The sequence below is a fragment of the Calypte anna genome, chromosome 1 (assembly GCF_003957555.1).
Source record: "Calypte anna isolate BGI_N300 chromosome 1, bCalAnn1_v1.p, whole genome shotgun sequence".
Taxonomy (NCBI): domain Eukaryota; kingdom Metazoa; phylum Chordata; class Aves; order Apodiformes; family Trochilidae; genus Calypte; species Calypte anna.
In genome coordinates, this window is record NC_044244.1 from 171,669,706 (window position 1) to 171,732,985 (window position 63,280).

The window sequence follows — 63,280 nt, forward strand, 5'->3', positions numbered from 1 at the left end:
TGCTCTCGTTCCCTGGTAAAGAAGACAAAAATATGGGCATATAAAGGAAAACATTACAGAAAAAATATGTTGAGGCAGAAGGGTCCCACTTTATCCATACTGAAAGGCTGTCCTGCGCTCAGCCACAAGCCAGTGAGGATGCTGCTAAACATGAAATTCACATTTCTAGGTGATTCTCAAGTTTTTCTTCCAAAGTTTCTGCTCAAGCTGTTCAGAACAGTCTATTTTCTCCTCAGGATCACAGCAAAGGTGGAAGTTATGGACTGCAGCTTTGTCCCTCTAAAAATGCAGACCTTCCCAAAGCCCAAAGTGTCTTACAGGATAATGGCAATTCTTGCACACATCTGTAAAGAGGTTGAATCATTTGTGCCAAATCAGCATAAATATTTGAATGGGGGAAAGAAAAATCTCCTGAGCTCACTGACACATTTTTAAAGTACAGAATTGTCATCAGAAAGTGTTGCTGATGCAAATGGGGAGACAACTTGTGGGAGAAGCAGAACATGGGAAAATGGTGAAGTCATTGAAGTCAACTGACATGTCTGCATGTGTCATAAACCAGAATAGTCAGAGTGACTGAAGAAAATTAAACTTATTCATTATATGTAGGTGTATATGTGTGTGTGTGTGTGTGTGTGTTGTGTATCTATGGCTATAATTTACAGCTCTGTGTGTCAGTCATTACAAAGGAGGAATGTAAAAAAGCTGGGAGGCAGGCCCAAGACTCATGGGGAACTGGAGGTATGCATCCAGCCAAAAATATAAATCCTGTTGCCATTCTGCCAGGAAGTCTGGCTGAATCATGGAAAAGTCAGTGCAGAGAGTGCCATGGAAATTGAGGAAGGAGATAGAATACTGTGGCTGAAAATGTCAGGGAAAAAGAATAACCACACCCTCACCCTTCAGAATTTAACATCTAACGTGGGCTAATTATGAGAGGAATGACAATAAAAATGTATGTTTAAAAACAGTTATCATGGTGATAACCAAAAGTATGGTGAGAATCTCTCTGTTTCTCCCATCATCTCTCTGCCTTTACCTTATTGTCTTCTTATTTAATAATCTTTTATTTACTAATCAAACTAGAAGCATAATCTGCAGAGGAGGGAATTCCAGATTCTTGACATGTGGGGATTTTGGGAAAGGATTTAATCCCGATCCATCAATCCACTCAGTCTGTATCATCCCTCAGAGTACTTGAAATGTTCCAAAGTCCCATATAAAATGGGGGAATGCTCACAGGTGGTGGTGAGGTCCAGTGAGCACAACATTACACACTTAGGTGGGTTTTTATCAAAATAAAAGACAATTGGCTCTGCAAACAAAGGGAGCTGTACAGACTTACCAAATCTCAGGGTTAATGCTGTGGAAGCAGGTGACCACAGCACAGGGTCCTGACAGCAAACCTTTCATGCCACCACTTCAAGGATCATATTTCTTGGGTCCAAATGGAAACACCATCAACCATCCTCCACATTTTTCAGTGAGTTATGGTGTCGTGATTTTGTTATCCCCCACTGCAGCTTTCTGAGCATTTGGGCGTGGGAGCTTTTCAAGCAGAAGGACTATTATTATTATTATTATTATTATTGTTATTATTATTATTATTATTATTCACATTAATTGCCACATTTCCAGAGCTCTGCTGAGAACACTGAAACAGAAATTGGGTTGAAAAGCTGTTATTTATTTGCTCACCCCTACAGTAAATTTCCAATTCATGTCTGGGAAAGAGGAAAGAGAGGAAAGGAGGAAAGAGTGTGAACCAAAGTTAAGTATTGCTGGGAACACAGGGGGTGCCTCTTTGGGAACACGCTCTCTCTCTCTTTGCTGACTCACAAAAAAAGCAGCTTTCCCTGCAGACTTCATGGCAATTTCTAGCTGCAGCCCAAATACACAAAGCCCACTTAGAAAAAAAGCTGTACGTCGTCCCTTTCCTTCAGACCTGTTGTATATGCACTTAATTTAAAAAATTATTTATACTGGATTTACATTCTACCAAGATAGACAGGGTTTTCTTCCTCTCAGTGGCACTTGGGTTTTCATCTTTGCAATGAGCAGCAATGTTTAGTTTAGAAAAAAGCCCAAATAGCAGCCTGATGGGTAGTCATTAATAATGTGAAATAATTCAGAGATAAGGAAAAAAATCCATCACCTGACCCTCTGGACTGATTAACTGAGGAGTGGTACTTTCTTGAGAGCAGATACAATCAAGGGCTGACAGAGGTGGAACTGATTAACAGGATGGATACTGCTTGAAGCACTCATCCTTCCCCATCCTTGGGAATTTGTGTAAACTGATCTTCCTAATGAAGGCATAAATAACAAAGCCTGCAGGGATCCAGAAGACCTGCACCAGTCTGCTGAAAAGCAGCATCATCAGCAAAGACCTTTGTGCTCATATGGTATTTCTATGGTGTATGGAGCTTCCCATTCAGAGGTCTCAGAGAATGCCACACCATCAGTGCTTTTACCCCACAGCTCTTGAGAGCTGTGCAGAGAACATTGTTGTCATTTTAAGGAAGAGGACACAAAGAGGGGCTGAGAGGTTAAGGCTGAAAAAGGATGTGGTGGTGAATCTGGGAAATCTACCTCCTTCCACATCTCCACCCTATCCATGACACCAGCCTGCCAGTGGGACATAAAACACCCACAGATGATATATTTCAAGAAGTGTGGTGACAACTGGACATCCTAATCCATACCACTGTGTCTTACAGCTCCCTCTGTATCCTGCAATAGATAAAAATCTGGTGTTTTTTACATCTGAACCACGCTGTTAGCAAACATTTAGCAATTGGGAGTTTATGGTATAGCACAGGTGAATATGCTCCCCCTCCTTAGCACCATGTTAGACCACTAATTATGGAATGCCCTTATTATCCATTTAAACAGGACAGTTTCTAGCCTCTGATTTGAGATACAACTTTTTAACAAGACTGAATCAATTTTTCAACACCTGACGTTTTCTCTTGCCAGCCCAAGGGAGACAGCTGACTGCAGCTTGCACTTGACATTCTCTGAGGAGTCCTCCACAAAGCCCTACTTGCCAGAGCAGATCCTGAATCAGAAAAGAAACTTCTTCCTGCAGCCCCAGCTTGGGGGGGGACCATGAGTTTTCATGTGCATCCTTCACTGGGTGGCTTTGGGGCTGGTGGGGAGCAGCTCCTGGTACTTTGTCTCAGGTCATAGAATCATAGAATGGTTTGGGTTGAAAGGGACCTTAAAGCTCATCCAGCTCCAACCCCCCTGCATGGGCAGGGACACCTCCTACCAGACAAGGTTGCTCAAAGCCCCATCCAACCTGGCCTTGAACACCTCCAAGGAGAGGGAAGCCACAACTTCCCTGGGCAACCTGTGCCAGTGTCTCACCACCCTCATGCTAAAAAATTTCTTCCTAACATCTAATCTGAATCCACCTCTTTCAGTTTAAAATCATCCCCCCTCATACTGTCACTACTCATAAAAACTTCCACCCCAGCATTCCTGTAGGCCCCTTCAGGTACTGGAAGGCTACTATAAGGTCTCTTCAGACTCTTCTCCAGGCTGAAAAACCTCAACTCACTCAGCCTGTCTTCATGGGAGAGGTTCTTCAGACCTCTGATGATCTTCATGACCTTCCTCAGGACTTGCTTCAGGAGCTCCATGTCCTTCTTTTGTTGGGAGCCCCAGAACTGGACACAGTACTCCAGATACTGTCTCCACACTTAACTGGCTCAACAGATCCCACCAGGAATTTACTATTACCCTATTTGGTTAGATTCCAGGTGATCTTGATTGTCATTTCAAGATCTCAGCCTTTGCTCCAGCTATGTACTGACTGGAAATATCCTACATCTGCCCATGCTGGGTACAGACATCTTGGTATCACAAGCCTCTACGCAACCATCAGCTTCCAATCTGATTAATGAAGCCTTATTTCCCCTGAATGGAGCCCAGTGTTGAGTGCATCACCATGGTTGGGAAGTCACAGGTCCACAGCCCTGGTGCACTCATCAAGGATGGTGGAGGACCCCATCCTCAGGCAGCACTATCCAGGTGTCAGGGCATGGCTATGGCTCCATATAAACAGATGGGATGGACCAACCTCAGAATTTCATACCAGAAATGGGTCTTTAGCATCACCTGCTATTTTTAGCCTCTGACTCAAGAATCTCACAGAACAGCAGCCTCCTCCAGGAAGATGCTACCTTGTAGAAAGGTAACAGATCTGACTCCAGGACCTCAGGCAAGGACCACACCTCTGCATACCCATAGGCTTTTCTTTGCATCTCCTCTCTTACATGCAGTTATGATTCAGCTCCTGTCACAAGCACTTTCTGCTAGCAAACATCTGACATCCTCCAGCAATTTTATCCTATAGCTCTTCTGTGCAGCCAGGACACATACTGGGGTGTACAGACATATTGCTCTGTCAATGTAACAGGCTGGAAACACAGGCACAGAGTCTGTGCCACCAGCATGCATGGCTTCTGTACTTCCCTAGGCCATACTGGGAGTCCAAGGCACACCAGTGTCCTTGCCCAGTGTCCCGGTCTACATGGGACGGAAACAGAGGCAGACATGAGGGATGCAGATGGGTCTGGATGTCAGGGGAGGATTGCAACCATATTAGAAGCATAAGGTCTGGAGTAGGGTCTAGAGCTTTAAAAGCTGATTCGCAATGTAACTAATGTCACTGTGCATGAAAGCTCTGAATACCCCCAAGGATCTGGGCTGGGGTGGCCTGTTTCACAGCAGAGAGATAACTCCCAGAGGGCTGGCACTGTTTTTGGGGGGGCATTTCAGAGTACACAGACCGCAGCCATATACTCACTCCTTGGCCACAGTGGAGGCCCCAGAAACAGCAGTATGAACAAGATGGAAGTGTATGAACCTCCTAAATATGACACAGTGGCTTCCAACTCCCTTTTGACCAAGTAATAGGATAACCCAAACTTCAGATGCTTATGTACCATTTAACCACTTAACACCTCTGCAGCTTTTTCACACCTTACTTGTTCACAGTCTCACTGCCAGCAATGGGGCCAACATCTCTCATGACAACCAGAACAAGAGGAATCCTATCTTAAACCCAGTTCCTGTGGATAGCATGCTGAAGACCTTGTAGGAAACCTGTGGGCTGGATTTCCTAAAGAACACCTTAGTCACCAGACAGACACAACTGAGTTCCTGGTGGTGGGAGATGCCACCCTCACCCCTTCTGATCCCCCTGTGGCAGTGGGAGCCACCAACTTCACCCCACACACACCTGGTTATACTTAGTCATAGAATCATAGAACAGATAGAGTTGGAAGGGTGGAGAGCTTCTAGATCCCACCCTCCTGCCTGCCTCCTTTTTCTGCTCCATATCCTGGAGTAGCCTGGCACAGCTCAACCCCAGCCAGCCCTTCCTCTTCCATACAAGGTTTCTTGATGCATTGCAGACACAGGGTGTCATTTAACCTCTAGCTAGATGCTTTGACACATAGAGGAAAAAAAACACCAAAATAAAGCAGTCAGAAGAGCTAGCTGGAAAGAAAGGGCATGGCCAGGAAAACCCAAGTGTGCTGCAGCTACAGCCAGCATGACCCTCTTCAGGATGTGATTATTTCTCATTGAACAGCAAGCAAAAGTGACAAATATACTTACTGCTTCATCACTGAAATTATTTGTATTATAGGTAGAGATACCAGACTCCTCAATTTAATGCTGGCATGTGAAATTACCAGTTCACAGCCTCAAGCATAGAGACAATAACTGGTGCAGCCCACATTGTCAATGCTGTGTATTTTTAGACTCTTGTAGGCGTTTGAAGTAATTTCAAAGAGCTTTAATGATTTTTTACACATTTTTCAAGCAAGAATTAAGATGGCTTCCTGAGCTGGGATAAAATGAACGGTGTGGAAAAAAAAAAAAAAAAAGATGAAGTGTCTGTGTTTTGCCCTCAGGTCAGGGAAGATTCTGGGAGAGAGGAGCAATTCAGAGGTTGTGCAGCCATTTCTTTTGCTTTCTCTCTGAGGGGCTTTGCAGTGTCAGCCAGAAACATTTTTCATGACCTTGCCCATTTCCCCATGCCTTAAGCAGGGATGTGGTCCTCAGAGGCTGCAGGAAGATTTCATTCCCAGAAATTCAGGCAAGGGCTAGTTTTCTCTGTTGTGCTCCTTAAAGTCATGCTGTCTTTGGGACAACACCAGTTAAACCCAAATGATTTAATTTCATTTTAAAAGAAAACCTGTAAAAGTTTGATTTTGGTGGATAGCAGGCTCACAGGTTTTCTAATATCTGAGTGGTTCAGGTAAGGCAGTGTTGTTTTTCTGCAGAACTCTGGCAGGGCTGAGCCAAGCCCTGCAGGGAGCTGGGACCAAAGGGATGCAGGAGAGCTGGGGGCAGTGCTTGCTGCTTTGCAACTCACCCATTGCAAGGATGCTCCCATCCAACATCTTCCTTGGGGTTGGGGCTGGGGCTGGGTTTATAAAATCATATTCAGACAACACTTCATCTCAGGTCTGATCAGGGTTTGTCAGGAGAGCAAGGCAGTGAGGACAAGGGATGACTCCAGAATACATGAGGCATTTGCCATCTTGGAGAAGCTTTTCAGCAGCTTCCAACAAAAATACTCATTTCCAAATTATGGAGTAAGTGCCTCAATGTAATGATTACATGTTGATGCTTTTTAAAATTTGTAAACATAGGTGCATGGATGTGCATTCATGTGTCCAAATGTGTATATCCAAACAGAGATGTCTGGGTATGATTATACAGACTCAGACTTGCCTGAGACCATATAGAATCAAAGTATGGTTTGGGTTGGAAAGGGTCATAAAGATCATCCAGTTCCAACCCCCCTGCAGGGGCAGGGACACCTTCCACCAGACCAGGTTGCTCAAAGCCCCATCCTGCCTGGCCTTGAGCACTGCCAGGGAGTGGGCCGCCATAACTTCCTTGGGCAACCTGTGCCAGTGTCTTACCATGCTCAAATTAAAAAATTTCTTCCTAATGTCTAAGATAAATCTCCCCTCTTCAAGTCTTAAACCATTGCCACTTGTTCTTCTCACTACACACCCATGTAAAAACCCCTGCCCCAGATTTCTTGTAGGCCCTCTTCAGATATTGGAAGGTTGCTATAAGGTCACCTCAAAGTCTCCTTTTCTCCAGGCTGAACAACCCCAAATTCCTCAGCCTGTCCTCACAGGAGAGTTTTTCCAGCCCTCTGATCATTTTAGTGGCTCTCCTCTGAACTCATTCCAGGAGCTCCATGCCCTTCTTATACTGGGGACTCCAGAACTGGACACATTGCTCCAGGTGGGGTCTCACAAGTGCAGAGCAGAGGGGGAGAATCACCTCCCTGAACTGGCTGTCTGTGCTGCTTTTGATGCAGTCCAGGACTTGGCTTTCAGGGCTGCAAGCACACACTGATTGCTCATGTTGAGAGCTTCTGGTCCACCACCACTGCCAAGTCCTTCTCCTCAGGGCTGTCCACAATCCTTTCTCCTTCCAACCTGTATATGAGAAGTGTTTTTTGCTATAAGATTTACTTTAAGGACTCCAAAAGCTGGAAGACATTTCTACCACCTCCTCCAGCAGTGCTTAGATGTTTACCATGGCCTCAATTCAGACTTCTTTGACACAGGAATTCATGAGATGCAGAGCAGGTTTTTTCTATCACAAATAGCAAAGCTGTCACAAGTGGAAAGACCTCTAAGATCATCATGTCCAACTGCCAACATCACATCCCACCCCCTCTATGATATTATATGTAATTTATTTGATATTTATATATATCACCATGCCCACTAGAGCATGTCCTGAAGCACCTCATCTACATGGTTTTTAAATACCTTCAGGGATGATTATTCCAACACCTTCCTGGGCAGCCCATTCCAGTGCCTTACTACTCTCTCAGTAAAAAAATTCTTCCTGATATTTAGTCTAAACCTCCCCTGGTGCAACTTCAGGCCATTTCCTCTTGTCCTGTCATTGTTCATTTGAGAGAAGAGGCCAGCACCCACCTCCCTACAACCTTCTTTCAGGTAGTTACAGAGAACACGAAGGTCTCCTATCAACCTTCTTTTCTTCAAACCAAACATTCCAAATTACCTCAGCTTCTCCTCATAAAACTTCTTCTACAGACCCTTCACCAGCGTGGTTGCCCTTCTCTAATAAAGTCAATGAATGCTTAAAACAATCAGACACGCCTGGGTGTGCATAAAAATTGCAGGAACCATCCTTGGTCTTCAAATTCTCCACATTTCCTTTTCACATACTGCGTCCTGGACTTCAGGAAAGTGGTGTTGGAAGACAGGACAGGAAGATCTCAGATCCTTAAAATGGTCTGTACAAAGCAGCTGGCATCATTAGGATGGACACATAGATTGCACAGGGTTACAAGCACTGTATTTTTACTGCTTTAGAATTCAATGTATCCAAAAAGCATGGTGGGATCATTAAACTAGAACCTACACACACAGTCTGTTGGTCCATCTCACCCTTGGCTGTGCTAGGAGAGAGAGCTGCCATCAGTATGGTTCTGCCCATTTCAATCAAGGAGGTTTTAATTATGTTAAAATGTGCCCTGTGATGTTTGGAAGGAGTTGGGATGATTCTCTTGGAAATAATAAGTTGTCCCTGTTGGATCAGTTCCAACATTGGAACATTGCTGGTTTTCCATGTGAGAGTCATAATAATCAGTCACATGCATTCATAATCAGTTTGTTGTGATTTAGCATAAGGGATTGTAAAATTACACTCCAGGAGCAATAGGTCTGTATGACCTTAATGGCAAGTTGTTCTGCACAGGAGGTGCTGGCAGTTTTCTGAATTTCCATCCCTTTTTTGGATGTCTATCCTTTGTTTAGAAATGCTCCCTGGAAGGTGGGGATGAAGAAAGTGAGCAGAAAACACAGGGAGGTAGGGGGGTGGGAGGGTGGCCCAGGACAGGGAGAGAGGTGTTGGCTGGAAAGGGATTGGAATGTCCCAGTCAGGGCAAGTCAGGGGTCACAAGTGGGCAGAGAAGAAGTGCTGAGAGCATCCTTCTCCACCTGTGCAGCTCCTTCCCCATCCTGAGCTGCTGGGGAAGGATCTTGATCTTCCCTCCTTCTCCTCTGCCCTACCCTGGTGGTCTGAGCTGGCTTCTCTGGCCAGGAGGGGGCTGTAACACAGAGAACAGTTCAAACATCAACACACTGATGAAAAGGGACCAAAGAAGCAAAAAAAAAAAAAAAAAAAGAATTGTAATTGTAAAAAGAAGCAAAGTAGAACAGAAAATGTAAGTATGCCACTGTACAGGTCAGTGGGGTGTTACCTTTCGGACAGTGTGTGCAGGTCTGGTACCTCCATCTGCAGAAGCAGAAAGGATGCAGCGATGGGAACTTGGTCAGTGGAAAAAAGAGACAACCCTTGCATAGCTCAGCCTGGAAAAGAGGTGAATGGAGACAGAATTTTTAAATTTCTATGAAGTTCTGGGGGGCCAAGGTGAAACTATTAGCCTCCACTACTACAAAATCCAGGAGGTATTGAAAGGCACTTGTTGTGTTGGCATGAACAGTATTGCCTGGTTTAAGTGCTCAGCATTTCCTGGTTTCCAGAAATTTTTAATTCCAGAAGTTTTAATCACTAGCCCCTTCCAGGTCTTCAGAGGTTTGAATCACAGGATTGTCACAGTTGGAAAAGATCTCTAAGATCACCACATCCAACTGTAAAGCATGTGACCCTAAACTTAACACACCAGAAGCAACCTTAATTCCCCTTGAGCCAAGATCTGCTGCAGGGTTTTGCAGTGAGTGTCTGCCAGCCAGCTATTTCCATGGGACCAGAAGTCTTTTAGCACCTGGAAATCCATCAGAGAGATCCTGCCTGATTTTCAGGTCACTCTACTGTGAAAATCCTCCCACGCCAAAGGATAAAACCCATAGCAAGAGACATCAAACGCCACTTCCAGCTCCATTGCCTGGTCACAAGATGAAAAGCTAGCACAAAGCAGGTGAAGAAAGGAGCATCCGTGCAATGTCCCTGCTCTGTCTAACCTTGCCACATCCCTCCCAGGGCTGGCACAGAGCACAGCCACACCAGAAACACAAGAATACTCTGGGCAGCAGCAGCAGACTGCCAGTGGCTGCCCCAGGAGCTCCCTGGGCAGCCTGAGTATGCAGAACTCCCGATTTCTCACTGCTCCACTGCTTACACAAGGTTTAATTAGAGCCTGGTAGGAGTTTAGCTAAGCCCAATTATTATTTTTACCACTACCTCAGCAAAAGCGTTCCTGTTCTCAGTAATATTGGGGAATTGTTACTAGTTCATATGGGAAAAATAGACTCTGGCATCAGTAAATCCTTGTTGTTTGGATTACATGTCCTAAATGAACTCCTTCATGTCTGTATTTCTTGTGTTAGATGCCATCAGTAGTTCTCTTGGTCATCTGTTAATGTTCATAATTAAAATCTGCCTGGCTAATTTATCTCACAAACAACTCCTCTCTGCCAACATGACACCTAAATGTCCAGTACTGCAACTGCAAAGTGAGACATCACCCAATAGGCACAAACTGGAACAAGGAAATTCTCCCTGAACATCAGGAAACACTTTTCCACTGTGAAGGTGACTGAGCTGTGGAACTGGAAATAAGGACAGGTTGCTCAGGGAGGTTGTGGAGTATCCATCCTTGGAGGTATTCAAAAGCCATCTGGATATGGTCCTGGGCTCTAGGTGGCCTTGCTTGAGCAGGGTGGTTGGAACAAACGACCTCCAGAGATCTCTCTCAACATCAATGATTCTCAACAATTCTAATTGTTCCCACCCCTGTGTGCCCTTAACACATTCAGACTCCTTTACTAAAAGAAGTGACAGGGAGAAAAGCTTATAAATGTTGGTTGACATTCATCACCTCTTTCCAGTTCTGAGTTTCTGGAGGCAGGAACAAGCAGTGAATCCCCATATGGCAACAGGAGTGGCCCTAGGAAATATGTGTTCCCAACACAGCACCACATGATGCTTGGCACAGGACCAGCAGTGGTGGAAACAGCACAAATGATGTGGACAGAGGGACTGGATGTCCACGTCCATGGGGTTTTGTGCCTGAAACTCATTCCCCAGCTTTCTGAGGCCATGGGAAATGCTGGTTCCTGGCTCCTCCTGTAGTGAAACCAATGTTTTTGAGGAGGAAAGCCATCTCCATCTCCCTTGTAATTGCTTTTGTGGTAAGTATAGTTGGGACTGAATAACACCAGTAAGGATAGCTTTTCTGCAATTAATTATTCTCCAAAGAAACTGGGATTCAGCCAAATGCTAATGAAGTCAGGGAAATGGGAGCATGAAGCAATGAAAAAGCTTTACCAGCAGTTTAAGACCTGTATCGTTTTTTTCACAAAATCAGATGGATGCATCTTTCTGCAGCCCTTTGCAGTCACTTTTTACACTTGAGCTCTCCTGTCCTTCTGCATGCAGTATCACTTAAATCCTGCACTAGTATTTTAAAAGAAAAACTGATTTAGATGAAAGACTGGATGTACAGTGGGAAAGACTGAGCCAGAGTAGAGTGAATGAGAAATAGGTCATTTAGTCTGAAATAACTTGGTTAGTGTGGTGGGACAGAAAGAGGGCTGACTGCACCATTCAAGCAAACAATTTATTTGAATTTCACTTACAGGTTTAACTGCAAGGCTCAAGAAAACATTTTATTTGAACTGCACTGGCAGGCTTAACGTGGCACCATTGGGGGTTTTCACGCGTGGAGTAGAAGAATGACCTATTATAACTTAAATTAAGAGAATACACTATTAGAGCCTATAAAGATTCATAGAACACACTGTTACAACCTATAAAGGTTCATGGGCCACAGTATTACAACCAATAAAGGGCACTAAATATCAGAGGTGTTTTAGTTAATCACCCACAGTTACACACTTACAGCATGCAAGATAATTGTATACTCCTCCAGGTAATGTCCCTCAGTCCCAGGGAAGTGACCTTGGCTTGTGTCCCCACCAGGTGGGAAGGATCTCCACAGAGGCCAGATTATAGTTGGAGAAGTGACTCTCAATTCCTAACCCAGATCTCAAGGGTTTTATCCACTGGTTTACATGACTCTGGGCAAAACTACACCTGAGTGGATTACATTGTTATATTCTCAGTGTGATGGAGTTTTGCCTTAGATTCTTTTATTCAACTGTGGGAGAGGTTCACTTTGGTAAGCTGGACTTGTTATTTCTCTTGCTGATTTTGTGATTTCCTGGGTAGACAAGGTAGTCAGCTGAAGGTGGAACTGAAAACCTCTGGCTTCTCTCTAGTTTACTTCATCTGGCAACTGAACAGTAGTTTGGATTGAGACTCAGGGCATATTATTTTTTAAGGGATTTAATAGTTTAACTGAGGTTTTGGGTCTTTGAATGATGCCATAATACCCTGTTTGGTCTCTGGCTTGTGGACCACTCAGGGCTGAGACCACCATGGGTGGTCTCTGCAGAGATAGGGACTCCAGGCAATCCAAGACTGAGTTGCTTTTATAACTCCCTGTGAGTTACCTGTGTGCACTAAATTTACTGAAAATTGTTAACAAAGAATGAGCTGGACAATACATGAGTGTGCAAAGTAGGTTGGGGAGAAAGACAAGATGGAAAGAAAACCATGCAAGAGGGACTGCCTGATATTTTTTAAGCACCAGATGGAAAAAGAGATATAGGGACACAGGGGCCTCTATATTTGAAATAAAAATATGTGAGCTGTCAACTCTTTTTTCCCCAAAGTCCTATTTCAGATTAGCAGCCAAAGTCTATGGCTCATCCAGCACACAGGTATTTAGTATCTGGCAGGCCAGGTTCTTTTGCTATATAGAACTACACCCATCTTTATGATCCAAAAGACTTTATGTACTTTCTGTTGGGCATGAAAAACATCTTCCCTTAAACCTTCTGATTGGTAATGCATAATCATACCAATAAAATGTATGCTTATAATCTATGCTACATAATTGTGAAATAGCTAGTTGCCTTCATGCCCCTTGATGGTGGGATACTATTAGCCAGAATTATATAATTAAAATTACTCAAACCAGGCAATGCTTCCCATTCCCCTGCTTCATTATCTGCATCTCTCTCTCTGCCTGGAATTTCTGGCTCTGAAACATATTATGAGGTGCCTTGCAAACTTGCACAAGGTTTGATACAGTATAAACATGTGGGATTTACTACACCTATTGTATGAAGTTGACCTGCAGATGTCCCATGGCCATTTGCCAAGGACATGGAGGTGTCTGTCAGAATTACTGTGGATATCCAGAAGTTCTGGGCAGGTGCTCAAAATCTTCCACTGCTATCCTAATTTCTAGTCAGAAGAAGAAACCACTTATGGAAAAGACCCAGGTATGTTTCAGCCCCAATTAGGTGTCTTGGGATAATTTTTATGTGTCCATCTCTTCTGAACAAGGTATGCAAGGCCACTTCAATCTCATCAGGTGAAGAAAGGGGAGATGGACCTCAAGTCAGTGCATAATGACTCAGGCCAACAGGATCAGTATTGCTCCAGTCTGTGTGTCCCATGGAACTGAAAAAAGAAAGATGACACTGGAATCTTATAAAACTGAAGATCAGACATTGGTGATGGTGGAAACCACCTTCAGAAGCAGCAAGGAGGCTCTTTCTTGAAATTAGCAAAACAAGAGAGGTGGTGTGAGACCCTGGCAACTTTGGGTTTGTGTCTCCAGACTCTGCCCTTGAGTTGCTGTACAGGTGCAGCCTCTGCTGCATTTCAACACACAAATCCCACAGCATCTTATACATAGGATGCCAGAGAAACTTGTAGGGGGATGTGAGAAACACAGAAGTAAAATAATGTCACAAGTGGCAAATTCAACCAGCCTGTGTACATCATCTTGCCAGGCCAATGACTTAAGCTTGGAGTGGCCTTATTAAATAAATGGAAATTTAATTTTCTTTCTGGAGCAACAGGAGGCTCTCATCAGAGAAGAAAACCTGATCATCAAGGCATCAAACTCTTTAAACAAGAACCTTGGGATCAATAGAAAACCGAGAAGAAAAGAGAAAGATGGACTAATGTTCTCTCGAAATAAGAAAGGATAAAATAAGGTAGCAGATGGTGGGGGGAAGGAACCTTGGGGGAAATGTGCTTGCACTTTATAGTTATTGCTTTGGTACAGTTCTGTATGCCAGCCATGGTGTCAAGAGCTGGAACTGCTTGGAGTATCATGGTTTGTTTTGTGCCCCAGCTCCTGTCTGAACAATTCACCAGAATTAAAAGAATTTATAATTTACTGTGGCTTGCCAGTTCTGTCTCTGGCTTTTTGTTGGGTTTTGTTTTTTGGTTCTTGGGTGTTAAAAGTACTTTTTAGCTTCAGCCAGTGTTTGCATTGCAAAACCACTGTAGCCATTCCCAGCACCAGGTGTGTGTGTACAGCATAGTAAATTAAATGGGGAGAGTGTTATTACTTGTGTAGGCACAGTCATTCTCATTACAACTACTGCCCTTTCTAAATGTGTGTTTTAATTAATAAGGAAGTAAGTGGAAGGTGAGCATTCAGAGGAAGAGCTGTCAATAGCACAGATGCATAAATGTGATGCACAGACAATGCACGCACCCTGGCAGAACTTGTGATCTGCTCTTTTTATTATTCGTCAGGTCTTTTATTACAGGATTTAGCAACGTGTCTCTTTCCTGACTTACTCACAGGAGATGTTGGAAATAATGGAAGAGGTGGTGAGGTTGGAAAAGGAGAAGGTGGTGTTGGGGAAAAAGTTATCCATGTCTGAATCAGAGACCAACAGCTTGTCTGCCAGTGAGTTATGGTTTTGTTCATTTGTTTTTATGAAGCTATGTGAGCTCTTTCATATTCACTTATTTTATTTGGGGGTTTTTTTTGCAAACAAGAAAGGCAATTGAGAGGGCAAGGCAAGATGGTGGTGAAGAGACAGGAATGAAACAGAAAATGTCCTGGTTCCTGCTGGGGTCCAATACTGCCCAGGTCTTCCCAACTGTGCCTCAGCTCAGCCATGTGTAGGATGCAACAAACACTCCTCACAAAAGTGGCTTGATGTTCTACTGCTTTAAGGCAGATTTATCTCAGGGCTCTCATTTAATAAATGTGCAAGGAATTAAATAACAGTAATGATAGTGCTACCAAATCGGTGGTGTGTATTTCTGTAAACTTTTCAAATGAAGAAAATAGGGAGGCTGCTTTAGACTTTGTTTCCACTTACCTCCCCAGCCTCCCTCTCAGCAGTGTTGTGGAGGCTCTGCAATCTGTGGGCCAAGATCCCAGAATTAAACTCTCCAAGCAAAGCTGCTTTTATTGTTCTTTTAAAGATCACTCAAGAACAAACCTATTTTTCTGCTGCCTTTGTCCAACCTGCTTATTATTTAAGCAATAAGATTTAATCCTGAAACCTAATCTGTTCAGAAGGGAAAGCTCCCTGTCAAATTCTCATTTTCTCCTTTTTCTTTAAGCATGCAGAGTTGTTGCTGTAGCTTTTAATAACTGATTGATGGCTTCTGCAGGGAAAGGGAATTCATCTGCTGATTTGTTCACTGCAAAGGTGGACTCACAGGTTTTGGGGTGCTCCTGGCTTCAGCCCTAAGCTGCAATGGGAACTGGTCAGCCCCTGGTACCCCTCTGAATGGCTGAGACCTTCCACCCTTTGGGATCCCACAGAAAAGTGCCCTGGTGGCCTGAAAATCTGGGTGCCTTCTCCCTACCAAAGCAACCCTCATGTCCCAGTCTCTCCCTCTGTTCATCACAGGTCATGGTGAGCAGGTCCTGCTGCCTTTAAGATACCTGTGTGCCTTACAAATATTTCTTCTTCTCCTTGTTGTTTCTCTTTCTCACCTTATCCAGTAACACCACATAAGCCTATTTTTTTATGGTGCATGGACCATGTACATCATCCTTTCCTGGCTGCACAGCTGTTACCTGTTGCTCAGCAGTCATGACTAAAAATCAGGAACCTGGTTTTTAGAACAGCCAGGAGCCATCAGGTACCCCAGGCCCTGCCAGTGAAGACTGGAGCAGGATACACTAAACCTTCACCAGGGAGAGAAGAAGGCTACAGCAGAGGTGCTCTGGCCACAGCATCCCTCAATGAACCCTGCTAGTCAGCAAGTCAGGCATGATGGGAGCTTACACCCAGCACCCACCACAGGGTTGGGTGGGTACCTGGATTAGCACAGGTAGGCAACTGTAGGCATCTTCCACCAAAATTTGTGAACTACAGTGCCCTGGTTTGGGCCAGGATAAAGGTGATTTTCTGTCTTGTACTTTTGCTTTCAGCTAAGTCTCTTGTACTTGCTGAAATTAACAGCAAGTTTCTCAGACAGTGTCTGCTTCTGGGACTGATAACTCCCGATGTTTATAGTTACAGCCAGAGACTGGTGTGCAGAACCAAGGCCACTGCTCAGTTCTCTTTTGCCCTCTGGAAGGAGAAAAGGAGTAAGTAAAGAGGTCACACCTGCAGCTCTCCTTTGGGGAGGAACGGACAAAATAGATGGACAAAATTGACCAAACAGAGTATTGCATCCCATACACGTCATAGTATAAATTTGAGGGATCATGAGGGTCAAACCCCTTCCTGCTTTCCCTTCTTTGCCTGTCCCTGTTTGCTTTGGCATCCTGGGAGGGTTCCATCCATTCCTCTGCCTCTGGTCCTGATCCATGCCAGCCTGAATGTGTGTTCCTTCCTCCAGCTCCAGGAGTCCAGCCTGGACTTTCCCAGGGCTGCCCTGCAGCCTGGGTGAGAGTTATTGGGGGAAAAAGCAGGAGGAACATGGTATCAATTTTCCTGTATATTTATATATATTTAGTAATTTTTTTCCTTTTTATCATTACTGTTTCATTAAAGCTGTGCAGTTTAGTTTCCAACCCATAAGCCTCTCTCCCTTATTCTCTCTCCTCTCTTTGTCAGGGAGGGGGGTTAATAGAGAGCATCTCTCATTCAGTTTAATTGCTGGGCCAGTGTTAAACTCTGACATAAAGGTATAAACTTTTTCACTGCAACACAACCTTGGCCAGGGTAGCATTGGCCAAGTCACCTTTACAGCCAAAATCTGCCTCCCCCATGGGCATGAAGCAAGCAGCTGCTTCCCAAAAGTCCTGCTTACCTCCCTTTCATCCCTGAGATGACAATACACCTAATGAGTTCTGTGGTCTGTAAAGAGAACAATGAAGCAATACCTTCTGAGTAAGTTACTTGCAGCACGAACATATTGTCAGGTGTGTGTGGTTTTTAATCCTCTTCCCATAGCAAGAGAATAAAATTCCCCACACAAATGGCAACTCTGAAGTGAGTATCTGACATAATTACAGTAATTATATTGTCTCTGCACTCTCTTATAATTCAGTGACAGCATATATTTATTGAGCTCTTTCCTGTTCAGCAGGTTGCTCCCAGCTGCTCAGATTTGCAACTGCAATGCAGAGGTATCTTAAAATAATATTAACCCTGGGAAGCCATGCCCCTTTCTGCAGGGACTCAGGGGGTCTCTCAGAGCAGGGCCTCACTCTGCAGACCCTTCCTAGCTCTGCTGGAAAGTCTGGGACACTGCAGAGCAAGCCCCCCATGGGTCTGATTTTTCCCTGGTGAATAAAACTTTGCCCATTCTGCCTGTGTGAGCTGGATGTGGGCACTGTTGGGATGTAACCTGCTTGTAACCTGCATGTAGGTTACAAGCTGCTCAACCCACAGTGGGTTATAGCCTGATGACATGTCTGTGGGAAAGCTAAATATTTTGCAGGCCCTGGCCTAACAGGCATCCAGAAAATAGTCTGTGGGCTCACTCACACAGAGGCATCTCTGGAGGCACAGCAGGACATGTGTGGCAGTGCTGATGCCCTCTGTGCCCAGAGCACGCAGCTGCCTCGGGCTGCTCGGCACATCCCCTGCATCCCGGTCAACAAGGAGGTAACACGGATTGCTCTGAGCCACTGAAAACCCAGCAGTCCTCTGCAGAGAAGCCTGTTACTTTGCCACACCAAGGATAAAGACAAAGCTTGTCACCTCTGGGAGCACGTGATAAAGCAATCCTGCTGCCTGGCAGGGAAATTGGCATGTGCCCATGCAGCCACACACACCCAACCATCATTACCAACTCACAAGTCCCCTGCCTACCCCGGCCAGGACCCTTAGTTGTGTCCCTTGCTTCATCCCCATGAACTGTCCCACTGACATGCAGACAATTCAAGACCCAGCTCTAAAAAATGAAACCAGGTGCATGCAAGGGGACCATGGCCAACCCCTGGTGCCTGGGGTGCAGTGGGTAGGCCCCCAGCCTTTCCCAACAGAGGGCTTCACACCAGCTCCTTCTCACACCCCCCAAGACAGGACTGTTCTGTGTCCCCCAAGGATCTGATCCAATCCATGTGTGTGCTGTGCACCAGACCCACGCCCCTTGGGCAAGGGAAAAGCTGTAGGACAGCCAGTCCCAGGTTTACTGCTCAGCCCCTTCATGCCTGGCCCCATGGCTGAAGGACAGGATGCCACCTCCAGCCCTTGCCCTAACCCCTTGTGCATGGGCAGGAGAAAGGTGAGAAAGGAGGAGAGCTCAGGGGACACCAATACTTCACCAGGTGTTCCTGAACAACAGAAATGTCTTTAAAAAAAAGTGAGAGATAAATGCCAATCTAAGACTCATTTGCTTTGATCAAAAATGCTGCAACCCATTCTCTATCACAGCAGGGTCATCCCTCTGAACTTTTGTATCCCCAGCAGCATCTTTGGCATTGCCTGGGAACTGCTTCTCTTCCTGTTTACAGGCAGTGTCACCTGGGATCTCCTCACACTGCTGGGGGCTGAAGGCAATCTGGGTTACAGAAGTTTAAATAACAACACAGAGCTACAGTGTGTGGTGACAGCAGCATTACTGCTTGTCACAGCAGTGACCTGTCACTTGCCAAACACACTGACAAGTCCTGCACCGTGGCCACCTTAAAGTGAGGTGACAGTAGAGGAAAACTGGTTTGGTGAACTTCTTTCAAACACAATCTCTTTATTTATTTTAAGGAAATTAATTTGAGTTTTGGGTAGATCCCTATGTGTGTGAAGGCCTCGAATACTCATATTTATGCTTAATTTTTTTTTTAAATCTCTCGTGAGACATGGGCAGCTGTAGTTTGGTGGAGCAGTGAGCACATGCCTTAGCTTCCTTGACTTCAAAAAGGTTTACACTTGTGCTTTGCTTCTCTCCTGAACAGAAACACAATCCTGGAGCCTTATGGTGGCTCTACATGGTGACTCCCCAGGGGAAGCATCTGCTTAAAACAAAAGCCAACAAGCAGTCTTTCACCCTCAGTCTTTCAATCTCAAGGGGTTTAAACTCACACTGCCAAGTGCAGGTTTGTTCTGCAGGTGTGGGCACCATGCTTTGCCTTCCTGAAGTGCTGCTTTTTTTCTTGCATCTCAATTTGTTAAAGGAAAAGAAAAAAGCTAACAATAATTTCAGCAGACCGCACGTGCGGAGCTCGGGAATCACTCAGTTGTCAAATAGTACAAAGAAGGTAGAAATTCAGAGCTTGATATGCAAATCTCAGTGCCTGAAATCTGCTCCCAGTCTGTATAATCTCGAGTCAGACCAACATTTTAGGCACACTCTGGTATTAGATTTAAACTGCCCCCCTTGTGGTTTTTTCCCTCTCTCTGCTAACCAGCAGAGATTCCCAGATTGTCTGTCTTGGATTCCAGACTCTTTACAGATTAAGGGGATTCTCTGGCTTGGGCTGGACCTGCAGTGACATCTCGTGGTCCCCTGGGAGGCAGGGTAATGACTACTGGGTGGCAGAGCCCCCGAACCTGAACCTTGCACCAGGGTCCCTGGACCACAACACCAACCAGCACCGAGCAGCACAGACCTTCCAGGGGACTTACCTCCTCCTGGGCTGGCTGAATGGGGGAAACAAACATACATCTCCTCCTGTGACAACCCTTCCCCTTCACCTGCAGCCAGCACCAGGGGAAACTTCAGAAATCATCCTTTTATGCAGCAAGATAAAGTGTGAAAATTAGATCATTTTATGGACAGCCTGTGGGTGGGCAAAGGCTGAGTGCTTTTAACTCGAGATAAGGAGAGGAACTCAAGAGAGGAATTAATCTGCCTCCTCCTGCATTTGTGCCTCTCTGGGACTTACACATGAGCAGGATGCTTTGCCCTTTGCTACTCCTTCTTTTGAAGTGACTCTCAAATGATTTCCCACTGAAAAACGATGTGCTTGCTGTTGGTGTCTTAGTAGAGAAAATTTAATCTGACACTTCAGTGTTACCTGATTTCCCATCCCTGTACATCATTGCATAATTTCACCACCTACTTGTTTGTTGTCTTCACACACAATTGCATCTAGAGTAAATACAATCCTTGGAAGATTATTTAGTCAGAAAAAAGGCTGTAATCAGCTTGAATAGAAATCAGACAGTTTATTTGCTTGAAAAAGGGGGAAAGGAAGAGGAAGTGAAATGGAATAATTTCTGTCAACTCAAGACACGAAAAATGCTTATGGCAAAACTATGGCATGAGAAGGAAAATACTTGAAAAACTTTTACACAAAATGCTGCTCCTTGACTATTGCACCAAACTCACCATGAAAGCCCAGGTCAAAAATTTCATTCATTAGATTTCTTCTTTGTTTATAAAAAAGGAAATAAAGAAAAAAAGTTATGGGAAAAGAATCGTGAACTTTTCCAAGGGCAAAATAAGTAGACATCCTATGTAAATCATCAGAGATCTCAGAATTTAGGGTCAGATCATCAGTAACTGAGTCATGCTGGGAAAACATGCAGACTGCAGACACCTAAAACCAAAATTTGTATTTGAAAAACTCCTTCATTTTGTCTAGTCCATCAAAATATTCACTCCTGGGACAAAGAAGTGTGGTGTATTGGTGAGTGACTGGGGCACCAAGCTCAGGGATTACCCCAAGACCCTGTCCTCTCAGGCACCTTCCTCCAGCTCTTTTACTGGACCTGGCACACAGAACATGAAGCCACTCACAGCCCAGCACCCTGCACTGCCAGGGGTTCTGCAGACACCTGGTCTGGAGAAGACAAGGAAAGTTCATCAATATGTTACATGGAAAAGCAGATCCATCTTATACACCCCTCCAGTGAGTCAGCTCAGGTTTAAGAAGAGCACATGATCCCAAGTGTCAGGAATAGCACTTCTATTTCTTCTTCTTGACTATATGCAGCTATTCTAACTTCCTTATAGGCATTTATGCAAGTTTTGCTGGAGTTTACCATCTGAGACATTGTGTGCAAATACAGCTGGGGAACCTGAATATATTTTTCAGTTCATTCGAAGTGATTAAAATAAAAATTTGAAGTGATTAAAATAAAAATTAAAAAAGCTGATCTCTCTTTGATACCTCCTGAGAGCAGGATGGTCTGATTAGTCCTCTACTTCAATAATTTTCCAGTTTGCATGTTCACAGAAATAGGAGAAAGCCTGGCTAGAGAGGTCAGGAGGTTGTCCAGGGCAGCCATCTGCCCCAAGGCAGGAGTCACCCCTGGCCAAGTCATTTTCATCAGATATGTTCCCGACTGCCATGCACATCTAAAGAGCCCCCCCTTGCAGATCTCTTCCAGCACTCCATAATCTTTCCTGTTACATGGTTCCTCCCTAGTGACTAATCTAAATCTTTGATTCAATAAGCCCATTATTTCTTGTTCTATCCATCACGAGCATGAAAGACATTGAAAAGATGAAAGGAATAAATTGTTCTCTTTGTGACTGGAGACTTGTTTTTCCTGAGTATTTTGCAGGCAAACCTGCCTAAACTCCATAGATCTTTCCTTTTTTCTCTTTCTTATGTATTTAAGTACTCATGTTTTCTAGATTTCTCTTAAATCCCATTCCTTTCCTCTAAACCATCTTGATTGCTTCCTAACAAGTATAACACATAAAACTGGACTTGATACTTCATCTGAAACCTCTCCAGAGCTGAAAAGAAAGATGGGTTTTATGTCATGTGGATTATATAGTCTTTATCTCAAAATGAACAGAAATGTCTCAATGTTTTGCAGCATCACTATGAGTCACAAAATTAATACCAGCCTGACCTTTGTCTGCCAAGCTGACCTTCAAATTCTCTTTCCTACTTGCAAAGTTTTTCAGTTCTGTCCAATTTCTCAAGATGATTTTGAATCCTAACTCCACCCTCCAAGATGCTTCCAACATCACCTGCCCCAACACACAATACAGCACTGTCTCTTTTTGTCCCTGTTACATACCCTGCCTGAAATAAATCACAAAGCAGTCACAAAATCTGCCTTGTGCATATACATCCTGCAATCCAACAATCACTGCTTTTGTTCTTTTCTTTTTGCTGTACCCTTTAAACAAAACAAAAAAGCCCACAAGGACACAGAGTTGTTTGTTTTTAAAAACACAATATTTTTACTGTATGCACTGGTAAGAAAACATAAAACAGTCAGACAGTAGACAATCTTCCCCATGTCTGAGAAGTGAGTGTGCTGTGAGAGTAATCTCTCCACAAGCAAAGAGGTTTCACAGTTTTAAAACTGATTCACAATTATACTTAAGTTAGTGCTGCTGATGTTTGCTAAGGAAAGGTCAAATATAATATTCAGAGGAAGAGAGAATAGGAAGACTTGCTCAATGCTTTAGCACAGTTCTTTGGCTCTCTGACTCAGTTTTCATTTTTGCATGAGGAGGGGCAGAATTTGAACCCATGTTGGAAACAGTCCTGTATTTAAGTCAGTGAAAATAAGTAGTTATTTCATGTTGTTCAGCATGGTAATTCTTGCTCTTTCACTTCTCACTTTTTAGATTAGATCATAAAACTTCAGTCTGCTTGATTTGGAGGTCCCTGGCTGAGCAATGGGAGCACAAGGAAGCAGATTCAGAGCACCAAAGTTTTTGATTCCTACTGTTCTGGCTAAAAAGGGTTAAGGGATAAATTTGACATTCATAGTGACAGAGTTACTGGCAGGCTTTGGTAGACATTAAAGTGAAAAAAGGGTTGTTCAGCACCTTGATTCCTCATGAAACAAAGAGGGAAATCAAAACCAATTCAAAACATGAATAGAAATTCACCTTAACATTCAAGCTATTACAAATATTAGTTCCAGTCCTTCTCTCATCAGAAAAGGTTCCTTATAGGATAGCAAACAGAAACCACACATTTTAAGGCCACTTTCCCACCTTTACCATTTAAACTTTTGGCTCCATTTTAAGCAACCAGCAAGCTGGGGTTAACTTAAGCAATAAACTCACTCCATTCAGCCACACTGGAGTCACACCAGTGCTAGTCCTGCTCTCACTCACACCAGGGAAATACCTCACTCACTCACACTGAGAGAAATTCTTCACTCTGTCAGAGGAAAAGACAGATGACTACAGAATTGTCAGGAGCTTCGTGGAGTCCTGCAAGGCATCCATATTAAAAATGATATGGACCAGGAACTGCTGTCTTTGAACTTCAATAAGAACAGAAAAGTCCCTGGTAATTTAAAGGAGTTTGCCCCAGACAGGAATATCTGTAAACATAGTAATATCTCAGAGTAATATCAGAGAAGATACCCTGTGCAAAGAAAAGGGGGGGAAAGCTCATATGGAACAAGAGAGAAAATATAGGAGAAAATGAAAATAACAGACAAGTTTAGTCATGGAAATGTGCATCAAAAGACATACCTGAAATCAAGTGAAAATCTTTGAAAGAGACCTTTCAGAAAGTTATAGTCAGTGAAACACTGAAGCATTTTTGGTCCAGGAGATGCACATGAATCGTAAATACAAAGTGCTCTCACAGTGATGTGGCTATTTAGCATTTATGTAAAAATATAATTTGTGACCACTGAGATGCTTATGCCATGGGTATTTTCACTTAGGCACAGAAATGAATATTTGACAGCTCTATAAATACCTTTGCTTCATGTGTTTTTGAAAGAATAAAGTAAAAAAGAGTCAAAAGTATGAAACTGGGTACCCAGCAAACAATCCAGAGGAGAGAAACTCTTTTAGACAACGAAAATTACAGTTTAACATTATTTCATTAATTATTGTGTATGAAGAAGCCATTTTATTATAGAACCACAGATTCTTTCCATGACTAGAAATAACTGGTGAGTTGAAAAAATCCGCAGTCCCTACAACCCAACAACAAACTGAGTTGCAGTTGTTGTGTAAGTGAAGGAATGACTTCACTAGCAATCCTGAATCTCTTGGTGTCTTAACTCATTCCCCCCCTCCGCCTCTGGGGAGGAATGTTTCCTGCTGTACTAAGAATACAGTGCTTCAGATGTACTGTTCTTCATCTCCTCCATTCATGAGCAGTGACCATTTGTCCCCTTCCTCCTCAACAAAACCATTACATCTTGGCAGCTTGTCTGAAGTCAAGGAAGAGAGAGACACCTGGCTAATCTGATCCCAAGAAGCTGGTCTGGATGAGTCCCTCCTCCTGTCATCCATTCCAATATGAACACTGATTTGGGAAGGAGAAAGTGGCTTCATGTGGCCTTGAGCTTGTGCTTCATAACTTTCTGCATCTGGCTTCTTATAACTAAGAAGAGAAAAAGAATAGATGTTTACAACCAAGAGATCAATATGTAGAAGTGACCTTGGCATCAGAACATATCAGAAACTTTTGACAACCTAAATGTTACCTGCACTTCAATATTAATGGTGAAGATTTCTGATGACACGACATCAAAGCATTTCAATAATAAAGGGACTTCCAAAGTGGGGTTCTTTGAGAAAAATTATGAGTTTGATGAATTATGAAAGAGTTTGTAGTAGACAATTGCAGGAGAATGGACTTGAGGACCCCAAAATTATTTTCTGGTGAAATGTATTGTAGGTCAAAACAAAAGGGCAAGTACACATGGTCTTCTTCATGTTTCTTTTGGAGCCAAGGATTAGGCAGTACTACCCCAAGATAAAGGACTGTCAGGTATTTTAGGTATACAAAGCCCAAAGTAATGTCTGCCTGGAGCCCCAAGAGCAGGGCTGCCCATGGTTCCCCAATTGCTTAGTACAAGACAACTTGCCATTTCAGCTGCAGGGAAGAAAGCACCACAGACACAGAAGAAGCTGCCATTGCAGCTGATCCCATCCAAGGCTGAAGCACAAGGCCAACAGGCATGAACACACCTAGAAAAAAAACATATAGACCTCAGCCAGAGCTGTCTGTACCAATACAGACATTTCTGTCCCTGAGTATCACAGAACGGATCAGAAGTTCTACAAAGCAACTTCCTGAGACCTCCATAAACACAAGTAGAACGATACATATTTTACTCACTCCTTTTTAAATATGTCCCTTCCATTGCAAGGGATGAGCTTTGCACCCATTCAGCTACAAGACAGTGCCACAAAGTAAGACTATTTGTCCCTTCCAGATATTCTGTACAAATGAAACAAAGCAAAAGCAACAGAAAGACAAGGCAATAGCCCAAAGGAGGGAGAAATAACCCATAAACAAAAAGAGGAATGCTTGAAGCAAGTTTTAAGAAGGACTTTGGAGCATGAGAGGATGTCTGACAGAAGAAAAGAGAATGGAAGCAGTAGGAGAGAATACAGGTAATTCAGAATGAATTCTGGGAGCACCCAGAATTGGGGTGGTACTACTGATTAGAGCTGGGTTTGGTTGTACATCCCCAAGCACTGCTACGTGAAATAAGAACACGTTTTTAATTTCATCATGTAATAATTATTCCTAAGAGTTTAAAATTGGGGAACAAAGACTTTTTTTTCTACAACATGAAAGAAAACAACATTTAATGTATTTATTTTGTCCTCCTTCTGCAAAGTTTTAAATACTCCAGGAACCTCTCTTTGGTTCTTTGAACAGGAATCCTGCAAGAGGCACTTCAGAGCTCAACTGTGCTGCTGTCTTTGGCAAGCTGAGCTCTGGCAGTCACATACCTGCTGCTATGGGTATTCCAAGCAGATTATAAATTAGGGCAAGAATCAGATTTATTCGTATTCTTCGAACTGTTCTCTTTGATAAGTGAATACTGGCAACTACATCCAGCAAGTCATTCTGCAAGAGAGAAGAGGATTGAGCTTTTTCTATATGCAGTCTTCAGAGTACCAAAACAAGAAGAGGAGGAGTGTCAGTGATAAAAGGGGACAGGTCAAAACTGGAGTGCTCACTCGGATTAGAACCACATCTGCTGCTTCAATGGCAACATCAGTGCCCGTTCCAATTGCAATTCCAACATCAGCCCTGGCCAGTGCAGGGGAATCATTGACTCCATCACCAACCATTGCAACTTTACTTCTCCCATTTTGGAGCTCCTGGACCTTCGCAACCTTGTGAGAAGGAAGGACCTCAGCAAAGACTTTTTTGATCCCAACCTATGTACAAAGAAAGAAACACAGCCCTGTGTGACATGCTGAAAGAAGGAGCTATTTGCTGTTCTGGTGAAGGGGAAACAAAGGAAAATCAACCAAACTGATTCCAGGGGGAGCAACATTTGCAAGCTACACAGAAAGCTGAAGAGCAACATGCCATTAGCACAAGAGAGGAACTCATTACAGCTTCCTCTCTCTTAAGGCAGAGATGCTGGTAAACCATGCAGTGCCCTTAGCATCATGCCCTGCAGGGCTTCTGAAGTGCCACTGACCTGGCAATAAAGGCTTGATGGTTAAACGAAGTTAATGGTTAGAAGATTTAGCTAATCATACTGACTGATGTATCAAAATAGGATTCTGTGAAATGCAACAAAGGAACTATGTATGATTAGGCAGTTACACAAGGGAAACATGGAGAGCCAAGTATGTGCAAGTCTCAGGGAGACTATGAAAGCAAAGCAGATGGACAGCTAAATGCTTCTCCACATCCACATCTCAATTAATATGGAGTTCCTAGCAATGGTTTGTTTTAGTGCTGTAGTTGAAAAACAGGTGGGTGTACTAAAGGGGGCTGGGATAACACCCCTCTTTTGGCTGCCTCACCAGGCAGAGATCAGCTTTTCACTACACAAAGTAGAAGCACTCTTTTAAATCTCAGAAAAAAGAAACATTAAAAAAAGTTTTTAGGATTAGCCTACCATTTTCCACTGGAAAGGAAGCTAGTGCTAAAAACTAAATGAAAATGTAGGCTGGCACAGACAAAGCTTGTCTGAACATTTCACCTGAGTGCCTGGAACCCTAAATCAAAGCTTGTTTTTGAAAGAAATCTTCTCTGAATGAAGGAAGGTGTGGTGGGAAAGTGATCTCCCACAGCTGAACACAAAAGCAAAAGCATGAATCAAAATAGAAGGATTAAAGCACCAGACTGAGAAGTGAAAGAGACCTCACAGCACAGAACATGCATACTACAGAGCTGGCTGTTAGCCATGGGGCAGGATACCCAAGCACATGGTGGATAAGATATAGATCAATGCAAAGAGGGAAATGAAGATGAAGAGGATGAAAATGTAGCAAGGCAGGGTGAAAATTTGGCTGTGGCCTTTGTAGCAACATTTGTAGTTTGAGACCAAGGCAATTCTCATGTAAACCCAATCTCTTTCAGACTACTATGCTTCTTAAAAATAATTCTTGTTAAAAATAATTACTGTTATTACCATGTTACCCTTAAAGATGATGACAAATCCTCATTTGCTTATTGAGAGCAGGACCTCAGCTCAGCAACAGGCTAATTACTGCAGGAAACTCTGTACCTCTGGAGAAGCACTGTCTGCTTCTCTTCAGTGGTACCTCAATGCAGCCACTGACCTTTACTGTGCCACAGGACCTCACCTGATTAAGTCCAATTCAGAAGTCAGTCTTCATTTAACGTACCCAGGGAAACTCTTTAATTTCCTGTTCCAAATTCACTGAGAACCTCACCATGTATTTTTTGCAATGCAAAGAAGCAGATACCTGAGTAGCAATGGCTTTTGCAGTTTTTCTGTTATCCCCAGTTATCAGCACCACATCAATTCCCATGTTTTTCAGCGTGTGCACAGCAAGGGCTGCCTCCTGCTTGACAGTGTCTGCCACTGCAATCATTCCACGCAACACACCTGCACAAAGAAACATCCTCTGTTAGACAGAGCTGTGGGAGGCAAAGGAGAAGCCAGAAAAAAAGGAATTTTCCCTCCATCACACCATGGCAGCTTGTAAAATAACATTCTGGTATGCTGTGCCCAGGTCAGATGTTAAAGCCACTCCTCCAGGTGGAAGAAATAGACTATCTGGCCTTGTGTTACCTAATCTTTCAGGTTGGGATCAATATTATAATTAATTACTTTCATACACAAGTTTTGCACTGCCTCCTAACACATGACTCAGAGATACATCCCCATTTTATTCACATTACTTAGAAAAATCTCACACAGTTACTTCTCCAAAGTAAGAACTTAAGTAGGCTTTGCATCCATGTATCTCTGTTTGCTATCACCATCATCAATAGGAACCCCAGCTATACATCAGAGCCCATGTTTCCATGTTTCCGTGTTTCCATGTGATTTTGCTGGACAGCTGATGAAGCCCAAGCTGAGATGTGAAAATGCCTCTGGAAATTGTTTTGTTGGAACACCAGGAATATTTATTCAGTAATTGAATCAGAGGCCTCATTTCAAGATCACAGATGCACTGGCAATCTATCACCATTAAAACAGTTTCTCATATTAAGGTATTGCCTGAGATCTCTTTCCATGTAGCAGAGAACAGAACACCTCAGGCAAAACTCATTTATTCTGATCTATTATACTTGAATGATCTAAGGAATCATCATGTTCAGGAATAGGGTAATAGGGTTAGGACAAGGCTGGACTTGATGATCTTGAAAATCTTTTCCTGCCTGAGCAATTCTGTGATTCTATTATTCTATGCAATAGGTTGGCCCGTGATTCTTAAGTGATGTAAAGTCAGGATGGGACATGGCACAACAGTCCTAGACAACAGGAGGTTCATAAAAAAAACACCGAAAAACTACACAACAGAATCTTATAGACAGTGTTTTGAGGGGAAAGCTCCTTTCAATAACACCTTGGAACTTTGCAGTTCACAAGCAGCTCCGCACTAAAAGATCAATAGCTTTTTGACATCAAGCCACTGACTAATTGCTCCAGAACTTGTTTTTACCATGTTCACGGTAGGATCAATTATTTAGCAAGTCACTGAAAAGAACAGCAGTTACCATCTATAGCCACCAGTATGGCAGTCTGTCCTTTCATCTCATGGTCTGTCATTGCATCGTTGATGTCATTTGCAATCTGCAAACCGTTGCGTCGCATCCACTCCCGGTTTCCAATCAGCACCGAGTACGTAGGAGATGATGGAGCTGTGTGCACAAAGAGAAAAATGAGCAACACAAAAATACTGAACACAAGCTAAACCTGTTAGAGGGTGACAGTATCTGTTTGCATTAACCATAGAAAGATATTCAAGAGGTTTTCCTTTTTTTTTTCTTGTGTTCCTGACTGGCAATGGTCACACCCAAGACACAGACAGAATGTCTTGTTGAAGTGCTGCTGCCATGGCTAAACACAAATGCATAGGCACAACCTGAAGACAGCCTCCTGAAATTCTCTCCTTGAAGACTCAGTCTATCCCTGTTTATATACAGAACTGTGTCAGGAATTTAATGAAAGTATGTTTGTGTATTTGCCTTTGCCAGTTGGCATTGTTTTTCTGGTTAAGTGCATGACGTACGCTTCATAAATGCCACATTGATTTGTTCTCACAATTAATGATTCCTTTCAAACGTAAAGGCTATTTCTGGTAAGAAAAAAGGTAGTTTTATTCTAACAGTATGTAGAACACCTCATTATGAATTCAATCCAACTTCACAAGAGCCGTACAAAGCAAGCGAGAAAATATTACATTAACATCATTCAGAAATGGCACAGTTCTGAAGATTAAACCTCTTACTTTATTTAATTCTTCTAAGAGCTTTCTCAAAAAGGTCAGGAGAGCCACAGTATTCTGAAGAGAACTGACAAGCTTCTTAGGAAAGGCATTAAACACTTTTTCTTTCTTTCCTACACAATAAAAGAGCAAAGTGGCCTCCACAGAGCCTGAAACAAAACCAAATGTATTGGCCTAATCAAAAACATCAGCCACTGGAACTTGGTTTGCAGATACAACATGCTTTATTGTGCATCTGCTGAATAGATTTAAAAAAAAAAAATAAGTGCCTTGAGAGATCTATGAACAGAAAACAAAAGGTCCAAGTTAATGGAGGACTAAAGAGCAGGATATAAAAAGCAGCAGCAAGATAACGTACATTAAAGGTAACTGCTAGAAATGGGAAGATAATGTTGATCAGAATCAAAGAATCATACAAAGTTAGGGGTTGGAAGTGATCTTGAAAGATCATTGAGTCCAATCCCCCTGCCAGAGCAGGGTCACCTCCAGCACGTCACACAGGGATGTGTCCAGGTGGGGTTTGAATGTCTCCAGGGAAGAAGATTCCACAACCTCCCTGTGCAGCCTGTGCCAGTGCTCTGTCACCCTCACAGTGAAATAATTCTTCCTAATACTTATACAGAATGACCTATGCTCCAGTTTATATCCATTGCTCCTTGTCCTATTATTAATCACCCCTGAGAAAAGCTTTGCTCCATCCTCCTAGCACTTGTCCTTACATATTTATAAACATTAATGAGGTCACCCCTCAGTCTCCTCTTCTCCAAGCTGAAGAGCCCCAGCTCCCTCAGCCTCTCCTCATAAGGGAGACGTTCCACTCCCTTCATCACCTTGATTTCTCTGTGCTGGAGTCTTTCAAGCAGTTCCCTGTCCTTCTGGAACTGAGGAGCCCAGAACTGGACACAATATTCCAGATGCAGCCTCACCAGGGCAGAGTAGAGGGGCAGAAGAACTTCTCTTGACCCACTGGCCACCCCCGTTCTAATGTACCCCAGGATGCCATTGGCCTTCTTGGCCACAAGGGCACATTGTTGGCTCATGGTCACCCTTCCATCCACCAGCACCTCCAGGTCCCTATCACCCATGCTGCTCTCCAACAGCTCAGTCTACAGGCTATACTGGTACCTGCATTTTCAATTTTTCAATTTACTTTTTAAATTAAAATAGCAAAAAATTAAATTTTTAATTTTTGCTCTCTGCTGGACTATTTTTCTATTCAAAAAGAACATTGCTGGGTATGCCTTATTGGCTATGTATTGTTTGGACTTTCTGAGCACTCATCATTGTAGTATCTAAATTCTTAATTTTGGTTTCCAAATTGCAGAGAGATCAAGAGCGAGAGAAAGAGCGCTTCAGTTGTGGTTATGGTTTTATCCCTCATGTTCTTTGCTTCCTTCTGCCATAAATCCACCTTTCTGTTTTATTCCTAGTCTGCTAGGATTGCTTTACAGTGGTCAGCACTGCTGGGTCACTGGCACTCTTTTTTGGGGGGCAGACATACCCTGTGATTCGGAGAGCGTGATCAGGGCGTTCTCTCCCAGAGGAGCAGTGCTCCCCCCACTCCTGCCAGTATCCATCTTATCCAGGGGCTCCTCAGCTGTGCTCAGGAAAGCCTCAACACCCCCGACTTTGCAGCTGATGCCACAGCCTGGGACTGCCTGGAAGTCAGTGCAGTATCCCAGGCTCTGAGTGCCAAGCTCCTGTGGACATAAGCAGAGTTCATCATCAGTCCATGCTGCTCACGTGGGGTACAAATACCAGATAAATCCTCCTGAAAGGAGGATCTTCTTAACAATTATGGAGAAACAGCATGAAGTCTCAGCACAGAACAAAAAAAGCCCACAATGTTGTGGACATGCTGTGGCTTAGACATCCAGAAAGAGGCAGCCATACAGATCACATCCAAGTCTCAGCCCTAGCACCACTAAACCACAAGGGACAGCTTTTCCTTGTAGTTCAAAGACAAAGCAGCTACATTAGTGGTTCAGGACCTTAGTCAAGATGAAGAAGTAGAGAGAAATACTGTAACAATAAGCCAGTCAGCTTCTCAAAAGATGCAACTTCTAGTTAACCTTACAGACAACTGGCTGTGGGGAAATCAGACATATACATATATGTATATATATATTTTATTTTTTTTTAAGTGGAATGAAAAACTGTATCTAATTCCTGGAGTGATCTGGCTGAATGATAAGGAAACTAGGTCTTTCTGTTAAGTTATAAAAAGAAGCCATTAGGTACCTTCAAGATGAGAAAAGGGATTAGCGGGAACCTGCAAGTTACAAAAAGAATGGAGACAAAATTATTTTATAAACAAGCTGTTCTGGGTTGCCTCTAGAAACTGGAATGGCATTTACCTTTCAGACACCTTCTTACAACACAAGGATGATAAGGCAGGAGCCCAGAAGCAGATGCAATACTCTAGGTGAGATCTCACTAGGGCAGAGTAGAGGGGGAGGAGAACCTTCCTCGATCTGCTGGACACACTCTTGTTAATGCACCCCAGGATATCATTGGCCTTCTTGGCCACAAGGGCACATTGCTGTCCCATGGATAACTTGTTGTCCACCAGGACTCCAAGGTCCCTCTTCATGGGGCTGCTCTCCAGCAGATCGCTTCCTAACCTGTGCTGGTGCATTTTGTTATTCCTTCCCAGGTGCAGGACTTTGCACTTTTTCTTGTTGAACCTTATTAGGTTCCTCTTGGCCCATCTCTCCCCTCTGTCCAAATGTTGCTGAATGGTTGCACAGACTCCAGGGGAATCAGCCAGTCCTCCCAGCTTTGTGTCATCAGCAAACTTGCTGAGAAGACACCCTGTCCCATCATCAAGGTCACTGATAAAGATATTGAACAGGACTGGACCCAGCACTGATCCTTGGGGAACTCCACCAGTCACAGGTCTCCAGCTGGGCTCTGCACCATTGATCACCACTCCTTGGGCTCTATTGTGTAGCCAGTTCTCAATCCATCTCACTGTCCATTCTTCTATCCCACATTTCCTGAGCTTGCTCATGAGGATGTTAAGGGAGACTGTGTCAAATGCCTTGCTAAGGTCAAGGTAGACTACACCCCCTGGTGTCCCTGTGTCTACCCATTCAGTCACAGCATCACTGAAAGCTATCAGATTAGTCAAGCATGATTTCCCCTTGGTAAATCCATGCTGATTACTCCTGACAACCTTCTTTCTCTTCCATATCTTAGACATGACCTCCAGAATGAGACTCCCCATCATTTTTTCCAGGGATGGAGGTGAGGCTGACTGGTCTCTAATTGCCTGCATCTTCCTTCTTATCCTTTTTGAAGACTGGAGTGACACTGGCTTTCCTCCAGTCCTTAGGCACCTCTCCTTTTTGCCATGATCTCTCAGAAATGATGGAGAATGGCAGGGTGATAACATCAGCCAGCTCTCCCAACACTCCTGGGTGCACCCCATCAGAGCCCATGGACCTGTGTACATTCAGTTTGCACAGCTGATCTCTAACCCAGTCTTCACTGATCAGTGGCTGAGCCTTCCCTCCTCCAGGCTTTCTCTCTTACATCCAGGGTCTGGAGTTCACAAGGGCTGCTCCTAGGAGTAAAGACTGAAGCAAAGAAGGCATTCAGCAACTCTGCCTTCTCTGCATCCTCTGTTATCAGGACTCCCACCTCATTCAGCAGTGGGGCCACATTTTGCCTATTCTTCCTTTTATTGCTGATATATTCGAAGAAGCTCTTCTTGTTTCCTTTTACTTCCTTTGCCAGTTTTAGTTCTAAGAGGGCTTTAGCCTTTCTTGTTGCCTTCCTACATTCTCTGACAACATCACTATAGTTCTCCCAAGTGACAAGTCCCTTCTTCCATGAGCTGTAATTTTCTTTCTTCCACAAGACTTTCTTCAGAAGCTCCTTTCTGATCTATGCAGGTCTCTTACCACCTCTACCTGATTTTTCACTCAAAGGAATGCCCCTATCTTGAGCTTGAAGGAAGTGGTACTTAAAAACTGACCAACTTCCTTGGGCTCCCTTTCCTTCCAGAATTTCATATATTCTTGCCAATTAATTTTTCCATAAGTCTTATCAGAAAGAAATTATTTCTTTAAACCAGGCTTCTTATTTTGGTTACTATTTGCGCTTTCATTCTTCCTGAAACATTTGAGGAACACATGCAATATATAAACAACACCTGAGGATTTTCAAAATTTGCATAGAACTGAGTAATCTATTAATTAATTTGTGAAATTCTTTAATATCACAGTTTAATTCAGGTTTAAAACCTTGTTTGCCTAATCTGTTCATAAAGCAAGTGACTAATAGAAGTAACTACAGTCAGGTAACATGAAATGTCACCACAGATTTGCTTCACAATGTTATTTAAAGCAAATCTTTCTCCTGCACATGTTCCACTGTCCTTATTTTCCCTCTAGTTCACAAAAAACTTCATAAGGTCTTGCTTGAGAACTCCACAGCATTTCCAGAAGAGCAAAGCTGAGGCATATGCCTTCTTGTATTGTCCAGACCAAGATGCTCAGTGACAAAATCTGCCAGCTTTCCAGCCTGTGACTTCTCAGGCAGGACTGTCCCTCTGGGACTTGCTCATTTTACACAATACTGCTGCATTAGCACAGGCCTTAGAGGAAATAGGAAAGGTAAGTACCTCTTTGCAGTACTTAGTGACTGCTACTCCTAAAGGATGCTCGCTGCTGGCTTCTGCAGTGCCAACCACTGCCAGCACCTTCTTCAGAGAGAGCACGGCTGTATCTCCCAGCAAAAGCACCCTCATGACTTTAGGAACCCCACAGGTGATCGTCCCAGTCTTATCAAACATCACAGTCTTGATCTGCAAGAAATAAGCCAGAGTTACTGCTTAAGCTCTGTGACCATAGGGATGCTCATATTGCCTCAGACACACGAATGCAGATGAGACCTTAATAATCAGTTGACTATAGCCATACCAAGACAGAATAAACCTACACCAGGAGGGAGATCCTGTGCCTATAGGCACAGTATCTCAGACAACGTAGTCATTGCAGGGCTTGCACTGTCCTTTGTGTTTAATCGTATGTTTTCACATGCAATGCCACCTTAATCACTTCAAGGTATGTCATACAAGGAGGGCTTTTACTAATGCTCTTCTAAACAATTAACAACAGCACTGAGGAAAAGGGGCTCTGGAAGTTACTTGGTGATAGAGCAGGTGAGAAGCGTGCAAGAAGCTGCAATAAGTTCCAGAAACAACCACCTAAGCAAAACCAAGCTCATGCTATTCACCAAACCTAATGATCACTTGTTAGCCAGCCCAGTGAGTCTTGGGGAACTGGGAATGGACCAAAAAACACAGCCCCACATAAAGCAAAAACCAAAGATAAAGGCAAAGGTTCTAATCCTGAACATAAGCTTGGCACAGAGAAACATACAAAAAACTCAACAAAGCAGGCACTTTTTCTTTTCCCAGCTATTTTAACCTACCAACATTGCTGAATCCAACAGGTCACCTCATTTTCCAAGACCTGGCTCTAACCTCACTTAGATGCAACAGGTAAAAAGTCAGGACAATAATGAGCAGTCTTTTTTTTTTCCTCCAGAGCACTGGAAAAATTTCTGGCCTGTTCTTGATAATGTCCAACAAGACAAGATTTATCAGTCTGACTAACTTATTCTTACCACCCTTTTCTCTGACAATGTTCTGCTCATGTCTAATTCAGTCTACCACAGCATGCTTTAAATTCATTCATTTCACTGGCTGTGGACATGTCAAACCTCCTCTTTCTTCCCTCTCCTCTTCCTCTTTTCATCTTTTTTTTCTTTTTTCTTTGAGAGGCTTTTTTTGCCTACCTTCCACCTTTTTTCTGTACATTAAAACAACTTCAAATAATTCTGTTTTTCTCTTACAACCTACATTTTTAACAACTGATTGTGTACAACACACATTTCACAACAGTCCTCTGGGGACAGAAGGAAAACACTGGATTATTTGGCTTGTTTGCAGAAGAGAAAAAAGAGAGTGCAAAAGTCAGAAACCTCTGAGGTCATGTGGAAGAGCAGCAGCCTCACTGGCATAAGACTGCCAGAACAGTCGGGTCTTAACACTTTGCTGTGACTACTTCAAAGAAAGAAGCTCAGATCTGCCTGCTTTACCTTAATGAGCAACAATAGGAAAAAAAAATCATCAATACAAAACCAAAACAAACTCCCCACAATTCTGTGGGATTCATGTAACAACAGCAACAAAAGTACAGGAAGAACTCTTAACCTTGTGTGCCATTTCCAGGGGTTTTCCACCTTTGATTAGAATCCCATTCTGAGCAGCAACTCCTGTGCCCACCATCACAGCTGTGGGGGTGGCCAAGCCTAAGGAACAGGGACATGCAATGCTCAGCACAGTGATTGAGGTTTGAAATGCAAACCTCAGGATTAGCTCAGCTTTTGAAACGTGCTTGTTCTGCTTCTGCAAGAAGAAGGGAGAGAGGGGAAAAAAGAAAGAGATGCATGATTGCTGATAAAAGACAATACAGATGTACAATCATAGCCATTTAAAAAACAAAACCAAAAACATTTACCTGGAAATCTCCAGTATAGAAAAACAATCTCTTATTGTTACTGCAATGGTAGAGAATGGTCAATGTTATGAATTGTTTATGGCAGTATTTTCTGGGGATTTTTCTGCTCAAGGACAAATAAACATGCATGACTCTGCTCTCAAGCTTCTGGACATAATATAACTTAGAATCATAGAAACATAGAATGGTTTGAGTTGGAAGACAATTTAAAGATGATCTAGTTCCAATGTCCCTGTCATGGGCAGGGACACCTCCCACCAGACCATGTTTCCCAAAGCCCCATCCAACCTGGCCTTGAACACTGCCAGGGATGGGGCAGCCACAAATCCTCTGAGCAACCTGTGCCAGCATCTCACTACCACAATAGTAAAGAATTTCTTCTTCACATTCAACCTAAATCTCCCCTCTTCAAGTTTTAAACCGTTTCCCCTTGTCCTCTCACTACACACCCATGTAAAAAGCCCTACCTACCCCACCTTTCTTGCAGGCTCCCTTCAGATATTAGAAGGTTGCTATAATGTCACCTTGGAGCCTCCTCTTCTCCAGACTGAACAATCCCAACTCCCTCAGTCTGTCCTCATAGCACAGGTGCTCCAGCCCTCTGATCATTTCTGTGGCTCTCCTCTGGACATGTCCAACTTGCTGTCATGTCCTTTATACCCTAGCAAAGGAGAACCCTAGTTCCAGGTACACAGATCCTCACAGTTGCTGAACATAGAAAATACACATCCCAAAGATAACAGAAGCTCATCTTCTTTCTAAAGCCTGTTTGCCATCAGGAACAAGGATGTCCAAAAATTTTTCAGGTAATAAAAGAAAGGCTCAGCTCCTTGTAATGCAGCCACAGATCATGTTTAGTCCAGAAAGACTGCCAGTGATTTCAGTCTGTAGGAACCCCATGGAGAAATATGGGATAAAGACAAAGGTATATTTATATCTGCAAATTTATTTTAATTACTGTAATGATCGACTCTGTGTAGAAAAAAAACACCTTGTAAAAAAGTATCTGCCAGGTTGCAGTATCAAACCTTACACACAGAAGCTATGCTAATTACACTGGAAGGTATCCTAATATCAAAATGCATCTCTGAATGAAATTACTTACAGGAAAATATTTTTTGATAATATCAAAATTCATAAAACCAATCGTGATCCATGCTATCAATGTCACTGTTGAAATGATGATGATAAATGGAACAAAATATCCACTAAACTTATCTGCCAGTTGCTGGATGGGTGCCTATTGGGAAAAAAAAAAAAAAAAAAAAAAAAGGTATGTATTTGCATGTTTATGAGTTGATGAAAATATGTAATATTCTTAAAAATGGAAATTCTGGAAAATGCACTGTCGGACAAGTAAATATATAAAGTGTCTGATTTCTTTATGAAATCAAAACCTATTAATTAGTTTTTCTTTCTCTTATTTTTACCTTTGACATTTGAGCTTCTTCCACCAATTTCACGATTTGTGCCAGAGTGGTATCATTACCAACATGAGTTGCATTAACAAGAACTGAGCCATGTGCATTTATAGAACCAGCAATTACTGTGCTCCCAGGCTTTTTAGTGACTGGCATAGCTTCCCCTAGAAATAAAAGGTAAGAATAAATGAGTCAATACCCTTAATAATAGTTAACATAGTTCATTAACACAAAGCTCATTGTATGCTGACAAAATCAGCATGCTAAGCAATAATGACAAGAAATCACCTTGTATATCACCTTGTATCACCTTTTGAACACATGGATAAGGGCTGTCACACTTCTGTAAACTTTTTTCTAGGTTCAGTTTCAAAGCAAATGCTGTTTCCTTGGTCCCAACCATCCTTCAAAAGGCCCAGGAGCAAATTGATTGCAAAAGGAACTGCTAATAATTTCTCCATATAATACTTTGCATAGCCCTGGGAGTTTGAGAAATTTGTCTTTATTTCCACCACTATCAGTTTTCAAAGACTACAAAAGCTGCCTCTATGGCAAAGCTCCTGTTCTCATGCTGGCCCCCCAAGAATACAAGCTCTACAAAAATCTTTAATTTTGCTATTTTCAGGATTAGTGATAATGACTGTTTCTCTTAAACCCAAAGTATCCCTGTTCCCCAAGCAACATAATTACTTAATTTAACCAAGTAAGGCAATCCCAATGTAAAGTTTTTATACCCTTTGCCTTACTTATAAGAATTGTGTGAAGCAGTAAATCCTTATTAAATTTTAAAAATGAAATTAAAATTTCAGCAGTTGTGAAAAAGTCCCGTGACCTTTAATGAGCATCAAGTCACAGGGCTTTCTTTACCTGTTGTTGTTCCCTGGGAGATCCCTGCCAGAAGCCCTGTTCAGTACCCATACATACACACCCCAACCTCTCAGCAACACTTCCCATAGCCCTTTAAAAGTTACTTCTGGGAAGGTGCCATCTCTAGGAATACCTTCCAGGGAAACCTTCCCCAAACCTCTGGAATAATGGCAATGATGTTTAGACTCTACCCATCTTGACAGTATGTTAGTAAAAGTGACCAAACTAATAGGAAATTATTCAGCTTTTTGGGGTGTGTGCAGATATAGGATTTGTATTTAAGGTCAGAAAAGCCAGGCATAAAGCATCCATAAAGGTGGGAGGTTATTCAGACAGCAGATTCAGGGCTGTCTCTGCTCTCTTTTAAGAAAATATTCTAGAAGACATCACTTCTTTGCATAAGTGCAAGGGAAGTTACCAGTAATGAGAGACTCATCTGCCATAGAATTCCCTTCGATGACTTTTCCATCCACTGGGAATTTTCCACCAGGAACAACCTTTACAATATCACCCCTCTGAACCAGTTCAACAGGCACCTGCTCCTCCCTGAAGACAACACACACAGAACAGAGATAGTATTTACACCACCAGCTTCAAAAGAATAATAATGCCTTCACACCAGCTGCATCAAGCTTAGTCTGTGCACCCAGATAGGCTGCAGGGGATTTGGTTCACAAGTATTTACCTGATGATAGAGTGGTCAGGTCCAAGAGTCACCACAGTGGCTTCTGTGGCTTGAAGAGATATAAGTTTAGCAAGAGCCTCTGAGGTCTTACTCTAAGAAACAGAGATAAATGCTTAAGATACTTTGAGATACATAAATGCTGATGTCTACTTAACACCAATGAGCTCCAAAAGACCTTTTATAATCCTCTGAATAGTTTTATTGTATTCTCACCATAAATACATGATAATTAGTGTGAACATGAATTACCTTTGCAACGTGTTCCAACCATCTCCCAAGGGCAATGAACACAAACAGCATTGGAGGAGTGTCAAAGAAAGTGACAGGGCTTTCCTCTGCCTTTTCAATTATGGCTACCATCAGGATGACACACGAATACACATAAGCAATCGTTGTGGCCATTACAATGAGCACATCCATATTGGCTGTCTTGTGCTTCAGGGATTTGTAAGCTTGGACATAAAAATACCATCCACCAAGAAACTGTTGGCATAAACGGGGACAGATCCATATTAACATCACAGCAGTGAAAGCAGAGAGTACATAATAATGTCTAGACCAGAATTTTAAACACATTGTAGATAAGAGAAAGCACTGCTGTCCCATGCAAATTTTATAGTCATGTAACTTCAGTGGCATGATCTGCTAGGAGCCTGGCTGCACAGTCATCCTCTCACTTGCCCTTTCTTTTTCTCAGGACAACTCTGCCAACTAAATGTCATCCTGTTCTTCAGACATCCAAAATAAAGAAGACACAGAATTTGAAGAGAATTACCTGTAGATACTCAATTAATTTGCAGCTGATCACATATTTCTTATTTTAAGACTACCTTCCCCACTTGGAAAACCAGCTGACACATCTTTAGCAGGAGTAAGAGCCATAAGCAGTCACAGAATGGATAACTTGCAGAAAAGTGACTTCTCATTATGCACAAGTAGTACAAAAAAGAGGGAAGGGCTTGTCCACTAACCCTTTTCATCCTCCTGTCTTTATTACATCAGATTATATAAATGGGAGATGAATAGAAAATAAACCTCTAGGAAGTACTGTAGACATACCTGAACAAAAGTGCACAGGACAAAGAAGAGAAGATTTAAAATAGATAATCCAGGAATGAGATTCTGTTCCAGCACCATAGAGCCATGGTGTTCCCCACTGGGTATTAGCATATAAATCATCAGGATTAAGACAGGGATACCAAACAGTAGGCTGCACAGGAAAGATTTCCTCCACCTGAAAAGCAGAAGCTGTAAATCCCTGGTTGTCATACACCCCACAGCACCTAGGGCAAATACATAGCTTCGGGACATCCTGGAAAGACTCAACCCTATGAGAGATTTTTGTGTCTCCTACATGTTTGACTATATAGACTTCTATCAGGTATAAACTGAAACTAATGAAAGCAATAAAGTTATCTGAACCAAATGGCAAATCATAAAATTAAATATGCTTCACATGAGGATAAGCTACATTAACTGAGTAAAGGGGGAGAAGGTGAGTAAAAAGAGATGATCTATACACATTCATTAGTGAGAGAAAAAGAGAAATACTTACTGCTGTATTTCCTTTTTATGATCCAAGTTATGTGCATTTGGAACTCTTCTTGCCACAGAAGCATGAAAACCAATTTCCTTTTTATTGAAAGGGAGGAAAGATGAGTTAGTTTTTATTAAACTAACCATACTACTTATATTTATATGACACTACTTTTCAAAGAAGTATCAGAAAAGGACCGTATTTCATAAATGCCACCTTCATATTTATTTTTAGATCCTGCCAATATGTGAGGCTATTTCAGATAGTACTCAAAACGTGGACTGCAAAAGATTTCTGCTGCCTCTGCCTGGACACTTTGTATAGATGCAGTTAAGTGTCTCAGGTTTCTTAGGCACTGAGAGCTGGAGTTTTGCTGCCCTCCTCCTCAAAGAAAATTTATGCCCTTTCATCTCCACTTCAGTAAGTATGAAGGATGGGAAATACTCCAAAGGAAGGCAAAAACATACAAGCCCCTGGGCTAGTCAACCTTGCAAGCTATCTCCTTAACACTACAGTTGAGTAGATGCACCTGAAGTTGAAAACCTAAGTGGCTAGAATTAGTTTAAACCTGTAAATAATAATAAAGCAGGCAAAGCAGCCCAGAAACAAATACATGCAAAAAAACCCTTCAATGATGTTTCAGGGAGTTACTGCAGTGGAATCACCTCCCCCACAAAAAAACCAAAAAAACTCCCCCAAACGAATAGAAAAACCGCCACACAAAAACAAAACAAAAAATACCCAACAAATCTCACTAGCAAGATCAAGAATACATTCTTCATATCAGCAATATGAGGTGCTCCAGTCACAGGATGCACTTTACACAACTACTCTGCCAGCCTGAGGAGTCTGCTATTTTACACGTTAATCACTGCTGCAGCATCAACTCCGTGATCTAGGAGATGAGTAAATATTTCTAGAACACAAAAGGCAAACAGGCTCTGCTGTCCTCCTGACTACTCACTGCATGTGCCTTGTACAGTTGGTTCTCTTTCTTTCTGATGGGGCAGAGAAAGAGAAGCTTTTGTCCAGACCTGGTCCATGACAATGGCAGATTTTATGATCTGAGTGGTTGTAACCTACTACCTATATGTAGACAGTGTTTTTTTCCTCTAGTGGCTATATAACCATTTCTTTTGGTTTCCATCAGTTCTCTGAGCTGATGTGGGAATGAATGCCTGTACACACAGCTGGGTAATCTTGTGAGCTGTTGCAAAACTTTTGCAGCTTCTTTCAACAATAAGAGAAAGCAGGACTTTTTCCTGAAGTATCAACACTTGGCTGAAATGACTGCAATTCAGGCACATGATTCTACACACAGAACTGCAAAGAATGGATGTATGGCACTTTCATCAGATAAAGTTAAAAAGGCTTCTTTTTGTAAATTTTATGTTGTGTTTTTAGAGTAACAACCTGGGAGACAGTGCACTGTTGTGGAGCTTTTTCACTGCAAGAGCATACAAACATATGATAATTCCCATGTCATCTGCCATGTCAGTAAAACCTCTCATATATCAGCTGCCTTATTTCCTTTTTAACTTCCCCTTACAATTATTCATACACAAAAAAGATTTAAGACTACCTCAATTATCTTTATAATATCTCGAGGTCCAGTAATTTCAGGATCAAACTGGATGTGAGCTTTGCAAGTAGCAAGTGCAACTGAAGCGTAGAATATGCCATTTGTTCTCATGAGTTTGGATTCAATGTTGTGAACACAAGAAGCACAAGTCATCCCTGTAATCTAAAGAAAAAACAAATTTAGGTACAGTTAGCAGCACCCTACATTAATCAAATATTTGTGGATGAAATTAATTTGTCCCTTATACAAACAATTTACTAATTTTACCCAAAGTTCTCAGACCTCTGTACAAAGCTTCAGACATTATTAATGCACATTTGTTGATACTCAATTGCTCAGTCTCTACTGTTGATTGAAGTGCCTTCACAGAAAAGTTGTTTCATTTTACCTAGCTTAAAAAGTCTACTATGTACATATAATTATCACTTTTTACTTCATTTTCTTTGGACAGGTTCTTCTAAGAGAAGAGCCTCTCTCCCTGAAGAGGGACTTTTTACAAGGGCGTTTAGTGACAGGACAAGGGGGAACAGCTTGAAGCTAAAAGAGGCTAGATTTAGATTAGACTTTAGGAAGAAATTCTTTACTATGGGCATGGTGAGATGCTGGCACAGGCTGCCCAGGGAAGTTGTGGCTGCTCCCTCCCTGGAAGTGTTCAAGGCCAGGTTGGATGGGGCTTTGAGCAACCTGGTCTGGTGGGAGGTGTCCCTGCCCATGGCAGGGGGTTGGAACCAGGTGATCTTTAAGGTCCCTTCCAACCAAAACCACTATGATTCTATGAAACTGATTTCATCTTTCAGCAGTTAGAAAAAACGATGTTACCAGCCAGAACTGACCTGCTGAAGCCACAACTTCTTAAACAGAGGCATCTGCAAGAAAATTATTCTTCAAGACCTGACTTTCCAAAACCAGCTTATGATTTCAAATACAGATGACTTACAAGAAGCTCCACATTTCCTTCTGTTTCTGCATGATCTTCTATGACAGTAGCTTCAAAACCCAAGTTCTGGATCAGCTGTGCTATTTCAAGAGGCTGTATGAATTCTGGCTTGTATTTTATCTCTGCTTTACCTGCCATCAGTGCTACCAACACTGAAACAATTCCTGCAGTGGCAATAATAAAAATTATGAGATAATGCAGCTCCTTTGAGGGAAGAAAAAATATTACAAGTGATTGTCAGTGAGGGCTGTAACAACTTAGAGATGTTATATGTCTAATGACTTCTCTCTGCCTCCTTCCTGTGTTGTTCCCTCACCACAACAGGAAAGTTTTTACTGAGATCCAGCTCCACAGCTGTTCCTTTGGCAATGAGAGGAACTGTATGAGTTACACAGGGGAGGAGGTGAATTTTCCTATGATAGAATGAAAGAAAAAGAATGTTCAGAAGCAATCTTTGCACTCATTGCTGCAAGCTCTACCCTGGACTATCTTGTTTAGAAAGCCCTAAACAAGGCCCACAGAACCAATGCTAGGCCTTTTTTAATTCTTGCTTTTCCCTTCGTATTTATTATTATTATTATTATTAAATAAATAAAACCACATAAATCTACATTTGGAATTGAAAAAAAAAACCCACAGAAAATCACAGGCAGAAAAACATTGTTCTGAAGAACCAATGGTTTCTTGGATTTTTAAATCAAGGCAGTGAGACCATCACTGTGAGATCAGGGGCACAGGAGCCGATAAACAAAACCTTTCAAAGGCAAATTCCTACACAAATTAAATCACATTGCTGAGGCTCATCTCTTCATCTTCTGTATGGGCAAAGGAAAGGCACCTCCAGCCTGCAGACTTCTAACCTAATAAGCTTTGCTGTCCCTAAGTTAATATAATTACCCAGGCACTGAAGCCACACATTTGTTTGTACTTCCTTGTGCAAATGTGCCTGAAGGGTAAGTTTCACATCACAAATTTGTCAGACCTCTCAACAGCTCTGGAAGAGACAGATTGCTCTGTAAAGAAATAAGGATCTGAAAACTGAATAAGAACCATTTATCTGTTTCTTGCCTTGAGCCTGGTTTGAAATTTTGATCACATACAACAACTTACTGATACAAGGATGTCCATTGAGTTTGTCCGTCAGAGCAGAAGAATAGTTAAACAGTGATGAAGTTATATCAGCACTAAAAAAGGAGCATTCAGTCTATTTAATCTTCCAGATGCCTCTGGCTGTTAAACACATAGAACACCCTGTGTTCTACTAATCTGAAGTCCCTTACAGACTCATTATAGGAATCTTAAATTTATTACCGTCTTCCTTCTGCAAATTTCTTTCAATGGTAGACACACACGATGCACAGGTCATGCCTGTGATTTGTAAAAAACACTTTTCAGCTGTAGCTCCACTGGGCTGGTGTGGCTCATCGAGGGGAGAACTGTCTGGAGGACCAGCTGAAACACAGCCTGGGCGAGGAGGCTCTGGAGGTCGAAGCTGCCCGGCAGCACTGCTGGCATCAGGCTGGTGTCTGAGTTCTCCTGTGGCTGTATCTTGAATAAGCACACAATGAAAACTGAACCAACACTATTTACAGTGCAATTGGATGAGATAAAACAGGACACATTCACCCATCATGCAAAGCCTCTTAGCTGTTTGAAAAGTGAGGTGGTAATCTTGGTGTCTTCACAGAAATAACGTAGATTGTTACTATGCATATAAAAATATCCACCCACCAATACCACCTCCATTTAACTCTACAGAGCTGGTTTTCCACTTTCAGATGGCAAATGATTCCCTCCAGTTTTAATGCCTAAACTTGACAGCTACTTCTACTCAATAAAGATATATTGGTATTTAGAGGGTCCTTATCCAGCACATATAACACAGTCCAGCCATACCCATTCTGTCCTTGCCAGCTATGCAGGACTCAGCACTTAATCTCACACAAGGAAAAGGACAAGTTTCTCAACAGGTTTCTCATTATGGCACATTAATTACACTGCAAGTGCTGCAAAATGAGCAGTGAAAGGATTTGCAGCACCCAGAAGACCTCCACACATACAGGCCTCTTGCAAACATCTTTATTCTTTACCAGATACTGAACAGACACCCAACAGCTACAGATGCATTCACAAAATGCCTCCCTTAGGCAGAAGTTTGTGTAAAAGAGCAAGAGATGCTTCTGAACACGTTAAACACAGGAGACCTTCCCCTTCTTTTCCACAGATGGATTGAGAGGTCTCCTACCAACAAATTATAAACCAGATATCATCACTAAGCACCACATGCAGACTCCTCCTCTTCTGCAGCAGTTCCACAGATCCAGAGGGATTGGATCCATGAGAAATGTTAATAGGATGTTGTCTATTGTGATCACACTAAGTCATTGCAGGTAAAATACATCAGTATCTCAAAGCAAATCTGTTGAGGTGTAGCAGATACATGCTGCTGTATTATAAATCCACTGGAGGAGATTGTGCACCGTAGCAACTTCTTAAACACTGGGCACATGCACAAAATGTACATAGTGCTGCTGACATGTAAAAGCATCTGCTCCCACCAAATCTTGCCTGTATCTTGCCACTTAGCTCACTTAAAGTAAGGCATAGTGAAGTAGGGTTAGTAAAAATTCTGAAGAAATGAAGGTCAAAGGATTAAGACACTAAAAATATGTTTTATCTATGCAAAAAGTGCTTTAAAATGAAAGATATTTCATTAAGTTTGTGGGGGTTTAGTATTTTAGAACATAAATTAAAATGTTTGAATTGATAGATTTACTGACAGCAGCCTGTAGACATACAAGGAAACCTAATTGAATAGGTAAGGGGATCAGCTATTTGAAAGACCCTGTACCAACTTATAAACATTTTGGTTTCATGAGATAACTCTTCCACCCACCAGTGCAGTTGGCAAGGGCTGAAATAAGGTGCTTCACAGGTGAAGTGCTTCATTCTCTCCCTTGCTAAGTGAGGTCAGATAAGGCCAGTCCCTTAGAAAAGACAATGCCAATGGGATGTTTTAAGGGTTTCTCTCCAGAAGAGAGACTCAACACAGGTGTCTCATTGCCCAGCCTGGCATGCTACCCATGGAAGAAAAAAACAAACCAGTTACCTGTCAGCACAGAAGCATCAAACCCCATGTCTTCTATGGCAGCTCTTAATTCTTCTCCATTAGTAACAGCTGGATCATAATGTATGGTCCCAGTTCTGTCAGCTAGAGAAACTGCTATGTGTTGTACTCCTTGTCTCTGTGATATGGTCCCTTCTATGGACTGTACACAAGAATTGCAGGTCATACCATCAATCTTCATAACAGCTCTGCTTGCTGTGTCTTGCAGTGGCTCTCTGAAGAGATCACATAGCAAAGCAGGGGATGGAGATGCTCCTTTATTTGCTTCTGAACCATTATGGAGGAATACTTTAAAGTTTCCAGGTGGCAGAGATTCAATAGCTTGCTGTAAAGCTGGCAGGGTAATTAAATTTGGGTAATACTGTACCACAGCACATTTATACTCCAAAGACACTTTAATACTCTGTACGCCAGGAAGATTGGATATATTTCCTTCAATGTTTCTGACACAGGACTTGCAGTGCATGCCTTCTATCTGTACAGACACCGTAGCCATGCCACTCATCTTGGCAAGGAGTGGATCCATCCCATCACTCTTCAGACTTGCTGCTGTCTCCTTGGGGTTTGCATTCTGCAAGCGCTCGAGGTCGAGGACACCCAACTTCAAAGGGGCTGATTTACTTTTAATGGTGCAGTTGTACCCCAGGTTACCAATATGGCTCTTGAGGTCATCAGGCTGAATGATGTAAGGGTAGTAAGCAATAATTGCTTCCTGGTTACCAAGTGACACCTTGATTTTTGCCACACCATGAAGTTTTCTTATCTTTCCTTCAATGCTGGTGGCACAGGACTGGCAAGTCATGCCTTCTACTCGAAGTTTAACTATTGCTTCTCTCACACATGATGCATTTAGAGTCTCTGTAGTCAACCTCTCTTCTGCTATGTTGGCATCAAAGCCCATATCCTGAATTTCCTGGCAAATCTGTTCAGGGCTTATTTCTGACTGCAGATACTTAATTACAGCATTGTTCTTTTCAAGGGAGACTTTAATGCTCACAATGCCTTCCACCTTGGAAATTCGGCCTTCTATTGACTGCACACATGACTGGCAAGTCATTCCCACAATCCTGACTGCCATGGTGTGTTCCTGGGAAGATGGAGAGAGCAGAGTTTCAAAGCTCTCCTCATAGCCCATGTTGTCAAATGCAAAACTTTGTTTCATTGTAGGCTCCAGCTCACAGCCAGGAGGAGAATCTGTGTTGGACAAAGCCTAAGGAGCAAGAGAAAAATAAAATGCAGGGATCTTTAGTCCTGTAAAAGCAGCAATGTTCTGCACGTGCCCTCAGGTACATACTAATAGTCCTCTCAAGTCAGTCTGTATGACCGAAATGCTTCAAACATTAATTTACACTGATTTAAGGCAGCAAGCTGCTCCAAGCATATTCTCTTGCCTGCAAAGCCATTGTGCTCTCCAGCATTCACTAAAGCACCTGATGCTGGGTGTTACTGCAGAGAGGGGCTGGAAAAGGGGCCACTGGCTCAGGCTCAATACTACAAATCTTGTTCCTACCACCACCAAGAAAACTCCCTCCTTGTAACACAGAGCGGATAAGAAGTATTTAGGCTGCTTATTAACACCAGACTGCATCCAGTTCATTTGATGCAGTATTCAAAATTCATTAACTTGATTTTGTTTCACGCTTAGACAGCTTGGGAATAATGAGGTCGGGGCCCATGACAAAACCAGCAAAAATTTAACACAAGAAATTTGCTTTCATCCTTCTCCATCCTGTATTTATTGGAACAGGAGGAGGAATGAGCAACTTCAACTTTTCAGCATTACGTTGCAGCCTCTTGCTATCCCAAACCTAAGCTCTCCCACTGTGCTCCCTCACTCACCACTTGGCCTCAAGGCTACACCCTGGGCATGCTGAGGATGAAGAGCTATGGAAATATTTTAGGCAAAACATCCTTCTCCCTTACCTTCTCCTCCCACAGGCCTGGCAGCACCCAAGACAGTGCTACCCCTGTCCTTGCACTCATTTTCCCATAAGTTACTGAAATCCCCAACATGCATGGAAAGGTGCAGCCAACCTGTCCTTTCAAAACAAAACATTAACAACTAATTGGACCTCCTTGCAAGGGTGGCTCTCTGCTCAAGAGCACACAAAGACAACCACATGCTTATTTCCTCCTATTTGTGCCTCCCCACAGTTTAGAACAACACCGTGGACTTGTACATGAAAAGAAGACCATCAGAAAATGAAAACAGCCTCTCATCCACCACATTTCAAATGCTGCTTAAATTCAAACATGTTTATTGTGAAGTCTACCTTGAGAAATGTTACTTTAATTCTTGTTCCTTGTCTTCCCTCCCCTAATCTCCTCTCCCCAGCCCCACAAGGACACTTTGCTCACAGTGGCCAGCTTCTCTTATCACAAAAACACAGCAAAGCAAAAAATCCTTGTGTGAGTTACAGGAACTCACCCTGGATGTTTACTTTGGCTTGTAGGATGAAGGCATTTGCATTCTGCATTCTTTGGCAAAACAGAGCATGAGGGACAGGAGAGATGAAAATCCTCTGCTCTCCTGCTCCCCTACACCTTGTTTTTGGCAGCCACCTAAAGATGAAACCCAGGAACCACCACAGGTCTCAATGTACCCCACTGCATTCTCTCCACCCCCATGGTCACCAACCATCTCCATTTTCCTAGGTATCCCACTACATGTAAACAATTCAAATTAAATGTATAAAAAGACTAAAGAGTATTTCTTATCCTCCAAACTTCTGAAAAACATAAAAACAAGGACTGGTTCTACTATTTCAATGCATTGTAAGCCACAGAAACATCAAAACTTGACTGGTACTTTGTATTTTTATTAAAAGCTATCCCAACATTCAGAAGAATTGACAAAAATACTTTCTTTTTTACTTGACTGGACCAGATATTTGCAGTCTATAGGACAAAAATCCTTGCACATGGATTTTTAAATGACAAGGAAAAAATAGAAAGGGGATGAGGATATATAAATAATAAAAAAAAAAAGGTTTATTTCCCTTTAAAAACAACAACAAAAACCATCAGCAAACCACAAATATCAAATCACTGAGGAATCTCCTCCCCAAAACTATAAATGTGCACGGGTTCAAAATTCAAATACATTGTTTACAAAGCTTTTAGTATTGTTTAACAGCTTAAAAATAATAACTTAAAAAAAAAAAAAAAGGCCACAAATACAGCTATGTGTGTATTTGCAAGAAGGGGCATTTCTACACTAGATGAGAGGAAAACAACAGCAGGTTCATGTAAGGATACAAAGATGAGGCATGCAGAGACATGCCCAGAGTTTTTCTCAGGCACATGCTAGGTCTCAGAGTTTCCCGATCCCAGCTAACACCACACAATATAACAGCATTTCATAGAATCATAGAATGGGCTGGGTTGGAAGGGACCTCAGAGATCATCGAGTCCAACCCTTGAACCACCGTTGCGGTTGCTAGACCATGGCACTGAGTGCCACATCCAGTCTCTTTTTAAATATCTCCAGGGACGGAGAATCCACTACTTCCCTGGGCAGCCCATTCCAATGCCTGATCACCCTCTCGGTAAAGAAATTCTTTCTAATATCCAACCTAAACTTCCCCTGGCACAACTTAAGACCATGCCCTCTTGTCTTGTTGAAAGTCGTCTGGGAAAAGAGCCCATCCCCCCCCGGCTACCCCTTCCTTTCAGGGAGTTGTAGAGAGTGATGAGGTCTCCCCTGAGCCTCCTCTTCTCCAGGCTGAACAGCCCCAGCTCCCTCAGCCTCTCCTCATAGGGTCTGTGCTCGAGTCCCTTCACCAGCCTGGTTGCCCTCCTTTGGACCCGCTCCAGGACCTCGATATCCTTCCTAAACTGAGGGGCCCAGAACTGGACACACACTGGACATTTGTGAGGCTGTATAGTAATTCAGACACCATCTGCAAGAGGATCAGGGACACAATCACCTGAAAAAAATGGTGCTTGGGATTCCCAGGCATTGCCCTTCCTGCTTGTTTCTGCCAAGTCAATGAAATAATGAAAATGCATCTGACTACATCCACATAGAGGTGTGAAAGAACTGACCACAATTACTGTTTTGTCTCTCACACCAAAGGAGGCTGCTTACTTTTAAGAGGTACACCAAGAATGTTTGTTCTACCAGTTTTCTGTATGTGTTTTCAGTGACTATGTAAAAAAAATATAAATAATAAAACCATGAAATTATGACATTTTTTTCCCTCTCTTGCTTTGTGTGTAGATGTTGCAACTGAAAATGCAGAGCAGAGCTGTACTCTGAAAGCTAAGAATCCCTACAGAAAGCAATGTTGTGAGGCTCATCTGAACAATACAGAAAACAATGCCAAAGAAAATTAAGAAAACCCTTAAAACTGAAGCATTAGTGGTTGGAGAAAGCTTTAATGGAAGTGCCAGAGCTGGGTAGAAAATATTTGCATCTACAGGAGACAGCTCTGAACTGGATCCAAGATGAGTAGCAACTGAAACTGATGACGTTCAGGAGTGAGCACAGCATCTGAAGCTCAGCTCCCAGTATTTCAGAGCAAGCCTAGCTGAAGAAATATCAACCCTTGTGTCCTAGACAGGAGATGGAGCACTCATGCCTGCTCTGGGGCAAAGCAAGGCTTGAGGAGAGCAGAAGGAAGAAGAGGATCCTGCTCCCCATCCTGGTTTCCTCCAGCCAGCAGGAAGGAGATCATCCACCAGAAATATGCCCTGGGGCTGGACCAACTTTCTGGGAAAGTGTGGAGGTGGAGCAGGGCATGGAGGCACTGCTGGATTTGGAGCATCAAGTCTTGAGCCTCAGCTTGTCATGGAGCTCTTGGTGTTTCAGCATCAAGGGCTTGGTTGCTGGTTGGATGGGAAAGATGGTTTTTGTCCTTGGCCTGTGCAGCTGGTGGGACAACACTGTCCCATCCAGGGCTGCCCTCAGAGGCACTGTGTTCCTCAGAAGGGGATATTTCTTTTTCGTATTCCCATTCAGAAGAGCAACAGCTGATAGTTTAACACAGCACTAAGGATATACAGAATAAATATGAGAAAATTAACAGAACTGAGACAAAACAACACAAAACCAAATAAGAAACCTTAGCACTGGGAGAGACCTTTGTATATGGATACTTGGTGAGTGGTGTCCTGACAACAGCTGCAACCTCATAGCTGTGATCTCAAAAAGGATTCTGCCCTCTTAGGCCCTATGTCCCAGACACCAGCTGCCCCTGGCTGGGTCCCGTACTGCCTCCACCCCTGTGGTCTATGGACACTTTGTGAGGTGGCTTGTCACTGGGAAAGCCATCCCTGTCTTCCTCCCTTCCCATTCCCAAGAGATGCAACCAACTCAAAAATCCCTGTAGCCCTCTTGTCCTCTGCAGCACAATACTGAGCCTGGGCCAGGCACACTCCCCAGCTCCCAGAGCATCAACCACACCCAGATCCCACATGGCTGCTGCTTTTTTTCTTGGTGCTCTGTCAAAGCTCTCTCCCCAGGAACGGCAATGCCCTCCCTCCCTCCCACCCTCTTTTGCCTGGATGGCAGGGATGGCAGTTTTCACATCTTAAAATTCAAGCACCAGATTCTTCACTGCAATGCCAGGCAGGCAGCTGGCCAGGAAATAGGGACTGGCCCATTCACTGCCTCCCCCTCTGCATCTGCCTCTCTGCTTCTCTAGAGATGCTGGACCTCACTGAACCTCCCACCCAGAGATTTGGGGCTGCTCTTCACCCTGTACCTCCACCCCAGGCAGAAAGCAGATGCTGCCCTCTCACCTTCAAGCACCCAAGTGCCAAAGAGCTCCCTTATCTCTGTCACTGTTTTACCCTTCCTGCTCTTCTTTCCCAACCCACTGATTCACGGCTTTGGATGCTGGCAGGCAGCAACAGACAGCTGAGAAGCCACACTCTTAATTAAATACTTCAGATGATTTCCCAGCTTATTACAGGCAGCCAGCAGAAAACAAAATGAGGACAAAGCAGCCTCAGGTACATCAAAGGTCCTGAGTTTTGAATGTTGTGCCTATAACAGCAGTTTTGAGTGAGCAGAAATTAAGCCGTCCTCCATCTCAACACATTTCAGTACAACTTGTCCACCCATCTTGTTACGAGCATATTTTTAAAAATTAGATGTTAACTTGTTGTTCTTCCCTCTTCCGACAAGCTTAGCAAAGATTAAAAAGTGTCAGTAGCAACCATGTTCAGTAAGTACTTGTAACTGTGTTAATTTTCAAACAGTTTCCGAGTCTTAAAATGAGGGGGAAACTACCCTCTCCACCTGGATATAAAGCTTCAATGAAAATACTACTTTAAAGCAGTCTCTGTGGTGCTTTCCTTTTAAAAATCCTACATTATTTGTCCTAATGCTTCTGCTCAGAGACTGCAATTTCCCATTTGGGAGCAGGTTTCTTCAGCAGTACAGATGATGGGGAAAGATTGAGGCATTTGCAGATAGTCATTCCCAAACAAAACCTACACTGTACTGGGCAAACCTTACTGATCTTAACAGGCACCTGTAAATTAAAGGGAGGGATGTAAACCACACTTAAAGTGGGAAAGGGGGAAACCTTGTTGTAAATGGATTGGTTCTAATTTAGAATTAAAACAAAGTGAAACACTTCACTATGGTTTTTACGGCTCCAGTACAAGCAATGTGTATATTCTGGTGAACTGAACATAGAAAAGAGATCCACTGGGAGAACAAAGTAATTTATGTCATATTTTTTTTCTAGGAAACATAATGTAAAAAGTAACTTAAGGCAGAAAAAGGTTTCAGGCATATTTGGTCTGTTCTGGCTCTTATTTTCATTCCTGTCTGACATTATTACTTAAGCCACCCTAAGCATACACAGTTTAAAATGACACAAAATTTGTTCGGAGAGTTTATTTTTCCTTAAATATTTATAAAATCCACTGATCCAGACTATATTACTATAATTTACATATATTTACACAGCAAAAAACTCTTTTTAAGGTAATAAATCTCATCATGTTTTTAACAGCACTGATCTTTCCTAGTTTCTTTTCCACAACAATTAATCTCTAAAAATGCCACAGATACCAAGAACTTTCACTAGCATCCACTGAGTAGTTATAAATAAACTACTTACCTACAATTAGGGCATTTTAATGTTTCTGCAATTTCTGAGAATAATCCAGAGATATTTCTGAGTATTTCTCAGTATTCTGATATTTTGTTATTCTCAGTATTCCGATATTTTCTGAGAATATTTTTTCTGAGTATTTCTGAGAATAATACAGATAATTTCCAGAGAATAATCTGGCACAAACTGCTGTCAAGCTGCTCATGCAATGGCAGGTCAAAAGGAAAAATACTACTATGTTTCCTTACTAAGAATCACCACTCTATATTATTAGAGGTGGAGCTGAAAACATGCTCATTAGTTACTACAGCATAACTCATCTTTAACTCCTGCTTTCAAAGATTCCTCTCAGAGGATCTCCAGAGGACCTCTCATTGGTGTGGTGCTTATTACAGGGCAGCCGTACATGCTTGGGGTTGAGACAATTCAGACAAAGAAGGTTTAACCTCATTTAATACACAGCCCACGTCCAACATTCTTTGTTTTAAATTCTCCAGTTCAGAAAAACCTCTTCCCTCAGAAACACACAAACACACACCAGCTCACTGACCTGTCTTTCAACTGCATTGACTTCTGGCATTCCCATGGAGTAACTCTGCAAAAGTTTCTCTTCTTTCTGCGAGTTACTGGATGCTTTTACCGGAGATTCTGCCTTGGACTTTTCACCAATAATCAGTAGTTCAGGCACATCATGAGCTGCCTGCTGCTTACGAATAGACACCAGGGTTATGTTTTTGTTGTTCAAAGTAGCTAAGCAGGACACTTCGCTTTTCATTTTATTGTCCAGTTTTCTCTCCATTATCATTCCAGCCTTAAATATCACCAAAGGAGAGCTTTCTCAGAGCAGTTACTTAGTGCCTTATCACCCCCACACTCTTCTTGCAGCTCGGAGAGTTCTGCCCATTTACCCAAGGTGCTCATCAGCCATTCCCCACCAAATCCCAGCTGCAACCTGTGATCCCTGTGTACACTGCTCTCTGGACCCGGCTACTTGCTCTCTTCCTGCCAGTTTAAACCCTTCCCACCCACTGGCACCCCTGCTGCTCACCCAGCTGCATTCAGCACCGCGGAGATTTGCGCACGGCGTAGCGGGGGCTCAGCCAAGGCTGCCTTGCACAAACATGACCCGGGAGCAGCCAAGCCAGGGCACAATTAGCTCAGCCAGGGAGGCTTTAGCTCCTGGTGGCCATGTGCGTAATCACAGCTCCTGCAAAGGGCAGTGCTATCCCCTTCCCTTCCTCGATGAAGTGACCGGGGATTTCTTGGGTAAAATGCGGTCCCTTCTAACCCTGAAAACACCTCTGTGGTTGATTGTATCATTAGGTTCCTAGACCGAAGGACTTTTGCTCATTTAGGGCAATAAGAACATTCATTGTTTCAAGAGGGGGTATTTCTTACTTTCTGACTGAGGCAAATGTTTATGATTTTTTAATATGTGCCTCTTTGCCATCAGCATGCTGGACCATAAAAGCCAAACGAAGTTAAACCAGCAATTAGCGCCAGCAGATAAAGGAGAAAAAAATATATTTTCCCTTTGACAAACACAGTTCCCTTTAAATCTTCTGTGCAACCACAAGAACCTCTACTTTAGTCAGCCAGGTAGCACCACTAGAACTGCCTTGAGCCAAGCCTGAGTATCCTTCTCTGAGATTGCCTGCAGCAAATTCACAGCATGGTGCTAACTTGGTGAGTGGGATCTCTGGGTCCTTAAGCCCACAGTAGTGCAGTTCCACTTGTGAAGACACACCTGAAGGAGGATGGCCATGCCGGGAATTCATATTATATAGCTGATGTGTCACCAATTGACAGCTTCCCTGGTTATGCAGTCACCTAATTGTACATGCAAGCCTCAAAATAATTGGTTTATATTTAATTAGCATCTCTTGGACTTGTTGGAGAAAGTCCCCAAATTTACTCCTATACAGACATTAGCACACATGGTCAAAATTCCAGCATATCTCTGTCACTCCATGCAAACCCGAGGAAAGAGATGACACTCCACATGTCTGGCAGCACAAATTCAGATTCTTTTTCCTCCCAAAAGCAGAGGCACATCCCTCACACCCTTCCCACACACTGTGGTACAGAAAGTCACTATGCAGGACATTAGCATCCTGCCTGTCATAACTTCCCCACAAAGATGAATCCTCCACTCTGCTCACATCCATCCAGTTCTTGACTCCAGAGCTAAGAACCTTCAGAAAAACAATGTTTTGTGACAATGAAGGGAAATTCAAAATGCTGTTGTAGCACTATTTTGTACCATTGTCTTAATGCACAAGTTCAGCAATAAGGTTAAACTTTTTAAAGGGTTATTTTTAAATTATTTTGAGAAATTACCCTCCTGAAGAGTATTACTACAAAGAGTAAAGCATATGTGTTCTGTACTTATCAAAGAAACTGATTAAAAACACACCTGGATTCAGCTGGAACACTTTTCTGAAAAAAGAAAATTGTGATAAAGGTGAAGTCTTTTCAGGAGTTAGTAATTTTAACAGGTTTTGAAACAAGCAATTGAAAATCACACAGTTTGACTGAACTGAATATATATAACTTTCTTACAATGTCTTTAAATACTAGTGCTATACCTTCATACTAAAGATACATACATATTTAAAATCTGGTCTTTCTAAAGCAAAACAATTCTCTAATCCCAAATAAAAGATATTCTGAAATTCAGATCTGCATCCTAATTCCAATTACTGGAAAGTTCAAATTCTAGAACATCTTAGGAAACAAAAATTCCAGTTTCTGGTCATCTCTAAAGTACACACTTCGTACATTCATCTCAGACAGCATCTTTGCTATTAAAAATAACCCAAACCCTACCCAGCAGGTTTCTACAAGTACCTCATATTAATGAAATTATACGTTGAAACACACTGTAAAAACAAGTTGTTGCTTTGTTGATTCTTCATTTCAGGTTCACCAGCAAAGCTCAACTTAAGCTGACTGAATGAAGAGATGTTTATTAAGTACCTTATCTTCAGTTCCCCTCAATGACCATATTTTGCCCCCAAATTCTGAGCAACTGGGAAGTAAAAATCTGTTTGTTTCTAAAAGCAGTGAATACAAGTTCTTATTTTATGTCCCATAGTCTTTTCCCTTTGTCAGAGTCCTGAAAACTGATTTGGAGGCAGGGAAGAAACACATGGTTGTGCTTTGAACATGTTAAATTTGTAAGATATTTACCCATATTAAAAAGAATTATTTGGCTGGGAAAAAAAAGTACTGTACTCTTCAGAGGAAAGAGGCATAAAATATATTTTGACTAGTCCAGATGATTAAAAACGCCTAAACTAGCTGCAGACTCAAGTAAAGCTTTATGGCAAGGGCAAATGAACCCTGTGCAGCTGAGTGAGGAGCAGCTCATGGAGAAAATGTCCCATTTGCCCCTGTACTCAGCGCTGGTGAGGCCACCTCGAGTCCTGTGTCCAGTTCTGGGCCCCTCAGTTCAGGAAGGATATCGAGGTCCTGGAGCGGGTCCAAAGGAGGGCAACCAGGCTGGTGAAGGGACTCGAGCACAGATCCTATGAGGAGAGGCTGAGGGAGCTGGGGGTGTTCAGCCTGGAAAAGAGGAGGCTCAGGGGAGACCTCATCACTCTCTACAACTCCCTGAAAGGAGGTTGGAGCCAGGGGGGGTTGGTCTCTTTTCCCAGGCAACTCTCAGCAAGACAAGAGGGCATGGTCTCAAGTTGTGCCGGGGGAGGTTTAGGTTGGATATTAGAAAGAATTTCTTTACCGAGAGAGTGATCAGACATTGGAATGGGCTGCCCAGGGAAGTAGTGGATTCTCCATCCCTGGAGATATTTAAAAAGAGACTGGATGTGGCACTCAGTGCCATGGTCTGGTAACTGCAGTGGTAGTGGATCAAGGGTTGGACTTGATGGTCTCTGAGGTCCCTTCCAACCCAGCCAATTCTATGATTCTATGATCTGCAAAGCAAAAACCACTGAGCATCTTGAAAACCAAAAAGATTTCCATTTATCTTAATACACCAGACTGAAAGCTCATAGGTCCTGTCACATCCCAACCACCCCTCAACTCTCTTAAAAGATGTTGGCTTCTCAAGGGTGGCAATGAGGCACCTGCTTGGAGTCAAGCACTGCCATTACCTTCTGCTGAACTCCAACAGACAGCTCCTGGTTTCTCATTTTCTCCATTCTGGCTCAATTAGTTGCCCCTTTAGAGCAGACGTTAATTCTGTTAGGTGTGATTTGGGGATGAGCATTTTAGTTAAGGCTGAAATAAGAAAGTCAGTGTTGTCTTGTCCTATAACACTATCATTACCCAGTTCAAGATAGATTTTGCATGGCTTAGGAGTTTGGCCAGGAAGAATTACTCATGTTTGATAGCACAAGATTTAGATGGCAAACAGAAAATACGCCTGCTGCCTTCTCAGCTCTCTACTAGTGTCAGGCAGAGATGTTTTCATTTTCATGTCAGAAAATACAGAACATCTCAAGAAAATTAAATCCCTTCGACTTAAAACCTTGAGAGCTGGTCAAACACAAGTTTTCCCCTGTATATTACCTGCTATTTTCAGAAAATATGAAACATATATAACATGCAAGAACAATATGTGTTTTCAGGTAAGCTATGTTTCCTGGTTGCATCCATCCCTGGCTTTATAGGATTTTCTGGCCTCCATCTAATCCCTCTGGCTCCTTGCCCAAATAAAACAGTCTTTACAATAAAGTAAAATAGTCTTAACAATGCCTTGAAAGATGAGACAATTGGGTTCACGGAAAAAAAAAGTGAGCCTGGAGGCAATGGGGTTATATTGCCTTAATCTGACAGACAAGAGGAACCTGTTCAGATAGATGCATATCGTGTCACAGCAAAGAGAGATTTATTATATTAATACATCAGTCTGGAAATCCAGTCTGCCTTTGAAGAGGTAAGATGGACAGTTAGGAGAACAGGGTTAAGTTGGCTGTTGTCTACATGTATAAAGCAACTGAAGAAACTGAAGCTTTATAAAAAGAAAAAGAAAAAGGTAGTGGGGAGGGGAAGCAAAGTATTACAAAGCTCTTAGTAACTTCCCAAACCACAGCACTGGTAACTCCTCATAGTTACCAGCAAGCTTTTAATAACATTGCTTGGGGAGAAACCTGTGAAATGCCCATCCCTTGTGTGAAACAACTAATTCTCCTCTGTCAGTGTCCCCTCTAAGCCAAAATAAGTAGTTAGTAAAGCTATTCTTCCTCAAGCAAATCCCTATGCTTGCTCAGCTATCACTTTTCAGTCCTACTACACAACACAAACCTCACATTTCCCCATCAATTCAATCGGTTGCAGCTGAAAGTTCAGCAGAAGCTTGGTCAGATTCCTGGTATGTAACTGTGTCCTTGAATTCTCCAAACTAACTGGCTTGCTTATTACAGGGGGAAAAAAAAAAAAAAATCATAGATTTTTCGCAGTGAAGAGGCAACCAAACTCCCTCTTCAGCTCCAGGATTTGCTCCTAGTTTTGAGCCATGAAATCAGACAGATAGCTCTTTGGCTACAGTCCTTAGAAACTGGCAGCCATCAGATACACAAGTTTCTATAGTGTGAATAGTATACATATTTCATCCAACAAATCAAGACTCATAAGAAATTGTATCTCACACTGTAAGAAAAAAAGAAACTGTACATAAGTCAGAAATACAAGGAACTGAATTCCTACCTGCCATGAATAAAATTGCTTAAAAGCTGATGGCCTCATTTCAAACCAAATCACTTCAGATTTTGGCTTCAGTTTTCTCAGGAAGCAAACTCAGTCTTCTCCAAATATTTAAAGAAGGTTTGTTTACTGTAATCCAGCAAAGCTCAAGGGAGTATCTCTTTTGTAACAGGGCCCCAAAACGTGGGGGTTTTTTCCCATTCCCCAGCTTCTACTATGATTGCAAATTGGGTGGACTTGGTACTTTGTCTGCTTTTAGCAGTGTTGACTTTGTTATGATAATTTCTCTTATCTGTCTATCTACACTGCAGGAATTCGTTTTCATGTGCCTGGAGACTACCAGGCTGATCATATTACCAGAGGAAAAGGCACACCTTTTGGGTCAGGGTTTAAGTGCAAAGAACAATTGCAATCTGCATGATTTAATTGGAGTCCAGTTTTCCAGTAATATTCATTGAGCCAACAGGTAGAGAAGGCTGGCAGTGCCACAACAAAACCAGTATTTTGACTTCTGTGTTTAACTTGATTTTCTGACCTTGTCTGTGCTTTGCTCTTGCTCAGAGCTGGTTTGGGATTGTAAAGTGTGAGCAAAAGCTTTCTGGAATTCCGTATGTAGGAAAAGGACCTACATTTTATCCATCCGAACTGCAGTATTTCAAATACATCTTGAGAATTAGTATCGTTACAAAGCTAACTATTTTTAAGCCTAATTTGAGAAAATATAAAGACTGTGAATGTGAAAATGCCTGTGAACTGTATCAGTTACTGGTAAAGATCACAGCTTTTGTCACCTTCACCTGCTACCCACATTTAGAAATAAGTTCTAAATTCCAGGTATATTTTGTCAGTTTTGCTAATTCTCCAGTATTTGTTTGAGCTTTCAAAATTCCTTCTACATTAGTTTTGAACAAACAAAGTGGTAAGTCTCTGAATCATAATTCAAGTGAATGGGAAGACTGATTTCTTTTGTTTTTTCTTTCAAAATATATAGCAGACCCTATATTGGCAGACGCCCTACCAAATCTGCAATTAGATTTTTCCCTATATGGATCAGGAATGTAAGCCTGGGTCTTCAGTGACCTCCATAAATAAAAGATATCCTCTAAACTGTCCACAGTTGTAGAATCCACACCATTTAGATTCACTGTTAGTTACATGCCAGCACTTGTTTCATATAATTCTTGTGGTCATGTTTGACAGCCAGAGAGATTTAGCTTTGATAGACACCTGACACTATGTAAATAACACAAAGCACATGGTATTTGAAAAGCATGAAGAAGCAAAAGAAGAAAAACTACACGCACACACACACACACATGCAAAAGTAACATAATTCTGATTTAAACCTGTATTTCTGGTTCTAGGGCCACTGTTTAATCCCAAACCAAACTGCTTAGCCTCTAAGTAAAAGGTTATTTTATCCCATTTCTTTTATATACACCACAGTCACCTTCATTTCAAGCAAGTAAGGCAATCAGCAGCTTGTGTTTGCATTACAGATGTCCTGTTGAAACCCAAACACGCTGCCTTTGTTAGGACAGGATAGATATGTAAAGGCAAGCCAAACTTCCCTTTCTCTTAGCAGTTGTTTCTGGTTATCTTATCCCAGCAGAAACCACTTCTATACAGACAGAAAGGAGTTTCCATTAATACCCAAATCCCTAAGATTAAAAGCAGCACTTCTCACATCAGCACCAGGGCCCCTCCAACATAGGTTCCCAAGAACATAGGTTCTCTGCTTTCTTGGTGTTCCAGGAAAAATGCTACCTGGGAAGAAGGGTTTCTGTTTTCTACATCATTCTTTTACTCCTTTTTTCCCCCTCTTCCCTATGGATTGGTTGCAGTTACTGGGTAGAAAAAGCCATGAAGATGTTGAGGCCCCCTCTGTGATCTCACTCTTGCAGAGTGTAGACTCTGAGCTGACCCCATGGCCACTGGTGCTCAGCCCCAGCCCCGGGCTGTCAGAAAGGACTTTCACACCCATCCTCTCTGCTACTTGCCCTTTGGAGGCTCTGCCACATGCTGCCAGGAGAAGGCTACTGCCCTCCCATGAGTGAACAAACCAGGGCACTGCTCACACGTCACTCACCTCAGCATCTCTGTTCTCATGGTGGGAGTGAAGGGACAGGAGTGTCCAAGCAGTCAGGAGCAAGGGCTTCCCTAACTACAAGCACTGCCCTCAGGGAGGTTTTTCTTCCCCATGTGGAGATGGAGGAAGATCTGCCAGTTCTCTGGCTAAGCCCCTCTGCCACAGCAAGGATAAAAGTGAGGAGGAAAACCTCAGATGAGAACACTACAGGCACACAGGGTGGAGGATTTGCTGTTCTCACTTGTCTAAACTGTAAATATGTGAGCTGCTGATCAGCTAACTTATTTTTCTACCAAAAAAATCGTGTCACTTATCTGCTCTTCAGGGCTGGAACTATTACAGCGCTTCCCTGTCCAGGTCTAGTATCTTGCATGAATTTACAATCAACTCTCAAGCAAGAGCCAGAGGCAGGGAAGGTGCCAGTTTCTACCAGTGGACAAAACATTCTTTTGGGTGATCATGAAAAATATGTGGAGCTTTCCTGGATGGAGCCATACTTAATCACAGCAAAGACTTATAGAAAGTAAGCAAAGAAATCAAAATGAAAGATTAAAACATATTTGGTTGTTATTATTTCTCTGATGGAATACCTAAAAATAATTTCCTATCACACCCAATTACACAATGTGCCTACAACATACAATGGGGAGGAATTCAGGTGGAAATGTCAGAACTATAGCAACAGTCAGGGATGAAAGTATCAACACAGGAAAATCTGCCACTAATTTTATGCAGTTTCTTCCATACAGATACTTCAGAAACATCTAAAGGAAATGCCAAGGGAGAGTAAACCTCTTTCTGTTTACAAGTATTTTTAAGTGAAATATTTAACACCTGGATTGAAAGAAACAGTTAAAAACCTGCTTTCAAATGCAGAGGCATTTATTCAGGGTGTTTTCTGTTTTCTGGCTCATCACAACTCAAACTTGATATAAAAATAGTGTTTGTTTATTGCATGAGCACACAGAGGAAATTGGAGACATTTGACTCCTGAAGAAAGAGTGCCTGGGAGCCTTCAGTTGTGAGAAAAAGAAAACACAAAGAAGTTTTCTGACAGTGAAATGAAGGGGGGATTTCAGCTCTCCACATTCCAGTAATTTCCAGAGTTCACCTCAGTCTTCTCGAAGACAAAGAATGTTTCTACCAAGGACAAATTTAACCAAAACCAATGTATTCTGCAGCTCAGTATAAACAAAGGTAACTATCTGAGTTGCTGAGCAACCTTCTGAAATTTAACTCCCCCCAGTTCCTGGGAACCAGAGATGTTAATCCATGGAAATTCAGGCTCAGTTCATCTATCATTCCCTCCTGGCACCTCTGCTTGTGGAAAGAAAAGGTAGTGTGGTAGGAAACCACTTTTAAGCATCCCTAGTTCACCCCCTAGTGATTGAACCTACCCCATGGGAAAATCACCAACCTTTCATGCTTTTTTTATCCCCAGAATAGAAATAAGTCAGAGAGGGTGATGAGGCATAGTGCCTGCATCTCATGCCTGGACTAGCCAAACAGTCCCCTCAATAATAGTAACTCTCTTCTATCCTGCTCCACAGCCAGTTTCTGGCTCCTTTCTCTCTCTTGATCAGTGCCAAGCAGCCAGACGTGAGCACAGAATGCAAATCCTGCCTAATTCTGGCTTCATGTGCAAAAATCTGGATTTTCATCCAAATAGCACTCTCCCCTGCTTCCTGAAACAGGCAGAGAAGCACACACAGACACATGTACACAGGAGTACCTTGAACAAGTTAGTGTAAGGTGTTTCTCTTTCAAGATGTGAACTCTCAAGTTTGGTGATGGAGGTGCCTCACTAAAAATTCCACACTTTGAAGTTTTCCAGCTTCCTGAGAAGTTTCATAGTTTATTTGAACAGACATTAAGGTACAACTGTGAAAGAAGTGGTCCTTCATGATACCCTTCATGTCCTGATTAGGTGCAGAAGGCCACAGAGACAGTAACATAGAATCATAGAATCATAGAATCA

General features: G+C 42.5%; 1 protein-coding gene across 5 annotated transcripts; it reads right to left on the reverse strand.

Annotated features, from left to right (window-relative positions):
• Positions 1 to 22,335: 22,335 nt before the first annotated feature.
• ATP7B (ATPase copper transporting beta) lies at positions 22,336 to 54,687 on the reverse strand. 5 transcript variants are annotated; one of them, XM_030464410.1, is made up of 22 exons: positions 54,595 to 54,687; positions 54,097 to 54,249; positions 46,456 to 47,683; positions 44,658 to 44,894; positions 43,347 to 43,510; positions 42,410 to 42,571; positions 40,846 to 40,922; positions 40,350 to 40,524; positions 39,540 to 39,773; positions 39,291 to 39,382; positions 39,024 to 39,151; positions 37,748 to 37,902; positions 37,423 to 37,557; positions 36,011 to 36,205; positions 34,415 to 34,597; positions 31,286 to 31,484; positions 29,054 to 29,197; positions 27,793 to 27,935; positions 26,080 to 26,283; positions 25,849 to 25,966; positions 24,972 to 25,074; positions 22,336 to 24,484 (listed from the first exon to the last, which is right to left on the reverse strand). In XM_030464410.1, exons 2-22 carry the CDS (start codon positions 54,130 to 54,132, stop codon positions 24,220 to 24,222), a joined length of 4,377 nt encoding a protein of 1,458 aa, XP_030320270.1. In that variant the 5' UTR covers positions 54,133 to 54,249; positions 54,595 to 54,687; the 3' UTR covers positions 22,336 to 24,219. The 5 variants fall into 5 exon arrangements, with proteins under 5 accessions (XP_030320270.1, XP_030320279.1, XP_030320263.1 ...); XM_030464419.1 differs by lacking the exon at positions 54,097 to 54,249; XM_030464403.1 differs by lacking the exon at positions 54,595 to 54,687 and having other exon boundaries at positions 54,097 to 54,473.
• Positions 54,688 to 63,280: the final 8,593 nt, after the last annotated feature.

Coding starts and splice junctions, on each gene's coding strand:
- ATP7B (XM_030464403.1), bottom strand. CDS start 54,351: ATGATAATGGAGAGAAAACTGGACAATAAAATGAAAAGCGAAGTGTCC. Junction 47,684..54,096: donor TCAATGCAGTTGAAAGACAG/GTCAGTGAGCTG, acceptor CTTGCTCCTTAG/GCTTTGTCCAACACAGATTC. Junction 44,895..46,455: donor TGATGCTTCTGTGCTGACAG/GTAACTGGTTTG, acceptor TGCTTATTCAAG/ATACAGCCACAGGAGAACTC.